This window comes from Aulonocara sp. 'chitande type north' Nkhata Bay, linkage group LG16, assembly GCF_057382095.1.
Source record: "Aulonocara sp. 'chitande type north' Nkhata Bay isolate Kocher_YH1m ecotype deep benthic linkage group LG16, A_spYH_male_GT1.1, whole genome shotgun sequence".
Lineage (NCBI taxonomy): Eukaryota > Metazoa > Chordata > Actinopteri > Cichliformes > Cichlidae > Aulonocara > Aulonocara sp. 'chitande type north' Nkhata Bay.
Window position 1 is genome coordinate 37814878 of NC_141359.1, and position 50991 is coordinate 37865868.

General features: G+C 41.3%; 5 protein-coding genes across 5 annotated transcripts; all 5 read right to left on the minus strand.

Annotated features, from left to right (window-relative positions):
- Window positions 1–5773: 5773 nt before the first annotated feature.
- Window positions 5774–6700, minus strand: LOC147312051 (olfactory receptor 2K2-like). Its single transcript, XM_086266393.1, has one exon. It carries the CDS (start codon window positions 6698–6700, stop codon window positions 5774–5776), a length of 927 nt encoding a protein of 308 aa, XP_086122519.1.
- A 14015-nt stretch (window positions 6701–20715) lies between these two features.
- Window positions 20716–21645, minus strand: LOC147312052 (olfactory receptor 5F1-like). The gene has a single exon (XM_086266340.1). The coding sequence runs from the start codon at window positions 21643–21645 to the stop codon at window positions 20716–20718; it is 930 nt and encodes a 309-aa protein (XP_086122466.1).
- An 8890-nt stretch (window positions 21646–30535) lies between these two features.
- On the minus strand, window positions 30536–31520 carry LOC147312053 (olfactory receptor 2K2-like). Its single transcript, XM_086266228.1, has one exon. It carries the CDS (start codon window positions 31505–31507, stop codon window positions 30536–30538), a length of 972 nt encoding a protein of 323 aa, XP_086122354.1. The 5' UTR covers window positions 31508–31520.
- A 5846-nt stretch (window positions 31521–37366) lies between these two features.
- Window positions 37367–38356, minus strand: LOC147312054 (olfactory receptor 52D1-like). The gene has a single exon (XM_086266008.1). The coding sequence runs from the start codon at window positions 38336–38338 to the stop codon at window positions 37367–37369; it is 972 nt and encodes a 323-aa protein (XP_086122134.1). The 5' UTR covers window positions 38339–38356.
- A 5930-nt stretch (window positions 38357–44286) lies between these two features.
- Window positions 44287–45271, minus strand: LOC147312055 (olfactory receptor 2K2-like). The gene has a single exon (XM_086266514.1). It carries the CDS (start codon window positions 45256–45258, stop codon window positions 44287–44289), a length of 972 nt encoding a protein of 323 aa, XP_086122640.1. The 5' UTR covers window positions 45259–45271.
- Window positions 45272–50991: the final 5720 nt, after the last annotated feature.

Here is a 50991-nt window from a genome sequence, read left to right on the forward strand (position 1 = left end):
CATTGCTGGCTAAATGATATTATGCGTGCTTTACGCTGTGTTTGTCGCCGTGATGAGAGAAGGTGGAAAAAAGATAAACTTCAGGTTTCTTATGATATGTTACGGACCAGCCGCTCAAGTTTTCAAACTGCTGCTAGAATGGCTAAGGCATCTTTTCTTTCCAAAGCCATTGTGGCTAATGGTCACAACCCCCGTGTGCTATTTAAAATTCTTAAATCTGTTGTTAATCCCTGTTCTGATATGTCCTTGCCATATTCACAAGCTCTTTGTGAGCGTTTTCAAATTCTTTTTTTAAACAATTTTCATGGTTTTATAATTGATACGTGCCAGGTCCTTTTCTCTTTTCCCTCCCATCTCATTTTTCCTATCTTATTTTGTCAAGCACCTTGGTATACCCTTGGTTTTTTAGTTTGCTTTATAAATAAAGTTTATTATTATTATTATTATTATTATTATTATATAAAAAAATGATGGGTGGCTCAAGACTTGTCCCTGTGCAAAAGTCAATAAGACTTTATGCATTATACCCACACTTCAGCAATTTGCAGATGATTTTTTTGCAATAATTTATCTACAAACGTCTTTATTTATACAGCACCAAATCACAACAACAGTCGCCTCATGGGGTTGAAAAAAAATCAGAAAGCTCACACTGAAGAAAATGAAGTATGGTGAATATGATTCACCTCAAAGAAATAAAGTATGGATTTCTAACCAGAAGCAATATAATCTTGCACTCTGAATTTAAAATGAAAGTAGCAAAAATTGCTTACAGAAGCTCATAAAAGTTAAGTCAAATTTAGTTAACAAACAAAACCTGATTTCTTGATAAACACAACTCGTTTGCTGTGGTAAATGTTATTTTAATGAATCAGAAACTTTATTGTCATTGTCATGAGAACAACGAAATTAAGAATGGTCCCCGATCATTGCATCATCCCTAGCAATATCAAAATATAAATAAAACAATAAAATTCAATAAATAAAATAGATAGAATACTTAAAATACTAATAAGATATAAAACATTCACATACATTCCCACACACATGCTTCAGACCGTGCATAGATTAACACAAGAGTGGCGTGATGGACATTTTTTTGTAGTATTCAGATGTGTTATTGCAGTTGGATAACAGCTGTGTTTGAGTCTATTAGTCCTTGCTCTGATTGCCCTGTACCGTCTGCCTGAGGGCAACAGTTCGAACAGGGAGTGGCCAGGATGTGAGGTGTCTTTTATGATGTTTTGGGCCTTTTTAAAACAGTGGGCGTTGTGTAGAACTTCCAGTGTGGGGAGAGGGCAGCCAGTGATCTTTTGGGCGGTGTTAATGATCCCTTGGAGTGCTTTCCTCTGAGCCCCTGTGCAGCTAGTGTACCAGATGCATATGCAGTAAGTTAGAACACTCTCAATGGTGGCTCTGTAGAAGGACACCAGCAGTCTCTGTGTGATGTTATTCCTCCTGAGAATTCTCAGGAAGTACAGTCTCTGTTGGGCCTTTTTCAGCAGCTCGGAGGTGTTCACACTCCAGGAAAGGTTCTCCTCTATATTGACTCCCAGGAAGCGGAAGCTTGCCACCCTTTCTACACAGTCCCCATTTATGAATAGTGGTTGGATCTCTGCCTTTTTCCTTCTGAAATCTATTATGAGTTCTTTGGTTTTTGAAGTGTTGAGGAGGAGGTTATTGGCCTTACACCATGACGTCAGCTGCTCCACCTCGTCTCTGTACGTAGACTCGTCTCCCTTGGAAATGAGCCCCACCACTGTGGTGTCATCTGCAAATTTCACAAAGATGTTGCTGTGGTGGCGAGGAGTGCAGTCGTGTGTGTAGAGAGAGTAGAGCAGTGGACTGAGCACACAGCCCTGGGGTGAGCCAGTGCTGAGACTCAGGGCTGAGGATGTGTGATGGCCAACTCTGACTCTCTGTCTACGGCCCGAGAGGAAGCTATTGATCCACATGCAGGTGCTGTATGGAAGCCCCAGGTCTTGTAGCTTGGCCACCAGTTTGTGTGGAAGGATGGTGTATTAATCTAACTCCTGGCCGAGTCTCGGGAGAGTAAAGAGTGTCTCTAACTTCCAGCAACTGCAAAAAAGTAGCTTACAGCACCTGAACCGCATGACAGCACTAATTTAACACAAAACAAACAAAACACCAAACTCCAAACAACCTGCACCGCAGAGTTACACAACGATGGCACGATGAGGTAAGATGCTCACATGAATGTATTGAAAGCAGATGCAGTGCTGCTTAACTGGAGCACAGAAAGTGTTGAACATGGAAATGAGTCTCTGTCTTCACTGTTCAGTTCTGCTGCCACTGCCGCCAAGTGCTTGCTCATACAGTACATCCATGTTACATAGTAGAGTCTTTACTTTACAATATAAAGTGAACCAAGTGCCGGCTGCAAACCTTATGAGGGGGCTGTACATGTTAATGGGCATATAAACACATTCTTAGTTAGCGTATTGTCTGTCTTGTCTTAATGTTGGTTTATGTTGGTTTATAATGGAGCACTGTAACAAAAAAAATAATTTCCCCCAGGGATCAATAAAGTATTCTGATTCTGATTCTGATTCTGAAAAGGAGGAAAAAACTCACAAAGGAGAGTGGAGTGTAATGACCAAGGGGCCAGTGAAAGAAAAGCAGTTTTCAGCCCCATGCGTGCAGTTGTTTTACATATTGCCCAAAGGGCATGTCCACACGTACTGCTGATGCTGCAGGAACCAGCCTGTTGATTCATTTTACTCACTCATCCTTCACATTTGCACTGGCTCTGTAATGTGCCCCTAATATTCTGATTTTAATCAGGTTAAAAGCTCAAATAGAATATAAATGTTCCATATAAACACCCAGCTCAAAATAAACAGACTAAGTACAATTTCATTCTGGGCTGGTTTAAACGTTTTTTTTTTTTTTTACTTTGAGTTGAAAAATGTGATGCCATCACAAAGTGACCGTGTTGGTGACCAGCATGAGCTGTGTATGCTGCTGAGGCCCATGTTTGTAAAATGAATAAAGTGTTGAATTCCCAGTGTCAATAATCCAGTCCATTAAACAACACCAAACAAGAGTCAATAGCAGAATAAGCTGTTTGGCATTGGCAGAGAAGATTTGTGATTTTTTTTTCTTCAACCTACATACGCAGCTCTGCCGCTCAACCACAAATACATTTTCCTTATAACTGTGGCACCATTTAAGGGAGACCAAACAGGCTTCTTGGCAATAAGATTTATTGTCAAGTAGCCTTGTTACAACAAAGAAATTATTAACCAAACACAAACTTCCTTTCTTTTTGTGCTAAGTTTAAACCTGATCGCTTTCAAGATAGATTCACCCAGTGAATGACCTCTGTCAGTGTAAATATGTGTAAATATATGCATATTCAGTGATCATTTGGAGTTATACATAATAATGACCTATAATTCTGCTCTGAATGGTTTAGGACCAAAATACATCAGTGACCTCCTGACCCAGTATGAACCATCCAGATCCCTCAGGTCATCTGGATCCGGTCTTTTATCAGTTCCCAGAGTCAGAACCAGACACGGAGAAGCTGCATTCAGCTTTTATGCTCCTTATATCTGGAACAAACTCCCAGAAAGCCTCAGATCAGCTGAAACACTCAGTTTATTTAAATCCAGGTTGAAGACTCACCTGTTCTCAGCTGCATTTGAATAAAGCACCAAATCCACACTTTTAAGCTTAAATTTCAAAACTTACACTAACTACTGATCTTATCTATTTCTGATTTTATCTGTTTTGATTTTATATACTGTTTTGTTTGTTTGTTTGTTTGTTAAGTGGGTTTAGAGCTCTGGGTAGCTCCCCAGCTGGGTCTAGACTGGGTCTAGAGAGTATTTTAAATTCAGGGAATTTAAAATAGAAAGTAGCTCGTCCACAGAAGGACTGGTAGCTCCCCTTACGATAAGGGTTCAGATCGCGCGAACAGGTGTGAAATGTGTGTGTTTAGTTAGTTAGTTTGTTTGCTTGTTTTAATCAATTTTAAATCATGCTTTTTATTTGTTTTTGTTTCTAATGTCTCTGTAAAGCACTTTGAATCACCTTGTTGTTGAATTGTGCTATACAAATAAACTTGCCTTGCCTTGCCTGAACAAAGAGGTGTGAAACACTAACATCAGCCAACGGATCCCGTCCACCATAATTTTCTTCCCACTGAAATAAACTTAAAGTGGGCTCTGTGACGTAACACTAAATCCTCAGACGTCAAAATATCTTAAAAGGCACAAAGGCAGAACTGTTTCCAGAAAAATGAGTTCCAGTCAAATACATCGGTGTGCACCAGACCGCATTAAATGATTTGCACGGCTGATTTCTATAACTGATTCCAATCAAAATTCAAATGAATGTTAATAACTGTGCACTAACATGTAACACCTTGGTTGAAATATCCTTCACTGCCTAAGTCAATGAATCCTTATGAAAGCATCATCAGATTAGGTGTAAAGAGTCTAAAAATCCCAAGCATTTCTCAGAAGACATCATGCTGACAAACTGGAACATGTCACATTCCCACTATCAGCCAGATTACTTACTTCCTGAAAAGCTTAAAATAAAAGCATATATTTACTGTTATAGTCCACTTTATCTTTCTAGCAGACATTTACTTCTAAGGGATAAACGGTGTCTTTAATTATCTCTATTATAGTCATTGACTCAGGAATATACTTTTATTTATCTGATAACTCACAAAAGTCTCGTTATAAAACCGATTTATTTGACAACTCTGAAACAAAGTCATTAAATATTGTAATTGTTTTATTCAGAGATAAGAGTGGACAACAGAGCAGTAACAAACCTAATATTGTGTCAGCAAATGGAGATAAAAGTGAAAAAGTTAAGGTGAACAATGATGAAGTGAAAAATATAAGAAACCAGACAGCAGTTTGCATCCCGACCCGTAGGAAACAACGCTGATGAATCGTGCTCCATCGTTCTGGTTCTGTAGAAAACATGTTTTGTGACAACTAAAAGAGTTTAAGCAGTCTGAGAGTGCTGAGAGAGAGCTGTAGTTTCACATTTATTTTAACCATCAAAAGTACATTTAGTGGAAAAATATTAAAACCTTCAAACTGTTTAAACTATTGTCAAAATTTTCAGACAACTTGCAATCCATCAAACAATTTTCAAGTTAGTTGTATCGTTTTTAGTGGTGATTTCAATATGAGAAAAAACAAAGTCTTCTAATGGTTCAATAAGTGTTAAATGTAAAAAAGATAAAAACTCAGAGAAGAAAGAAAACACTGAACTGAAATATGATCCTTCTCCTGTCGTACAGGAGTGTCCCTTCAAACCTGCAGGAACTCATTCAGAGCTGTGGATAAAACTGCTTCATTCTTCTGGCCGTGTATCACTTTTATAAGATGGTATAATATTAAAGTAGAATGACACTCTGATAGCTCTGCCACATTTAAAAATGTTTGTCTTTGTCATGTGCAGTCTCTACAGTAACTAGTCACTGAATATTTTAAACTGTAATGAGAAGAGAGGCTGTAAACTTTTATTTTGTGTGAATTTACAGCCCTTCTACACACAGATGCTATATAGTAATTAGGCAAGTGAACATCAAAAATACATGTGTTGAAATGGGAGCCACAAGAGATATGCAGATAAATATTAATTTATATCTGCTTAGACTATTACAAAAAAATTTCAGACAACACAAAATTGGAGTTTTCTTAGACCTTTTTCAAAGCACATGATCTTTAACTGTGCATGATTATAAGACTATGAGTTTCCTTACTAAATAACACAAAAATCACTTAGTTTTTAAAATAACAATAAAAACTTTTTTCTGAATTTTGGTCAGTTTGAAACCGTACATGAGAGGATTCATGACAGGAGGAATGACAAGAAACTCTATTGCTATAAAGTTTTGAAGGACTTGAGGTAAAAACTTTGAACCAAATCGCGCACTCGTGGAATCGAGAAGCATTATTAAAACAAAAGTGTGTAATGATACGAGATGTGGGACACATGTTTGCATGAACTTTGCTCTGTTTTCTATAGACTTTACACATGTTTGAATGATATAGATATAGGACCAAACTATAAAAACACCATGAAGTGCATAAATAATTATTGTAATATTTGCAAATATGCCATTAACTATAGTTTGTGCTGGAAAACAAGCGAGTTGAACAATACTCGAGTTCACACAGAAGAGTTTGGAAATATACGGGCTGCATAACTTCAATCTAAATGTTAGAAAGGTATTCACAGCCATAATGCAGAAAGTTGTTGACCACAAAAGACATGCAAACCTTATGACTCTTTGCTTTGACATGATAGAGTGGTACTTCAGTGGCTGACATATGGCCACATATCTGTCATATGCCATGAGTGCAAGAATCGACAGTTCACTACAGGCAGAAGAATAAATCACCTGAGTCTGAATAAGGCAACCGTAATATGAGATGAGATGAACATCAGAGAGGAGATCCCAGAGAAATTTGGGAAAGAAACCTGCTGTTCCATAAAGTGCATTGATGCAAAAGACACAGAGCAGAATATACATTGATTCATGGAGGTTGCTGTCCAAGATGATGATCACAATGAGAGAAACATTGACGAGGCAAATGATGCAGTAACACAACAAACTGAGGGAAAAGAGAACAAACCTGTGACTGACTGTTTCATTGAAACCTGAAAGAAAAAACATTGTTATTACAGAAACATTATTCATTGTAGGTCAGTCCCTCATTGTGTCTAATCTCTGTTCTCCTCACTTCTTTATCTAGTACAGATAACAGCAACATGTGAGCTGTTAACCAGCCAATCAATGATCTGGAATGAAAGCTCACAGCTTTGGAAGATCATAGGACATTTAATATGTTTCCTTTACCAACCATAACATAAAACAACACAAATGTGCAGGTTCTCAAGAAATTTGAATAAAACAACTTTAAAAATATTTAAATAAATGCTTTCATGATGAAATATGTTCATTACTTGCATTTTGTAGATTCAGAAAAATAATAATTCATGTTAGCAGTAATGACAGCCACTTGTGTCAATCAGAGATCATTTTTGTAATCTCAGTCTCTCATTGAGCGCCCTCCTGTCACTAGCCAGCACGTCATGGAGTGGGTGGGAGGTATTATACTGGACAGCATCCACCTCTCAGACACCACCTTAAGAGAGTCCAGCTCTGTCCCCATAACATTACTGGCCTTGCGGATTGGTTTATTGAGTCTGTTGTCATCTGTGACCCTCAACCTGCTGCAACAGCACAGAGGATGGGACTGGCCACAACAGATAGCATTGTCTGACAGATGTTGAAGGACCTCAGCTGCCTCAGAAAATAGTCAGAAAAATGACTCTGGCCCTTCCTGTACAGTGCAGTGGTGTTTTTAACTCAGTCCAGTTTATTATCTGTGTGTAATCCAGTGCTCCACAATATTCACATTGACCCCCTGGATTGAAACATGGGTCACAGGTTTCCTGGTCCTTCTAAAGTGCACAATCAATTCTTTGGTCTTTGCCACATTGAGCTGCAGATGATTCTGCTCACTCCACGTGACAAATGGAGTCAACCACAGCCTGGTACTCTGTCTCATCATCCTCACTGATGCATCCAACCACCGCAGAGTCATCAGAAAACTTCTGAAGATGGCAGGTATCTGTGCAGTGGCTGAAGTCTTTGGTTTAGAGGCTGAAGAGGAAAGAGGAGAGGACAGTTCCTCGTGGTCCCCCCTGTGCTAAACATGCTAATGACATAATTTCTTGAATATATTACATAGATGTTATAACAGTAGTTTTACCTATAATGTATAGATTGTATAATTTTAAAAGTGAATTCTTGTCTCACAGGTTAGCGTGTCCAGCAACTTCCAAATCCCGGCCCAAATATGCTCTCTAATCCTGTCGCTGTGATTTTAACACAACGAAACAGTATCCCAGGAATCACTGACAGAAAGTAATTACAGAACACAGCCATAAAAACAATTTTTCTTTGTATTTTCTTTAAGAACTATGCAGTTAAGAACTCCAGGTTCCCATCCAAAAATCCAATAAGTATTGGTATTCATTTAAAAGTAAGTCTTACTGTTGATGTTTTGAGGTCTAATAAGAGTGTGATACAGCAAGCAGCAAGGTATCCTGCTGATATCAAACCACATTCATTTCTGTAGTTTTTACTTGAAACTTCTAGTTATAGACAGTGGTGGAGATTTAAAAAAATAAAAGTTTTCATAATAAATAAATAATAAGAATAAAAACAGCTTTATTTCAAACCTTTGGTTAATGTTCATGTGAATTGTGGAGGGAACAATGAGTCATTTGAAAGAATGAAAAACACCTATGAAACAGAAATGTTTCATAGGTGTTTCATTATATGTATGAAACACCTAAGAAGACATTTTAATATTATGTCAAGTAAATGTTGATCCAGTTTTCCAGCAGGGAGTGCTATTTATCTGTTATTAACCACAAGGAGGGCTGTTATACCCCTCATGTCAAACCAGTGTTTTATGGCCTCTTTATCAAATAATTTATGACTTAGGAAGTAATACAGGAACTGATAAAAGTTCATGTCAGTCATAATTTTTCTGACTATTATAAAATTATGATATTTCATAACTTGTTAGTAATCAATAATCATATGCACAAAAAATATGATCATGAAAAATATGGATACTTGTGATAGTTTGAGGTTAAGACAAAAAGTTCACCTTATTTGACCAAAAATGACACTTTTTAAGACAACTGTTATGGGGGCCCTGTGTGTGTGCACGTGTGAAAATGTGTTAAATGAAAATAACAGTCTTATTTAAACAGGTGCTTTTGTAACAGTGAGGATGGGGAGAGTTGGAGGCTGCGTGCCCCGATGGAAAGGTTTATTACATTTTATTTGCGCCTTATCAACACCTTGGTTAAATTTCTGATGTAATCCAGAATTTAAAAACAAACAAACAAACAAACAAAAAACATTAAATAAAAATAAATAAATTTAAATAAAATTAAATAAAATTAAAAAATTTGGGATACTCCCCCGCAAGCTCCTCATGTGTCAGGGCTTGGCTCTGTTCCTGGACTCCTGTCCTCTGGTAATAATAATAATAATAATAATAATAATAATAATAATAATAATAATAATAATAATAATAATAATAATACATTTTATTTGAGGGCGCCTTTGTAAAACCCAAGGTCACCGTACAAAGAGAAAATGACATAAATAAAACAGTAGATTAAAATAGATCCTAATAAATTAAAATATAAAAAAAAAACAAACAGCAAAATACAACCACAAACAACAAATGGTAAAATGGTAAATGGCCTGTATTTATATAGCGCTTTACTAGTCCCTAAGGACCCCAAAGCGCTTTACATATCCAGTCATCCACCCATTCACACACACATTCACACACTGGTGATGGCAGCTACATTGCTACAACAACAAAAACAAACAAACCCCCCCCCCCCAAGATTTGACAGTAAGTAAAATCTGTATTAAAGCGAGTAAGCCAGTTTAAACAAGTAGGTTTTGCGTTGTGATTTAAATAAGGGAATCTATATTTCTTAAGCTGAAGGAAGTGAGTTCCAGAGCCGAGGAGCAGAGCGACTGAGAGCTCTGTGCCCCATAGCGGTAAGACGAGCAGAAGGAACAACAAGATGAAGATCTGAGAGAGCGGGAAACTGTGGTGATATGAGGCATATCACAGAGATAAGAAATGCAAGGTTATGAATGCACTTAAATGTGAGAACTATGATCTTTCCATGCAGTGAACAGCGGACATTAATGTTTTTGTCACTTTTTATGGAATCAAACTCAAAGTAAGGTCAGTACTTCCACGCTTTAAACGCTGCACGCTCATACTCTCTCCTGCACTCGATATATTATCAGTTGTTGATCTGCAGACAGCTGTTGTCACGAACGTCGCACTCGCTTACGTCACTGTCATGAGACACTCTTGCAAAACAATCTCGGTTTTTAGTAACGCAGTAACGCAGCGTTCCTACGGGAAAGTAACAGTAATCTAATTACCTTTTTTGCAATAGTAATCCCTTACTTTGCTCATTACTTGAAAAAAGTAATCGGATTACAGTAACGCATTACAAGTAATGCGTTACTGTAATCCGTAATACTGTAACCCATCTCTGCTAACTACACAAGACAACACATTAACTACACACTCCAAACACCTAAACGTCACAAATCTCTCACATCTCAAAACTCGCTCTCTCTCTTTCTCTGCTGTCTTTATCTCTCTCTCTCTCTCTCTCTCTCTCACCATCACTCCTAAGCATCTTGTATCTAGTATCTTGCCAAATATTTCCTTGGGCAAGCTACTAACCCCATGGTTGCCTACTGGTGGTGGTCAGAGGGCCCAGTGGCGCCAGTGTCCGGCAGCCTCGCCTCTGTCAGTGCACCCCAGGGCAGCTGTGGCTACAATGTAGCTGCCATCACCAGTGTGATGTGTGTGTGAATGACTGAATGTAGTGTAAAGTGCTTTGGGGTCCTTAGGGACTAAATAAAGCACTATACAAATGCAGACCATTTACCATTTTTTACCTTAGACAGTAAACGTGACGGAAGTATTCAGGAAAAACACTGCGTATATATTGTTTATCATGAGTCTGGTTTTACGTGGCCTATCAACACAATTTAAAAACTGGTATATATATCACCTTGTTGCTTTGTCTTTAAGTGGTCATGTGATTGGCTTACCACGACTACTTTATTCTTCCTCAGTCAAATAGCAGCACTCATGCGATTGTTTTGCCCCCCTAGCTCCAGGTGTTGTGCCAAAAAGTGATCGTCGGGCACAAAGTGATTGCCGTCCGAGGGAGCACGCGCAGCTGCTTAAAGCTGTAGCGCACAGATTACTTATATAGGCAGCTACTTCTGTGCAACTGATATAAGATGCGGTAAACTGAACACAGCTTCAAGCGTCTGTTTGTTGAAAAATAGTAACGCGACCGCTCCGCATTTTCTTGTTAGTAATGGTAACGGCATTGTAACGATAGAAATAGTAATTAGTTAGATTACTTGTTACTGAAAAAAGTAACGCCGCTACTTGTAACACAGTTATTCCCATAACTAGAAACAACATCAGAAAGAAGAGATATATGATAGTGTGTTATTGTAAAATAAAATGACTATGATTTATGTGCAATAAAATTATATAAAACATACACCAAAGTACACGCAGAACTTTTTATTAGTAAGTTACAATGCGATCACATGCACTGCGGAAGACGTTTCAAAAATAATGCAATGACATTTCATCATGTTTCAGTTAGGCGGGTTAAGAATCAAGCAGTGAAGTGAAAAAACATTTGTTCTGTTTATAACTATTAGAAAATGTCTGATTGAACACAGAAGAAAAATGCACTTTACTGCACATCTTCATTTTGTTTTTCTAATTCCATTCAGAGATGGACTTGCTGTTGTGTTTTGGATCATTGTCCTGCTGCAAAACCCAAGTGCACTTCAGCTTGAGGTACGAACAGATGGCCAGAAATTCTCCTTCAGGATGTTTTGGTAGACTGCAGAATTCATGGTTGAATTTACCATAGCAAGTCTTCCAGGTCTTGAGGCAGTAAAACGGCTCAAGAACATCACACTAACGCCACCACATTTTACTGTTTGTATGAAATTCATTTTCTAAAATGCACTTTAATTTTCACACCAGACATAACGGCACACAAACCTGCCAAAAAGTTCTACTTTTGTCTCATCAGTCCTCAGAGTATTTTCCCAGAAGTCTTGGGGAGCATAATCATGAGCCTTTATGTCTCTTTTAATAAACGTGGTTTTCGTCTTGGAACCATTTTTGCCAAGTCATGAACACTGACATTAGCTGAGGCAAGAGAGGCCTGTAGTTCTTTGGATGTTGTTCTGGGGTCTTTTGTGTCGTCTTGGATGAGTCGTGCCTGTGCTCTCACAGTAATGGGATGGTTCACCACTGTTTCATGTTTTCACCATTTGTAGATAATGGCTCTCACTGCGGTTCCATAATTTTAGAAATGGCTTTATAGCCTTTTCCAGACTCAGAGATCTCAAATACTTTGTTTCTGATTTGTTCATGCATTTCCCTGGATTGTGGCATGATGTCTGGCTTTTGACGATCTTTTCGTCTACTCCACTTTGTCAGGCAGCTCATATTTAAGGGATTTTTTTGATTGAGAAAATGTAGCACTTTTTCACACAGGACCATGTGTTTTTTTGTTGGTGGTGGTTTTTCACCTTGATTTAGAAACTGCATTTTGTGATTTCGTGTGTTATCGTCATCTTAAATTTGTTCGATGTTCTGAAACATTTAAGTTTGACGAACATAAAAATAAAACAGGAAATCAGGAAGGGGGCGAACACTTTTTCACACCACTGTAATGACAAATGTTGTTACTGGTGGTGGTTTTTCACCTTGATATAGAAACTGCATTTTGTGATTTCGTGTGTTATAGTCATCTTAAATTTGTTCGATGTTCTGAAACATTTAAGTTTGACGAACATAAAAATAAAACAGGAAATCAGGAAGGGGGCGAACACTTTTTCACACCACTGTAATGACAAATGTTGTTACTGACAAATCTGTTATTGTCGTAAACAGGAATGACGTTGTAAACTCATATTTACTTTAGAATTAGAATTACAGCCTCTCTATATGAATGCTATATGGTAATTACAATATTGTAATAATGTAGGATCTTTATCTTACAATATTAGGCACCTTGAGGTGACTGTTGTTATGATTTGGTGCTACATAAATAAAACTGAATTCAATTAAATTAGGCAGGTGGTCATCATAAATACATTCAGTGCAAAGATATGTAGTGTTAAGGTTCACAATTGAGGAGGGAGAGTACAAACCACTCTTGGTCCAGAAGGTCTTGGTCAAACAATGATTTTAATGAACACACGTGTGGGAAGATACTCTGTATGCAGACAGCAAGTAGTCTTCGACTTAATCAAAGCATGAACAGATATTTTATAGCATCAGGGTTTGATTTACTGACGCCCCTTCATGCGTCACAGATACATTTTATACATAGATTTATACAAGATGATCTTCTGGCTTTTACCCCAGAAGATCATCTTCTATTTTCATGGCTGGCCCTTCCTGTCTACCTTTCAGTTCTTGTCTTGTTCCTCTTTTACCGAGACACTTTTGCAGTTACAGCCAGACATGAGTAACCTCTCTCTCCTCTAAATAAATCTAACTCATGTGTGTGTGTCACGACCTCACATGCTCTTTCTCAATTCACCTGTTGCACTTCTGACCTTTCACCAGGACAGAGGCTCACTGAGACTATGTGTCTGTCTTCTACTAAATAAATGTTTTAACCAAGAACCTCTACTAAAACCTTAATATAAAATGATCTGATATATAAGTGTTTTGTAAGCATGTATTGCAATTCCTTCTATGGCTCCAAGTCACTTGCACAATAGATTGTCCGAACATCGCGCCGAACAAAGCTTCCGACCCCCAATTAATTGACCGAGCTCCAACTCTTTAATAAGCACAGATATGCATTGTGTATAAAATAGTCATAACTGCTTAAGGCCTTCTTAAAGCTATCTGTTACATTGTTAAAGCCTCGTCTTAGCCTGCGGCTCAAAATAACTTCCACTTCTGCATACAACTTCCTGTCAGCCTGCAACTCAGTCTTTCTGAAAGAGACACTGTTTAACCCCTGAATGCAATATAAACTCCAGATTATATTATTAATGCAATGGTAATGATGACAATTATTTAACAATAGCAGTAAAATAATTTCCCTGCTCCACACTCCCTCTCTCGACCTCTGGAACACCAGAGGTCGCAATACATTGTGTCCTCGCTCAGACCCTCTCTGGTGGTTTAGCAGGCCTCGAGATCTCCAGGATCCTCGCCCCTCCTGTGGTCGCTGAGATCTTCTGCAAAGGAAACAAAACACCTTTTCTTGCATCTCCCTAACTTATCCTTTTTGGGACTCTTTAATCAAAAGCATGATCCTAATTATGCTCTTAACTTATTGACTTGTATTTATGTATATTCTTCAACGTTCCTCATCACTTTAAAACTCTTTAAGCCCTGCTTTCACGTCCAGTTGCTCGCTCTATTTTCCCTTATCTGATCATCAACATCCTGTGCACAAATTGTCGCTGCTGCAAGTTCCTCTACTCTAAAAGATCCAAAAGAAAACAACCACTTTAATCAATTAAGTTTAAGCATATAAGCAATTACTCCTGCATAAATTTCATCATAGCTAAATGCTGCCTAAAAACAACTCCTATGTGTTAACTTCATTTTAACCTCACATTTCCTATGTTATAACCCATTTTGGTATAGCCTTTTTATTTCATTTTGCTCCTTTTAATGTAACAATACCTTCTAATTCTAGTTTATCAGATTTAACCAAAATATATGCTTTCCTTCCTCTTTGGTCCTTCTTTAAGTTCAGTTAAAAGCTAAATGAATTTAGGGCCTTTTGCCTGGAATCAATACTGTCATGTGTGTTTCTTAACTCTGTGTCTGTAAGCGTGTGCAATCCTTCAATAACTTCAATGACTCATCTCAAAAATGCAATATGTATAAAAATCATTTCTATTTATAAGCTCTCCCCTTTATCCTAAAAATACCTCCTATGTAATATCTGTATGTGTAAGCCTACATTATAACCACTACTTCTAGAAATCAAAAAGAAATCAAAGCTGTTCTACTCCTTCAATCCTCACTAATTTTCCCTCTAATATTTATTCACGGCTTTGAAAAACCGGCATTGTATCTTCTAAACAGGATTCAGTTCTGTCATGGTCCTGGGCCATGTTGGCCCAGTATTCTTGGTTCCTTGTATTTTCGCTCCTTATTTAGGCCAGGTTTTCTGAGGTGTCCTGTTGTGGTGTTCCCTAAGTGTTTTTTCCCTTTGTGACTCTTACCCCCTTGTGCCCCTCTGTGTATTTATGAGCTCTCGTCTCTCTTTGTGTTTATTCCATGTTTCCCCCAGCCTGTTATGTCTGTGTTCTCCCCGTGCTCTCTCTCCTCCTGTCTTTAACCTTAACTTAAAAATAACAGTTTCAGTTTTACCATATCCAAATGATCAAAAACCCAAAAGGTCCTGAAATGATCCTAAATTATTAAACAATTAAATTATTAAACCCTAAACCCCCCTTTATCTTGATACATTTCATGTGTCAAGATACTATACAAAACTTAAAAATGCTCAGTTTCCCCACTCATGATCCAATCTATGTCATAAAAATAAACTTAAAACAGAACAGTTATCAGTCATGTGTTTCTTCAAGTAATGATAACTGAGTTACATCAAAAAATATTTCCCCTTTAGCATTTGGCATTCTCCCAACAATATACTATAATCCCATAATCTAACCCCACTTAATAAAACAAAACAGAAATTTTCTCTAGTAAAAACAAATTGTTTGTCCACATTTATTCATCCTCACATTCACTCACACATTCACTCCATATTCTTGCTAATAGTGGAGCTTCCCGCGTCAGATTCTCCACCCTCAGCAAAATGAGCTCAGTCATTTTTTATTTTCCATAGGAAAATATTTCTTTATGCTTTTGGACTGGATTGACTCGCATAAAATCCTTTTTACAGGGACTTACGTCCTGAATAGTCCCCAGGTAGCTTTCTCCTCAGCCAATTATAATCTGGAAAGCCCACCTTATATTTGCTCCTCCCGAGAATTTTCAGCGCCGTTATTCACTGTTTCAGGCCTGCTTAGAACAGAAATGAAAAAATAGAGCTGATTGTTAGCTCATAAAAACAAAACAAAATCACCTGACAGGTTTTCTTTAAGTGCACTGTTACAAAATAATGGGCCCAATTTTTTAGACATGTCCATGTTTCCTAAAACTCCCTCTATTAAAACAAAAACAACAACCCAAACCTAACTGACAAAATCAACCCATCACCTCAACAACCTCAACAACCTTAAACACACAAAAGTTTTGCCACCACATAATTTCACCTCCTCAATACACCGAAAGTCTCATTAAAACCACACAATTTGCAAACAAAAATCACCCCCTTATGCTCTTAAATTCAGCATAAGAGCCCTTACGACATCATATAATCACTAAACTATAAATTCCCTACCCCAATCTGCACTTCTCTTGTCTGCCATGCTTCCTCTTCTGAAAGTCACTTCCTCAGTCACACACACACAGGAAGCTCCTACGTCACCACTCACTCCAACTAATTTGCATACTGAGTCATCTCTCAATGAGTTGCTGTAACAACAGAAACATATGTTTAAACATCACCAACTCATTAAATCATTTTATTTCTTTCAACAGTGATCACTAGTGTTGATCACTCAGTACGAGAGCACTCCTAAGTCACTCTTTTTTTTAAAAACTACTTTAATCACTTTTTTGTTTTCATAACTCACTCCCTTTGTCATATGGCTTCTTCTATTCCTCAATTACAAATTTAAATGCATTTTATTAAACATTCACACCATTGTATCATTCATACAAAATAGCAAGCTGTTCTTCATTGCATATGTTTGTGTTCTTAGCCAGGTTTAATCAGTGTCTATGCATTAAACTCCATGAGCTTGTCTTGTCTTTATAAGGTTAATGCATTTTCTGTTTGTGTGTGTGAATTTGCATATGTTGCTTTTGCAGTGTGTCAGACTCCTGCACAATTCTCCACTCAAGCCGTCAGTTGTCTTTCCCAAATCTGCTAACCCAAATTCTGATTTCCTACCTTAAATAGCAGCATTCCTTGTCCTCAGCCAGAAGGTAGGGCTCCACTTGCCACTTACCCCCTCTGCCTCAGCCCAGCGGCTTTACCCGTCAGGTCCCGTCTTCTTACTGAAGCCGAGTAATCGTGACTGTGCCTGCCTTAGGTTGTCCCAGGGTTTCGAGGTGGGATCTTACCCGTCATGGGCTATCCAGCCTTCCATACTCGCCTGATACGGGGCCCAAGTGGGCAGGGGAGGGAACACACTGGCTCTGGAAATTAGAGGAGTGTAAGCTGCTTCCTTCATTGCATCTTATATTAAACTATCTCACTTCTGACTCCTTCCTAGAATAATTTCACATATGGCACTTTGTGTATGTGTGTTTTCTATTCATTAATGTAATTGTCAGTTATTTTCTCTCTTCATTTTACTATTTATCTGTTTGTTTGTAACGTTCTACTTTAGTTCTACTAAATCTTGACGTAAAAACAATACACCCTTATTTCGCGCACACCCTCTGCATTTTGCCTACGCACACACTTCTCTCTCAGACTTCCTCTGTTCACACACCGCCTTGCACTCACTCTACTATCAACTTTCATAGTGTTATTATTATTTAGTATTTTGTACACCTCACACAGAATCATTCAAATCGAGTACTCACAGCATTCACATCACAACCTTCAACTTTCACTTTCAATCCTGCAAGACGCAGAGATGGACATCTCCTTCACCTAACATAAAACTAAATTACCATATCAACATACAATTACTGAAATTCAAACTCAAATACACCGTCTGTTTTAATAAAGTCAAAGAGTAAACAGGTGTACCAAGTGTATGTACTTATGTGTTTTAAACTGAAAGAAAAAGAAACTCAAACTCTTATAACATCACTCATGCCTCTCTCAAATTAAAAACACTTTCAAACTTTAAAACCTCCTACTTTACATCACCAAAGAAATACCTCTCACACCTTTATTCATCATGTCAAAGCTTTCGCCATTTTGCACAACCTGCCACATGTTTAACAAAAAATCGCTGCCCGAGAAGGCTCCCACATATCAAGGTGGTCGTTCTCACAAATTTCCAGCAGACCCTCAAATAAACAAAAACAACGACCCAGGCAGGCTTCCAGTTCAGCCTCCTCAATTTCTATGCACACCGAAAACTCATGGGGAGATTCTTCTGTCTCCCCGTGTCCTACACAATTCACCTCCAAATGATCCCCTACAATTGAAATTTCAGTGTGGAATGACGCAGAGATTAACATTCCCTTATTTATTTACTATATGTAACCTGAATTTTTCTCTCTCTTATCAAATAACAAAGGTTATCTTTAAAATTTGTTATTGAATTACTAATTAAGTTGCTTTTTATGGTATCAATGGTAAACTACCCCTAAAAAGTCCACTTTATTGCGTGTTCATTGAGTTACTTCTATTAAGGCTATTTAACAAGTTCAATTTACACATACTCATTAATCTGTCACGCTTATTAGTGGCTCATGGTTGCTTAAAACCTATGTCTGACTTGACCACAGAGTTAGAGCATCATTCAATCCTCTCAGGATGACCACTCCACTTACTCTGCATCCAGTCAGCTCATGAATTAACAACACTTGCCGACTGTAACCCTTTTATTTTTTGTTTATGCCTTCAAATCCACCTTAAATCTTCTTACCTAAACGTTGGTTTTAAACACAAACAATTCTTATATTCTATTTTGAAACGCTGTCACCATTCATATATTTACAATGTTATTATCTACTAAGCCAGCATTTTAATCGCAGACATTTATCCACATTTGCAAACAATAGTTATAGGGCTGAATAATCACACAAAACCGAAAGCATAGTCCTCTCATGCGCTCTGCATCAGCTGCCTCATTTGCATGCACACACACTCTCCATCTAAAAATGGCAGCAGGCAGTCAGTGCATTACTGACTCGACACACAGAGATCTCTCACACCAAATTTTCTTATTCTATATTACAACGACGTCTTATATTTACAACCACTGTCAGATCTGTCAGCTTTAGCGCCTACCCAATTTCGACAAATTTAAAATAACCGCCCAGCGGATAAACTCCCTGAGTTTTTTGCGACCAATTAACCAGTATCAAGACTTTAACTGTTTCTGGCCTCATCTCTAAAATCCCTAACACAATTTAAAAGCGTCAACCAACCCAAACTTTGCCTGAAGCTCTATTTTTGGCGTTTCACAGCCAAGGCTTACCCTGAAGTTTTAAGTTAAAGTTACATGCCCGAAGTCCAACTTCTTCTGACCAAAAAAGCGCAGACTACCGTTCCAAACGGTAAGGAGACTCTATCTCCTAGTTATTCTGGAGTGCCCCAAGCTCCACAGTGACCAACTGACTATCCCTCTTCGAGGACAATGCCTAAGCGTCCTTGGCATTGGCAAGCGTTACCTCTGAGCACTGCGCTTCCTAGAACCCCCACGGTTCCGTTCTAAGATAATTTATAATACTTTGGAACAACAGTAAAACACCCAACAAAGTGTAAGACTGAAGCAGGTCCAACCTTATAACCAAAAAATAACCAAATTCCCTAAGATACTAAAATCATTGAGCAGTCCAACTGCTTACCACGGTCCTAACCGTATTAAATCCTTTTAGCGGTCCAACCGCATTCAATCATTACCAGCAGTCCAACTGCTTTTAAATCCTCAGTACTGTCATGAGATTCTCATCAAAATCAAAGCAGACATTTACCGGCAACTTTTACTGAATAGACATTTAATTTTATCATCCAATTCAGCACACTTCGGATAAAATCAACAGGCCTGTGCCTACCTCTTTTTAAAGGCGCCTGTCCCCTCAGTTTGGTTGCCGGGTCACGCCTGCCTGTCTGACCACAACGGACCATACATCACCGTCTACACCTCCAATCCTCCCTCCTCAACCACCGGACGAAGCCCCCAAATGTTAAGGTTCACAATTGAGGAGGGAGAGTACAAACCACTCTTGGTCCAGAAGGTCTTGGTCAAACAATGATTTTAATGAACACACGTGTGGGAAGATACTCTGTATGCAGACAGCAAGTAGTCTTCGACTTAATCAAAGCATGAACAGATATTTTATAGCATCAGGGTTTGATTTACTGACGCCCCTTCATGCGTCACAGATACATTTTATACATAGATTTATACAAGATGATCTTCTGGCTTTTACCCCAGAAGATCATCTTCTATTTTCATGGCTGGCCCTTCCTGTCTACCTTTCAGTTCTTGTCTTGTTCCTCTTTTACCGAGACACTTTTGCAGTTACAGCCAGACATGAGTAACCTCTCTCTCCTCTAAATAAATCTAACTCATGTGTGTGTGTCACGACCTCACATGCTCTTTCTCAATTCACCTGTTGCACTTCTGACCTTTCACCAGGACAGAGGCTCACTGAGACTATGTGTCTGTCTTCTACTAAATAAATGTTTTAACCAAGAACCTCTACTAAAACCTTAATATAAAATGATCTGATATATAAGTGTTTTGTAAGCATGTATTGCAATTCCTTCTATGGCTCCAAGTCACTTGCACAATAGATTGTCCGAACATCGCGCCGAACAAAGCTTCCGACCCCCAATTAATTGACCGAGCTCCAACTCTTTAATAAGCACAGATATGCATTGTGTATAAAATAGTCATAACTGCTTAAGGCCTTCTTAAAGCTATCTGTTACATTGTTAAAGCCTCGTCTTAGCCTGCGGCTCAAAATAACTTCCACTTCTGCATACAACTTCCTGTCAGCCTGCAACTCAGTCTTTCTGAAAGAGACACTGTTTAACCCCTGAATGCAATATAAACTCCAGATTATATTATTAATGCAATGGTAATGATGACAATTATTTAACAATAGCAGTAAAATAATTTCCCTGCTCCACAGTAGGAAATGGAAATGACCTGAGATATGAAGATAGAGATTAAAGCTGCAGAACTGCTTACATTAATATCTTTTTTCAATGCACATAAGAAAAGGATCTGATCTGTAACTGTCCATGATTACAAAAAATTTGTTATCTTACTAAATAACACAGAAGTCACTTAGTTTTAAAAATAACAACACTACAAATTGTTTTCCGAATTTTGGTCAGTTTGAAACCATAAATCAGAGGATTCATAATTGGAGGAATGACAAGAAACTCTATTGCTGCAAAGTTTTGAAGGGTCTGAGGCAACTCTTTCGAACCCAGTCGCATATTTATAATGTCCAAAAGCTTTGTCACAGCAAAAGTAAATAATGAGACGAGATGTGGGACACATGTTTGCATGAACTTTGCCCTGTTTTCTATAGACCTGACACATGTTTGAATGATATACAGATAGGACCAAACTATAAAAACACCGTAAAGAAAATAAATACTTATTGTAATATTTGCAGATATAGCATTGATTGCAGTTTGTGCTGGAAAACAAGCGAGTTGAACAATACTCCAGTTCACACAGAAGAGTCTGGAAAGATACGGGCTGCATAACTTCAGTCTGGATGTTAGAAAGGTATTCACAGCCACAATGCAGAAATTTGTGAACCACAAAAACCATGCAAACCTAATGACTCTTTGCTTTGACATGATAGAGTGGTACTTCAGTGGCTGACATATGGCCACATATCTGTCATATGCCATGAGTGCAAGAATCGACAGTTCACCACAGATAAAAGAGTAAACTACCTGATTCTGAATAAGGCAACCGTAATATGAGATGAGATGAACATCAGAGAGGAGATCCCAGAGAAATTTAGGGTAGAAACCTGCTGTTCCATAAAGTGCATTGATGCAAATGACACAGAGCAGAATATACATTGGTTCATGGAGGTTGCTGTGCAAGATGATGATCACAATGAGAGAAACATTTAGCAGGCAAATGATGCAGTAACACAACAAACTGAGGAAAAAGAGAACAAACCTGTGACTGACTGTTTCATTGAAACCTGAAAGAAAAAACATTGTTATTACAGAAACATTATTCATTGTGATTGAGAGAAGTGAAGCCTAGTCTCTCACATCTGGTCTCCTTTCTTCACTCTTCTCTGTCTAGTTTTGTCTACAGCAACATGTGAGCTGGGATTTCAAACCAGTCAACCAATGATCTGGAAAAAATCACAGGGGATTTAATATGCTGCATATACTAAACATCTCCTTCTGAATTTATAAGTTCGCTCACAAAGAAATGGATAGTGTGTTCTTATGATACTTTTATTTTATGGAGAGAAACAGAATATGAACCAAACAAAAGAAAAACACATTACATAAAAGTTATAAACTAATTTGCATGTAACTGAGTGAAATAAGTATTTGATCCCCAACAACCCAGACAGAACTCCAGCTCTCACAGATTGGCTGTGTGTGGCATTGCAGATTACAATCAGTCAATCAATTACAGATACTCCTGGGCCCTGTTTCAGGAAGCCGGTTTGGAAAACTCAGAGTGAAAAACGACACTCACGGTTGAGTAACCCCGAACTGTCCAACTCGGAATATTCCGTTTCAGAAAGGCTGATAACAATTAGTTCAGTCAACGCGGAGTTGCTTTAACCCCAAGTGAAGCGCGCGGACGAGGATACATAAAGCCCTGATAAGCGGAGCACAGATTAAGCGAGTCACCATGGAGACGGAGGGAAAGAAGGCGCGGTCAATGTATATCACAGCGCTTGAGGCCGAAATTCTGATGGCAGCATATGCCGATAACATGCAAATTTTGCGGAAAAAAGTAACACAGCCACAGCTGCAAAAGACAGGGAGCATGCATGGCAAAACATAGCCGACAGAGTCAATGCGTGAGTGTTAATTTAAACATTGATCGAGGGATTTCCACCCATTTAACACGTTATTTTATCATATGTTATTTTATCATATGTTATTTATTTGTTATTTTATACATTTTATTTTGTGATGTGATGTGAGCGCAGGTGCAACCCAACAGGCCCCAAACGTGCCTGGCAGCAAGTAAAAATGAAATATAAAAATATAGTCCAAACAGGTAAGGTGTAATTGTATTATGAGCCATAGTGCTTGGTCTGTTTGTCCCATGTAAATCAATTGCAGTTAGAGGCTACATTAATTTTCTTTCTGTAAGCACTTATTGAAATTATCTGAGCACATTACAAGTACATATTTGCTTACTCTGTATGCTCAAATGTGGCCCGTTATAGCCAACAGAAAAAAAGCGGAGGCCCGAAAAACAGGTGGGGGTCCTCCACCACCACCACTCACAGAGGCTGAGCAGTTGGCCCTCAGCCAAAACAGTGGGCGCCCTGTGGCCGAAGGCATCTCTGCGGGGACATCCTCTGAGGCAATAACCCCGCAAGACACAAGTGCCTACATAGGGGGTAAATTCTAAATAATACATGATGTGCATACATCCTTTCTTCACAGTCACCTTTGCAGTGCGACACATTCATTTGATAAACTCTTTACCATAATGGATTATTTTGTAGTGAAGTTATTTTCCTACTGATTTTGCCTTCCCTCAGCCTTGGTTGTCTTTGAGAGCATAATGACAATGAAGTGTAAGGTGATTGGTATGTTTGTTAATTGCCATTTGGTCCCTTGTAAGTTATAAGTGACCTGTATAAACCTCATATTCTATCAGTTGATGGTGATGGTGTACTGCATCTGGTGCAGCCTCCTGTTGAGCCAGACCAACATGCAGTTGTGAGTAATACTCCACAGATTATATGAGTTTACAGTAGAACAGCAATGTTGTCTATTTCTTTACTACAGGAAAATAATGAAGAAACATTGACAGCTGTTACAGAGGAGGAAGCAACAGAGACACTTTATGAGGTTTACATCTTTTAATACTTTGTGTACAGGAAATACAGGTGACCAATAAAGCCAGTTGAACAAAAAATCTGTTTATTCTTCTTTCAACATGTTGAGGTGATGGGTCAAAAGAAATGATTGTGACATATGGTGTCTCTGACTGCGCTTCCATCTTGTATGTCCGTGGGAGGGTCAGGATGTTCATGGTTTGGATCACTGCTGATGTTTGGTTCAGAAGGACAGTGTTCTCCTCTAATTGTGGCAATGTTGTGAAGAATCACACATGCCACAATAATGTCACATGCCCTTTCTGGGGTGACCCTGAGTCTTTGCAGGCACTGGAACCGGGCCTTAAGCATTCCGATAGTCATTTCAATTCTGGCTCTTGTCCTGCAATTAGCCAGATTATATCGCTGCTGTGGGCCCGGTTCAGGGTCAGGGTAAGGGGTAAGCAAATAGGGTAAACATGGATACCCCCTATCACCAAGCAAGTAGCCAGTGAAGTCTCCTAAGACAGAAGGGTACACTTCAGTTCAAATGTCCCTGAAGCAATTGGTCTTTATATATTTTAAAGTATTCTCAACTCACCATGTCCAAATTTTGTGCTCAGTGTACATTCACGGAATATTTGTGAGTCATGGACAGAGCCTGGCCACTTGGCTTCCACATTTGTGATAATGTTGGCAGCATCACATATGATCTTCACAGTGCAGAGAACACAAATTAGCATCCATTACTATAATGAAATAATTTGTTAGTTTGAAATGCTACAGGGAACTATGTACCTGTACATTAATGCTGTGGAAAGACTTCCTGTTCACATAGTCTCCTTCATTTACTGAAGGAGCAATGATTGGAATGTGAGTGCCATCTATACAGCCAATCACGCCTGGGAACCCTGAAAATAAATGTGCAATTTAAGTAGTAGTCCAAGTATCACCACATCATAAATTAAGTTTCGTTCATCCTGATACCTGCAATTTTGTGGCATCCCTCTTTGATAAATCTTGTGGGTCTGTGACCGGGGAACACCACAGACGAGTACAGGAGACGTTTCAGTGCAACTGTAACATTCCTGACTGCCCGACAGACGGTAGCCTTGGAAACGTGCTCAGCGTCACCAATATTATACAGAAAGCTCCCGTTTGCAAGAAACCGAAGTGCAATACAAATAATATGCAATGAACTGAGAGCATGTCCGCGATGTGTCACATGCGTAATATATGGCCTGAGGATGTTATCCAAATAAATTATAGATTGTGCTGAGAAACGGTAACGTTCGCACAGAAAATCATCAGGAAATGATAAAATGTCCAAACGCGCTCTGATCACTCTCTCCCGGCGGAGAGCTCTGCGGAGAATTTGGGCTTCACGATCTACTGGCTCTTCAAGGAAGTGGCACGCCATGTCCGACACTTCCTACTGTCAGGTTTCCGACAAAGGGGCGGAGACAGTCAGGGTTAGTTGTAGTAAACCTGCTAGGGGGCAGGTTAGCTTCACGGAGTGTGTCGTCATAGTGACTCACTGAGGCTTCATCTGAACTCGCTTTGTGAAACCGAAAACCCAGAGTTTTCGTTAACTCAGGGTATACTTACTCAGTTTTTCCACTAAACCGGCTTCCTGAAACAGGGCCCTGATCTCAACTCATTATGTACATAAAGCATACCAGTCCACAGAATCAATTTCTCCTATTTGGATTTCTCACCCAGTAGCGGTTTTAGATACGGGCGACACGGGCGTTTGCCCGGGGCGGCATCGTGGTGGGGGGCGGCATCACGGGCATCGGCAAAAAAAAAAAAAAAATGCTCGTACTCATGCTGCCCCGACGTCATGCCAGCGCATATTGTGAATGGCATAGGCATCGATCGGTTTTCTATCGCCCATTTGCTGGGAGTAAGGGCGCCCTCCGTTTGCGAGGTGCGCCTGCTGCTTGCTGCACAGGGAGGAGAGGGCGGGGCGGCATCTAATAACCAACTCGCAAAATAAAACAAAATAAAAACAAACACAACAAACACAAAAACACCAGACATCATGATACAGACTTATAATTTGCACCGATGTTTTTTTGAAATTCTATACCCGAAAAGTGAGCGTGAGAGCCCTCGGTGCGCCTGCTCGCTGCTGAAGTCAAAGTAAACTTTATTGTCATCTCCGCTACATACAGTGCAGTATATATATAGAGAGACAAGACGACAAGGCTCCAGTTACAGCAGTGCAAGTAAACAAACAATAAATATAAGAAGAGTAAGAAAATAAATATACCAGTGTTCACCCAGGGCGCCAAACAGGCTAGGACCGCCACTGTTCTCACCACTATGTCAAAGACCAAAGAGCTGTGAAATTACATTAGAGACAAGACTGTAGACCTGCACATGGTTGGATTAGGCAACCACACCATCAAGAAGAAGCTTAATGTGAAGGTAACAACTGTTGGTGCTATTTTTCTTAAATGGAAGAAATATAAAATGACCATCAATTGCCCCATGCAAGATCTTACCTCATGGGGTGAGGATGATCATAACAAAGGTGGTGGATCAGCCTAAAACTCCACAGGAGGATGTTGATGACCCGAAATGAGTTGAAACCACAGCCACAACCACTGCCATAGCAGACTGAAATCTTGCATAAACCACATGTACAGGGCTGTTTTAAGTTTGCCAGTGAACACCTAAATGACTTTGAGAAGGCTTAGGAGAAAGTGCTGTGGACAGAGGAAACCAAAATGGAGCTCTTTGGAATCAACTTGTTTTTCCAGGAAGAGAAAGGTCTTCTTTTCCTTTTCCTTTTTGATAAGTTATAAAGTAAAACAGTAAATTCAATCATTTTATGCTCACTTTCTATTACATTTTTCTTAAGGCAAGTAAAGGTTTGATGGTAACTGTAATGAACAAGATTAATATGACTATCAAGTCTTTAGAAATTCATAAAAATGTCATTTGCTTCAAATGTAACACCACAACAAATATTATTTCAAATGTCAGTTTGAAGCTGTAAATGGGAGGTATGACAAACCAGCAAAGGTTAACGTTTAATTAGGTAGAAAAAAAGAAAAGCGACATTACTGTAAATAATCAGATGGACAAGGTTGTTCCAAGTCTTGATGACTGGCAATATTTCAAAAGAAAAACAGAAATCAGTGAAGTAATCACTGAAGAAAACAGTTCACGGTGCATACGGCTTACTTCAAGGTAATACAGAAAAAATATGGAGTTCTTTGTTTAGAATAAGAAAAAAATGACTTATGGAAACCCACAAAAACTACACTGTAAAAAAACAATCCTAAAAAAAACAGTAATATTCCAGCAGCTGGGGCACCAAATTAATCCCATAAAATAACAGAAAATAACTTTCTCATAAAAATACGTTTATTTTCAGTAATGACACTACAGTTTGTTGCCCTAATTTTACATGTGATTTTGCCTTTTTCAAGTGCTTTTAAACATTAAATTAGGAACATTTTAATGTGAGTAAACAATGAAATTACCTATAAACAACGTCAATGAATGCGGCAATATGAATAATAATACTTAAATGTACAGAAATATACAGTTAACAGTTGGTTTAAATAATAATAATAATGATGGATTGCATTTATATAGTGCTTTTCGAGACCCTCAAAGCGCTTTACAATTCCACTATTCATTCACTCTCACATTCACACACTGGTGGAGGCAGCTACAGTTGTAGCCACAGCTGCCCTGGGGCAGACTGACAGAAGCGAGGCTGCCATATCGCGCCATCGGCCCCTCTGGCCAACACCAGTAGGTGGTAGGTGAAGTCAGTAGCGGTTTTTGATACGGGCGACGTGGTGGGGGGCGGCATCACGGGCATCGGCAAAAAAAAAATAAATAAAAAATTGCTCGTACTCATGCTGCCCCGACATCAGCCAGCGCATATTGGGAATGGCATAGGCACTGATCGCTTTTCTGTCGCCTATTTGCTGGGAGTAAATATCAATAACAATTGAAAATTTATAATTTACAGTTTGATGATTTAAAGTCTCACACACAGCCCGTCAAAAGGGGAGAGGACCAGCTGCTTCCAAATAGAGCACATTTCATTCATAATGATGTAAATCCAAGCCCATTATGTATTCATGATTTGAATCCTGGGTTGTGTGAAATCCCAGAAATAAACTGTGGACAAAGTGAATCTGTGAACTAAGGTGTAGGTCTATTAGGTTATGTTGTGGTGATCCTCGGGTTGAGGGGTTTGTGTTCATACTGGAGTGCAAAATGAAAACCAGTGGAAGATGGACAAGAAAAGTTCAAAGCCATCAGGTGCTCAGTTTAGAAAAAAGAGAAAAGAAGAGGAGGAGAAACGAGCAAAAGATGCAGGTAAGCAGATGTGTCGTTGGATAATGGCAGCTCATCCTGAAACAATCAGAGTCAGAATCAGAATAGTTTATTAATCCCTAAGGAAATAATGTGGATTACAGTTGCTCCAAAAAGAAATGGTAAAAATAGTAACAGTAACAGACTAAACTCCAAACAGTACATTATGTTACAGATTTTAATGTTAATTAGTCATTTTCAATTTGTCCTGTTCTCATTGTATGACAAATTATGATGGCTGTTTGGTAGCTGTTTGCATTCAATGCATACTCTCTCTCTTTATATGTGTGTGTGTTTCTCTGGCGAAATTCAGTATGGTTCCGACAACAGTTTTATGTTAATGTATAATCCTTAATATGTTTTATGTGTGTGGGGCGCCAGAGGGAGTGTTCACCCGGGGCGCCAAACAGGCTAGGACCGCCACTGGGTGAAGTGTCTTGTCCAAGGACACAAAGACCGAGAGTGTCCGAGCCAGGGCTCGAACCGGCAACCTTCTGAGTACAAGGCGAATTGCCAACTCTTGAGCCACGATCGCCCTAAACAACAATAATAATAATTGTCATTTGATGTAAAAAAAAGTTTATAAGAATCATTTTATATATTTTCCATAGCATTACATTTGAATTTAACAGTTCAATCTTTCAAATAATGGACAGATATTTATGAAATTATGATACATTTGTGAATGTATTTTAACAATCTAAATATGCTCATGTAAGAAAATTATGTTTTATTACATTTACAGTGATTTTACGTTAATTTACATTTGAAATGTAAAATCACAGTCTATTTATGTGAATTTAATGATATTCTGGAAAAACAGTACAAAACTGTAAAATACACAGTAAAATATTTTATATTACAATTTTTTTTACAGTGTAACAAAGGCACAGCACAGAAAAGAGGTTGGAACTAATAAAGCAGAAATACTTTGCTACTCTAGAATTTACAGGTATCTACATCTTTTTACTTTTCTTCCCTACATTTTAACGCAAATATCTGTCTTTTTCACTCCTTACATTTTAAAACAGACTCATTGCTTTTGGTTTAACACATTTAATTAATGTTTTTTTCTTTTTTTGCACACTGGACACTGCAAATGAACCCGAACAGGTAAAATATAAAAAAAAAACCCTTTCAACTAACCAGACTTGCCAAGTGTAATGAGAAGACAGGACAGTTGTGGGTTTACATTTATTTTGACCTTCAAAAATACATTTAGTGCAAAAATCTTGGAAATGGAAGTAATCTTAGATATACACGAAATATTCCAACTTTCTAACTAATTACACTAGAGGTGTCAACAAGGCCCAGGAGCCGAATTTGGCCCAGCAAAGTAAGAAAAAACAAGTTACAGAAAGCCTTAGAAAACTATACTAACTATAAGTGCGAAACTGAGCTGTGCAATGTGCATATGGCCTGAGGGATGTAACAGTGGGTTATATCACAGTGTTCAGAGTAACAGCCTGCTTGAAGAAACTGTCTTTGCGTGGCTTGTTTTACTAAACAGCGGCAGAGCCTCCTGAATGCAGCAGTTTGAACAGTTCGTGTCCGGGACGTGAGCGGTCTGCAGAGATTTCCTAACACTGGACCTCTACAGGTCCTGGATGGAGGCAAGATCAGCACTGATGATCAGCTCTGCAGATCTGATTGCCTGTTGCAGTCTGGCCCAGTGACTGATGTCCACAGAACAGACTACATGATAGCAATATGGAAGATGACCAGCAGCTCCTGTGGCAGGTTGTAGTTCCTGAGGCAACTTAGGGCCTTCTTCTGGAAAGAGTTTATATGCAAGGATCACTTCAGATCGTGTGGAAAGGTGGATCCTAGGAATCTGAAGGGAACCACAGTAGCTACTGTATTGTTAAGCATCAGAAAAATCTGACTTAAGGATCAGACCAATGATGGTGGTGTCATCAGCGAACTTAAGGAGTTTCACATATGGGACAAGAACAGCAGGGAGAGAACACACCTGTGGGGGAGGCTGGTGAGGGTAGTTTGTGTGTGGGATGTGGAGCTTCTTGGACTCACCTACTGCTGGGAAATGAGCTACCAGAAATTTTTTTTTTTGCAAATTTTACACATTTATTTCTTACTATTTAACAGATTTCTAAATTTTGTCATGTAGAAAAACTGATTTGCACTGTACATCTTTAGCTTCAACTTTCAATCCTTCAAACAATGGAAAAGCCATTTAATTGTACAAGTGTTAAGTAAAAACAGACTTTCATGTTTGATTAAGCAGAAATTCTAAAACTGGTCCAGTTGCTAAAACCTCTGACTGTTTCAATAAGTGTTAAAGAAAAAGAGGATAAAACTGAGAAAACTACTAAAACTGCTTCACATCCATGTGGTTGTGGATCAGATTTATAAGACAGCATAATATCAAAATAGATTGACACTCTGATAGTGCTGCCACATCTAAAACAGTTTGTCTTTTAATCCTTTTCACATGTGCAGTCTCCACGGTGCCTGTTATTTCCTTGAACGGTAATGAGAAGAAAGAGAGTGAAATTTACAGCCTTTCTACATATCAGTGTTTTTTTGGTAATTAGGCAGGTGACCATCAAAAATACATTTAGTGCAAAGACATATACAAAATGTAAATCATCTGGGAAATGCAGATAAATAATAAAACGTCATATCCGCTCACATCAATAGACATGTTTTCAGACAACTCCAAATAAAACACAAATTTCAGTAAAAATTAAACATTTTTTTGGACTTATTTTAAAATGGATGTCAAACAATGGGTGTGACACTTAGCTGTGTGTGAAACTATTTTCTGATCGAATAAAACAAAAATTAGTTCTTTTTAAAATAACAACACTATACAATTTTTTTCGAATTTTGGTCAGTTTGAAACCGTAAATCAGAGGATTCATAATAGGAGGAATGACAAGAAACTCTAATGCTACAAAGTTTTGAAGGGTCTGAGGCAACTCTTTCGAACCCAGTCGCAGACTTATAATATCAGTAAGTACTGCCACAACAAAAGTAAATAATGAGACGAGATGTGGGACACATGTTTGCATGAACTTTGCTCTGTTTTCTATAGACTTTACACATGTTTGAATGATATACATATAGGACCAAACTATAAAAACACCATGAAGCAAATAAATAATTATTATAATATTTGCAAATATTCCATTAACTATAGTTTGTGCTGGAAAACAAGCGAGTTGGACAATACTCCAGTTCATACAGAAGAGTCTGGAAAGATACGGGCTGCATAACTTCAGTCTGGATGTTAGAAAAGCATGCACAGCCATAATGCAGAAAGTTGTGAACCACAAAAACCATGCAAACCTTATGACTCTTTGCTTTGTCATGATAGAGTGGTACTTCAGTGGCTGACATATGGCCACATATCTGTCATATGCCATGAGTGCAAGAATCGACAGTTCACCACAGACAAAAGAATAAATCACCTGAGTCTGAATAAGGCAACCGTAATATGAGATGAGATGAACATCAGAGAGGAGATCCCAGAGAAATCTGGGAAAGAAACCTGCTGTTCCATAAAGTGCATTGATGCAAAAGACACAGAGCAGAATATACATTGATTCATGGAGGTTGCTGTCCAAGATGATGATCACAATGAGAGAAACATTGACGAGGCAAATGATGCAGTAACACAACAAACTGAGGAAAAAGAGAACAAACCTGTGACTGACTGTTTCATTGAAACCTGAAAGAAAAAACATTGTTATTACAGAAACATTATTCATTGTGATTGAGAGATCTAAGTGAAGCCTAGTCGCTCACTGTATCTGTTCTCCTCTCTCCTCTATCAGGTACAGATAACAGCAACACGTGAGCTGGGATTTCAAACCAGCCAATCATTGATCTGGAATGAAAGCTCACAGCTTTGGAAAATCACAGGGGATTTAATATGTATCATGTACTTAACACATAATAAAACAAACCTGCAGGTTCTTGAAAAAGAAATATTAAAACGTTTTACAACTTTATTAAAAAAAATGCTTTCTTCATAATACTGTTAGGAATTTTTTACATTTATGCCAATTAAACATAATTGTCCAGGGCTTGTTGTGGTTTTCTTCTGTTTTTCGTTTGTAGTCTTTCGTAGTCCAGTCAGATCATTGTTGCTTCAGTGATAATGATCAGGCTCTCTGACGTTTGCTGAAGTCACTAGTAAGACAGTAAGAAGTTCTTGTGAATGTTGCTTTGTCTTTGCCTCTTAGTAACTCTGTGGAAAAAAGAATTGTTTGCACCTGTTACCTGCTACTTACCTGTTACTCTGCCGCCTGCTCACTCTCTACCTTTCCTATTCCACAATGGAAAGAATCCATCCCAGGTACCTCTCCAATTTTCTGCAGAGTGATGTAACCTTATCGTTGCACCACGATCACCCCCTTTTCCTCCAGCCCAGAAAAGAGTAAATCAAAGTTTTTTTTGTGTAAAACCATGGTCTCAGAGATCAGGTTGTAAATTCTGAGTTGCTGCAGGAACCACAACCTCTGCTGGGCCTTCTTCTGGATAGAGTCTATATGTGGGGACCACTTCAGATCGTGTGGAAAGGTGGATCCTAGGAATCTGAAGTGATCCACGGTAAGTACTCTATTTTTAAGGATAGTTAGGGTGAGTCTGAAGGTTCACTGTCACCTCCACAGTCGGGTCCAGATGGTTCTGACTGCAACAGTGGAACAGCTGGTCCACCTCCTGTCTGTACGTGGACTCGTCTTCATTGTGGATCAGACCAGTGATTACCAGTTTGCAAATCATGCGAACAGATCCACAGAAGATGCCATCAATGTAGCTCTCCACTCTGTGCTGAGCCACCAGGAGCAGCGGCAAAGCTACGTCAGAAAGCTCTTTGTGGGTGTTCTCAGAATCTCATCTCCACTTTGTGGTTCTGTTGGCTTCATCAGGTGATGGCCTTCTGCTCGCTTTGGAATGGTTCACAGCTGAGTGTGAAGCAGTGGCAATGAGAATCAGCACCTCCAAATCTGAGGCCATGGTCCTCAGCCGGAAAAGGGTGGAGGGCCAACTTCAGGTCAGGGACGAGTTCCTGCCCCAAGTTTAAGTATCTCGGGGTCTTGTTCATGAGTGACGAGAGACGGGAGATCGACAGACGGATTGGTGCTGCGGCTGCAGTGATATGGATGCAATACCAGTGTGTTGTGGTGAAGAGAGAGCTGAGTGTAAAAGCGAAACTCTTAATTTACTGGTCGATCTACGTCCTTCCCCTCCCCTATGGTCATGAGCTGTGGGTAGTGACCGAGATTGCGGATACAAGCGGCAGAAATGGGCTTCCTCTGAAGGGTGGCTGGCCTCTCCCTTAGAGATAGGGTGAGAAGTTCAGTCTTCCGGGAGGGGCTCAGAGTAGAGCAGCTGCTCCTCCACATTGAATAGAGCCAGTTGAGGTTGTTCAGGCATCCTGAGCACCTCCTGAATGAGGTGTTTCGGGCATGTCCCACCAGGAGGAGGCCCCGAGGCAGACCTGGGACATGCTAGAGAGATTTTATCTCTCAGCTGGCTTGGGAATGCCTTGGTGTTCCCCCAGACAAGTTGGAGGAGTTGGCTGAGTAGAGGGTGGTCTGAGCTTCTCTGCTAGGGCTGCGGCCCCTGTGACCCAGCCCCGGATAAGCAGATGGATGGATGGATGTTCTTTGTGGATTACAGCTCAGCTTTCTATACAATCATCCTGGATATCCTCTTCACCAAACTGGTCACTCTTGGCCTTTGACTTTCTCACCAACCGGCCCCAGACTGTAAGACTTGACCCCTATCTCTCCTCCACTCGCATGCTGAGCACTGGCTCCCCACAAGGCTGTGTGCTGAGCCCCCTCCTGTATTGTCTCTAGACCTAAGACTGCAGTTCGACCCACAACAACAACATCATCATCAAGTTTGCTGAAGACACCACATTAGTCAGACTTATCTCAAAGGGAGACGAGGCAGACTACAGAGAGGAAGTCCTGAAGTTGACATCATGGTGTTCAGAGAAAAAACTAGCACTGACCACTATGGAAACCAAAGAGATCATTGTCGACTTCAGGTGGCACAGCACTGACTTAGGCCCCCGATACATCAACAGTGATGGTTGGAGAGGGTCCACACCTTCCGGTTTTCCAAGAAGCACAAACTGGACTCCAACCTGCTGCTGATCTTCTACTGCTCGTCCATTGACAGCCTGCTGACATACTGCCTCAAAGTAAGGTACGGCAGCTGACCAGATGGGAACAGAGTGAAGCTTCACAGTGTAATCAAGGCAGCACAGAAGATGAGGGAAGCGCTACAGGTGCATCAGCACAAACACTGACAGACTTAGGAACAGTTCCTTTGCAAAAACCATGAGCACCCTGAACTCACAGATGAACCGACGACACAGTTTCACCCCCCAATTCAAGCCTCTCCTCTATACACAGAATATACAAACACTACCACCACTGTGCAATATTTAATTTATGTCAAAATACCTCACTGTAAATATAGACTATTTATTTTTTCCAATATTTGTATATTTGATATTGACCTGCCCATATGTATACAGTGCCACAGAACTGTGCACCTCACCCCCCTTTCTTCTTTCCCCACATGTCTGCACTGGGTAGGAGATGCTCTGAATCTCTTTGTACATGTGTATAGTGACAATAAAAGGCATTCTAGTCAATCTGTCAGGAACCTGGGTCCTTTTGACCCAGCGTTTTGTGTTTTCTATTTTTGTCATTTTGGTTCTGTTCTTCCTCGGTTAGTGTTCTTTTCTTTCTGCCCGTGTATCCCTGTGTCCAGTCTGCGTTTCTGAGTCTGTGTCATTACCTGTATGTGTTTCCTGTTTTACTTGGAAGGTCTCTTTCTTATGTCTGTGTTCTGTTTACGTTTCCCTTATGTAGCACTCATGTGCGTGTTTCGAATACTCCCAGATCAAAACAAGAGTATGTCACCCAAATTTGACATCAAAGAGCTCAAAGATTTGGACCAGTAGGTTCGGCTACGTACAGGAGAGGCGAACTGAATGAGACTCAGACAACCGCGAGTTTTGAAAAATAACCGGAATTGTATTTTTCTTTTCAATTAGAAATAACAGGACATTATGACAAACATACAAAACACTTACAAATGAAATTATTCCCTTTCGGTACCAGTACTCTCTTAATAATACCTTTTGGCAAAATCACAGTGATCACTTGATGGAAAAAAAGAAATCTTACCTGGGTGCACCCTTTCTAGAGGTACAGTTCACATCCAACAATGAACCACAATTTCAATCATCAGCATATAAATGTTAACACTTATTTGCATTTTCACAGACTTCGTTAACAAATAGCAACAGTTAATCAGCTGGAGGGTTATTTCCAACCGCTCACACTCACTTTTGTTCACATTCATGGAATGTACAGAGTCCGTAAAACGAGTCCTTAAAACCACCCGCCCGTGAGTCCAGGGGGATGTGTGTGAAGAAGGGGGACTACGAGTACAAAATGGCGTGGTGTGTTTCTGTTTTGTTGCATCTGGCCTACCACACTCTGATGTGCAGGACAGAACAAAGTCATTTGGTCCTTCAACGGGGTTGGCTCGCCATCAATTTCAGGATCCGTTGGAATGCACCAGGAAGATACAAACCAAAGAAGCAAAAAAAAAAAAACCCCAAAACCAAACAAAAGAAAAAAAACCTGACCTGTCAACGACAGTGTCATGGGACATATTAAGTTCCTCATAAAATCACAATTCACACATTCACTTCAACTGCTGGGTTTCAGTAAATTGAACAAAGTTTCCTACAGAACATTCCTAAACAATTATCATTAAACACTGGAACATTTTACTTGCAAGGCATTCATGAAACACAGATAAATAATGAACAAGTAAAACACTTTGCTCACCGATCTCAGAATTAGAAAGACGGAGCAGCGCGAGATGGCGCACGACCGATGAAATGGCGTCGTCTCTAACTCCCGACCTTTCTCGACTAAGCAATGTAAAAAGAACCAGCTAATTACTCGTCTTAGCAATATACATACAGTAAAACAATCTTTCGTAAACAGTGAGTGCTAGCTCTCCGTCTATATTACTCTTTTTCATACCTCGTCTCAGTAAATCGCCGTGTCTCGTTTCCTCACTAGCTTGCTCATGGAAGGTTCGCGAGCGGAAGAGAGAAAAGAAAAATCTGTGTCCTCCTAGGCAGGGGCGGCAGGCGGAGCCTGTATCACGTTTCAGCAGCTCATTGGCCTAGAGTAGCACGTGTCTAAACCAGAACAGTTAACTCCTTAACGGCTGCACCTATGGTTTATTCATTACAAATGAAGTGTGCTGTTTAGATTAATGATTCTTTTATTCTGGTGTATTCTAGTTAAGCCATACTCAAATATGGGTTACACTTACCTCGTCAGCTGTTATGTCCCCCAGATATGTTTCCCTCCTGTTTCCCATCCCCTGATTACTGGTATGTGTATTTATAGTGTGTGTTCACCCGTCCTCATTGCTGGTTCGTCTGTGTTGTTTCCCACGGTCTCTCTGTGTCTCTCTGTGTCTCTCTGTGTTTCTCTGTGTCTCTCCCCGTGTATTTCCCCGTGTATTTCCCCTGACCTCCCTGCATCGTCATTTCTGGTTTGTTTTGTTAGTTTTGCCCAGTTTAGGTTTTCCAGTTTCATGTCCACCCGCACCGTTTGCTGTTTGTATTTTCTCTTGTCATTAAACTCAGGTGCACCCGAGCTGCCGCTTCCTGGTCCTAAATAATTCCCACACGGCTTGCCCCGGCAGACCGTGACAGTGTCAGTTTAGAAGGTCAAGAACAGCAGGGAGAGAACACGCCTATTGGGGAGGCCTTTGCTGGTAGTTTGTGTGTGGGATGTGGTGCTTGTTGGCCTCACCTGCTGCTGGGAAATGAGCTACCAGATCTTTTCTTTTTGCAATTGTACACATTTATTTCTTACTGTTTAACAGATTTCTCATCTCTTTTTACTTAATACAGTAAAAAGAAACATTTTGTCATGTAGAAAAACTGATTTGCACTGTACATCTTTAGCTTCAACTTTCAATCCTTCAAATAATGGAAAAGCCATTTAATTGTACAAGTGTTAAGTAAAAACAGACTTTCATGTTTGATTAAGCAGAAATTCTAAAACTGGTCCAGTTGCTAAAACCTCTGACTGTTTCAATAAGTGTTAAAGAAAAAGAGGATAAAACTGAGAAAACTACTAAAACTGCTTCACATCCATGTGGTTGTGGATCAGATTTATAAGACAGCATAATATCAAAATAGATTGACACTCTGATAGTGCTGCCACATCTAAAACAGTTTGTCTTTTAATCCTTTTCACATGTGCAGTCTCCATGGTGCCTGTTATTTCCTTGAACAGTAATGAGAAGAAAGATAGTGAAATTTACAGCCTTTCTACATATCAGTGTTTTTTTGTTAATTAGGCAGGTGACCATCAAAAATACATTTAGTGCAAAGACATCTACAAAATGTAAATCATCTGCAGATAAATAATAAAACATCATATCCGCTCACATCAATAGACATGTTTTCAGACAACTCCAAATAAAACACAAATTTCAGTAAAAATTAAACATTTTTTTGGACTTATTTTAAAATGGATGTCAAACAATGGGTGTGACACTTAGCTGTGTGTGAAACTATTTTCTGATCGAATAAAACAAAATTTAGTTACTTTTAAAATAACAACACTATAAAATCGTTTTCGAATTTTGGTCAGTTTGAAACCGTAAATTAGAGGATTCATAATAGGAGGAATGACAAGAAACTCTAATGCTACAAAGTTTTGAAGGGACTGAGGCAACTCTTTCGAACCCAGTCGCATACTTATAATATCAGTAAGTATTGCCACAACAAAAGTAAATAATGAGACGAGATGTGGGACACATGTTTGCATGAACTTTGCCCTGTTTTCTATAGACTTTACACATGTTTGAATGATATACATATAGGACCAAACTATAAAAACACCATGAAGCAAATAAATAATTATTGTAATATTTGCAGATATAGCATTGATTGCAGTTTGTGCTGGAAAACAAGCGAGTTGAACAATAATCCAGTTCACACAGAAGAGTGTGGAAATATACGGGCTGCATAACTTCAGTCTGGATGTTAGAAAGGCATTCACAGCCACAATGCAGAAAGTTGTGAACCACAAAAAACAAGCAAACCTAATGACTCTTTGCTTTGTCATGATAGAGTGGTACTTCAGTGGCTGACATATGGCCACATATCTGTCATATGCCATGAGTGCAAGAATCGACAATTCGCCACAGACAAAAGAATAAATCACCTTAGTCTGAATAAGGCAACCGTAATATGAGATGAGATGAACATCAGAGAGGAGATCCCAGAGAAATCTGGGGTAGAAACCTGCTGTTCCATAAAGTGCATTGATGCAAAAGACACAGAGCAGAATATACATTGATTCATGGAGGTTGCTGTCCAAGATGATGATCACAATGAGAGAAACATTGACGAGGCAAATGATGCAGTAACACAACAAACTGAGGAAAAAGAGAACAAACCTGTGACTGACTGTTTCATTGAAACCTGAAAGAAAAAACGTTGTTATTACAGAAACATTATTCATTGTGATTGAGAGATCTAAGTGAAGCCTAGTCGCTCACTGTATCTGGTCTCTGTTCTCCTCTCTCCTCTATCAGGTACAGATAACAGCAACACGTGAGCTGGGATTTCAAACCAGCCAATCATTGATCTGGAATGAAAGCTCACAGCTTTGGAAGATCACAGGGGATTTAATATGTATCATGTACTAAACACATAATAAAACAAACCCGCAGGTTCTTGAAAAAGAAATATTAAAACGTTTTACAACTTTATTTAAAAAATGCTTTCTTCATAATACTGTTAGGATTTTTTTTTACATTTATGCCAATTAAACATATTTGTCCAGGGCTTGTTGTGGTTTTCTTCTGTTTTTCGTTTGTAGTCTTTCGTAGTCCAGTCAGATCATTGTTGCTTCAGTGATAATGATCAGGCTCTCTGACGTTTGCTGAAGTCACTAGAAAGACAGTAAGAAGTTCTTGTGAATGTTGCTTTGTCTTTGCCTCTTAGTAACTTTGTGGAAAAAAAGACTTGTTTGCACCTGTTACCTTCTACTTACCTGTTACTCTGCCGCCTGCTCACTCTCAACTTTTCCTATTCCACAATGGAAAGAATCCATCCCAGGTACCTCTCCAATTTTCTGCAGAGTGGTGTAACCTTATCGTTGCACCACGATCACCCCCTTTTCCTCCAGCACAGAAAAGAGTAAATCAAAGGTTTTTTTGTGTAAAACCATGGTCTCAGAGATCAGGTTGTAAATTCTGAGTTGCTGCAGGAACCACAACCTCTGCTGGGCCTTCTTCTGGATAGAGTCTATATGTGGGGACCACTTCAGATCGTGTGGAAAGGTGGATCCTAGGAATCTGAAGTCATCCATGGTAAGTACTCTATTTTAAAGGATAGTTAGGGTGAGTCTGAAGGTTCACTGTCACCTCCACAGTTTGGTCCGGATGGTTCTGACTGCAACAGTGGAACAGCTGGTCCACCTCCTGTCTGTATGTGGACTTGTCTTCATTGTGGATCAGACCAAGTATTACCAGTTTGCAAATCATGCGAACAGATCCATAGAAGATGCCATCAACATAGCTCTCCACTCTGTGCTGAGCCACCTGGAGCAGCGGCAAAGCTACGTCAGAAAGCTCTTTGTGGGGTTTGTCAGAATCTCTTCTCTAGTTTGTGGTTCTGTTGGCTTCATCAGGTAATGGCCTTCTGCTCGCTTTGGAATGGTTCACAGCTGAGTGTGAAGCAGTGGCAATGAGAATCAGCACCTCCAAATCTGAGGCCATGATCCTCAGCCGGAAAAGGGTGGAGGGCCCACTTCAGGTCAGGGACGAGTTCCTGCCCCAAGTTTAAGTATCTCGGGGTCTTGTTCATGAGTGACAAGAGACGGGAGATCGACAGACGGATTGGTGCTGTGGCTGCAGTAATATGGACGATATACCATTGTGTTGTGGTGAAGAGAGAGCTGAGTGTAAAAGCGAAGCTCTCAAGTTACTGGTCGATCTACGTCCCTCCCCTCCACTATAGTCATGAGCTGTGGGTAGTGACCGAAAGAACGAGATTGCGGATACAAGCGGCAGAAATGGGCTTCCTCTGAAGGGTGGCTGGCCTCTCCCTTAGAGATAGGGTGAGAAGTTCAGTCTTCCGGGAGGGGCTCAGAGTAGAGCAGCTGCTCCTCCATATTAAATAGAGCCAGTTGAGGTTGTTCGGGCATCCTGGGCGTCTCCTGAATGAGGTGTTTCGGGCATGTCCCACCAGGAGGAGGCCCCGGGGCAGACCTGGGACACACTAGAGAGATTTTATCTCTCAGCTGGCTTGGGAATGCCTTGGTGTTCCCCCAGACAAGTTTGAGGAGGTGGCTGAGGAGAGGGTGGTCTGGGCTTCTCTGCTAGGGCTGCGGCCCCTGTGACCCGGCCCCGGATAAGCAGATGGATGGATGGATGCTCTTTGTGGATTACAGCTCAGCTTTCTATACAATCATCCTGGATATCCTCTTCACCAAACTGGTCACTCTTGGCTTTTGACTTTCTCACCAACCGGCCCCAGACTGTAAGACTTGGCCCCCATCTCTCCTCCACTCGCATGCTGAGCACTGGCTCCCCACAAGGCTGTGTGCTGAGCCCCCTCCTGTATTGTCTCTAGACCTAAGACTGCAGTTCGACCCACAACAACAACATCATCATCAAGTTTGCTGAAGACACCACATTAGTCAGATTTATCTCAAAGGGAGAAGAGGCAGACTACAGAGAGGAAGTCCTGAAGTTGACATCATAGTGTTCAGAGAAAAAAAAAACTAGCACTGACCACTATGGAAACCAAAGAGATCATTGTCGACTTCAGGTGGCACAGCACTGACTTAGGCCCCCGATACATCAACAGTGATGGTTGGAGAGGGTCCAACTGTTCGTCCATTGACAGCCTGCTGACATACTGCCTCAAAGTAAGGTACGGCAGCTGACCAGATGGGAACAGAGTGAAGCTTCACAGTGTAATCACGGCAGCACAGAAGATTATTGGCTGCCCTCTCCCCTCCTTGTCAGACATTTATTTCACCCGCTGCCTCAACAGAGCAACAAACATCATCAAGGGCAGCTCCCACCCAGGTTTTGACCTGTTCGACCTGCTTCCCTCAGGGAAGCGCTACAGGTGCATCAGCACAAACACTGACAGACTTAGAAACAGTTCCTGGGCCCCGGTCTGGATGGGCCTGGGCCCCCTTTCCCTGGCGGGTCGTGGAGTATGGGAGTGCCTACTGGGGTCAGCGGGGGAGCTGGCCCCAGGGAGGGGTCATCTGCCCCTTACTTCCTTCCCTCCCCATCTCCAGTTGCCTCCCTCTTTCCGCTCCACCACAACCACCCACACATGCAGGGCCTTGGAGTAGGGGTATGTCACCAGGGTGCAGAGGAGGCTACCCCCCCCCCCCCCTCTGTCCCCTTCTGGCTGCCTCTGCCTCAATTTTATCCCACAACTTAGACATTCACATTACTCACACTCTCATTACACATACATATAGGATCTTGGGGGTGGGCACGATACACGGAGTCCAAATTACCATCAGGGTGTATACCTCACCCCTGGCGTCGTTGCCCACCTCTCAATTTTGAATACACGTAGACATTGAGGGCTAGCAGGAGGGACTATGCGCTTACCTGCTGCTCTCTGGCAGGTAGCTCCATGCCCTCCTGGGTTTTAATTGCACCTTAGAACACACATGCATCAACACTACAATGAGCGGGTGGAGGGAGGTTTGGAGTCTTCTCTCACCCAGTTCTCTGCGGCCTGCTGGAGCGGGGGGGCTAGGAGGAGTTGGCCGTCCAACTGCGGTCTGGAGTGTGGGGCCTCCCTGCTGCTGCGGAGTCGGGGCGGTCTGCCTCTCCCCACCGCAGGGAAAAGGGTAACACCACCTGGGTCTGGGTGCAGTTCCCCCCTCCAGGGGCAAGGGTACCTAGACCCGGTTCGTAGAGTACACTTGGGGAGTGTGATCGTGTGTACAGCGTCTCTTTATGTCTGTCTCCACGTTGGTTGAGTGTGGAGTAAGTGCATATGAGAGCATGAGGGTGGGAATGGATGTTTGTGTCTGTGTGTGCCTGTATGTCTGTGTCTATATGTCAGGTTGGGTATCAGACGCCACCTCTCTGGGGACATCTCAGGCCCTCCAAGGTTTGGAGGCCTATCTCCACCCACCACCACTTCCCCTGCCGGTGGCGGACTCCCTCAGGTGTCGGTGCGTTGGTGGTTCTTTGTGTCTGGGGGTGGGCGTCCGGGTACACACCGGCTCACTCCTTGGCGGCCGCTTATCGGGGCCTGGAGCCTGGGGCTCGCTCGGGCCACTTCGGAGGTGGGGTACCCCCGGCCTCTCGGCCTGGGGCTCGGTCACTCAGGCACAGCTGGCTGCCGGCGGAGCTCACGGGCGCGTCACTGCAACTCCCCCTGGCTTCTGCTCCGCGGCTGCTGAGTGAACCCTCATCTGGGACTCTCCTCAGCTCTTACTGGGACAGTGGCGCGGCTGCCCCTCTGTTGGTCTTCCTTGGTCTCTTGTGTTCTGGGGGCCTCTGGATGTCTGGAGTTTTGATCTCCTCCATACCTGCCTCATACCCTGGAGGACGGGGCTGTGGCTCCCCACACTCCCTAGCAGATCGTTACATGGAGAAACCTTTGGAATGCAAGCATGCTGATCCACACAGGTATGCACACAGGTGTACACACGGGTATTCACAGACGCGGACTACAGCTTTCTTGGCTGCTGCCTCAAAGCACACTGTGCGCTGTCTATCTTGCGTGCTGCACAATATCGTTTATTATTTAGAATCTACTGATATCTACTGCTAGCTAGTTTATTGTGATGGTGCCGTTTTTTTTTATTATGTTGCTCTTTGTTGTTTGCTTTCTCTTCTGTTTTTTTTCTCCATACAGGTGACCCAGGTGTTTTGTTTTTTTGTTTTTTTTTGTTTTTTCTTTCTTCCCCCCCTTCTCACCGTCTCTTCTCCCCTTTGGTTTTCTTTCTCTCCCTCTCTTTCTTTCATTCTCTCTCCCTGTCCTATCCCACAATCATGTCTGTCCCGTTTGTAGCAACTGAAAATAAAATAAATTCATAATTATAATAAAGGTCAATCAAATGGACCAATATGGCAAGGCCATGATGATCCACTTGGTAAAATAAATCCGCTTGGCATCTTTCTTGGCCTTAAGAGAACAATTCTGATGGCTAAAGATCCAAACGGGACACAAAAAAAAAAAGAAAAAAAAAGAAAGAAACAGTTCCTTTGCAAAAGCCATGAGTACCCTGAACTCACACACGAACCGACGACACAGTTTCACCCCCCAATTCAAGCCTCTCCTCTATACACAGAATATACAAAAACTACCACTACTGTGCAATATTTAATTTATGTCAAATACCCCACTGTAAAAATAGACTTATTTATTTTTTTTCAGTATTTGTATATTTGACATTTTTTGATATTGACCTGCTCATATGTATACAGTGCCACGGAACTGTGCACCTCACCCCCCTTTCTTCTTTTCCCACATGTCTGCACTGGGTATGAGATGCTCTGAATCTCTTTGTACATGTGTATAGTGACAATAAAAGGCATTCTAGTCAATCAGTTTAGAGGGTCAAGAACAGCAGGGAGAGAACACGCCTATTGGGGAGGCCTTTGCTGGTAGTTTGTGTGTGGTATGTGGTGCTTCTTGGCCTCACCTGCTGCTGGGAAATGAGCTACCAGAATTTTTTTTTTTTTTTTTTTTTTTTACAATTGTACACATTTATTTCTTACTGTTTAACAGATTTCTCATTTCTTTTACTTAATACAGTAAAAACAAACACATTGTAATGTAGAAAAACTGATTTGCACTGTAAATATTCAGCTTTAACTTTCAATCCTTCAAACAATGGAAAAGCCATTTAATTGTACAAGTGTTAAGTAAGAACAGACTTTCATGTTTGATTAAGCAGAAATTCTAAAACTGGTCCAGTTGCTAAAACCTCTGACTGTTTCAATAAGTGTTAAGGATAAAGAGGATAAAACTGAGAAAACTACTAAAACTGCTTCACATCCATGTGGTTGTGGATCAGATTTATAAGACAGCATAATATCAAAATAGATTGACACTCTGATAGTGCTGCCACATCTAAAACAGTTTGTCTTTTAATCCTTTTCACATGTGCAGTCTCCACGGTGCCTGTTATTTCCTTGAACAGTAATGAGAAGGAAGACTGAAATTTACAGCCTTTCTACATATCAGTGTTTTTTTGTTAATTAGGCAGGTGACCATCAAAAATACATTTAGTGCAAAGACATCTACAAAATGTAAATCATCTGGGAAATGCAGATAAATAATAAAACATCATATCCGCTCACATCAATAGACATGTTTTCAGACAACTCCAAATAAAACACAAATTTCAGTAAAAATTAAACATTTTTTTGGACTTATTTTAAAATGGATGTCAAACAATGGGTGTGACACTTAGCTGTGTGTGAAACTATTTTCTGATCGAATAAAACAAAAAATAGTTCCTTTTAAAATAACAACACTATAAATTTTTTTTCGGATTTTGGTCAGTTTGAAACCGTACATCAGAGGATTCATAATAGGAGGAATGACAAGAAATTCTATTACTACAAAGTTTTGAAGGGTCCGATGCAACTCTTTCGAACCCAGTCGCATACTTATAACATCAGTAAGTACTGCCACAACAAAAGTAAATAATGAGATGAGATGTGGGACACATGTTTGCATGAACTTTGCCCTGTTTTCTATAGACTTTACACATGTTTGAATGATATACATATAGGACCAAACTATAAAAACACCATGAAGCAAATAAATAATTATTGTAATATTTGCAAATATGCCATTAACTATAGTTTGTGCTGGAAAACAAGCGAGTTGAACAATAATCCAGTTCACACAGAAGAGTGTGGAAAGATACGGGCTGCATAACTTCAGTCTGGATGTTAGAAAGGCATTCACAGCCATAATGCAGAAATTTGTGAACCACAAAAAGCATGCAAACCTTATGACTCTTTGCTTTGACATGATAGAGTGGTACTTCAGTGGCTGACATATGGCCACATATCTGTCATATGCCATGAGTGCAAGAATTGAGAGTTCGCCGCAGAGAAAAGAATAAATCACCTTAGTCTGAATAAGGCAACCATAATATGAAATGAGATGAACATCAGAGAGGAGATCCCAGAGAAATTTGGGAAAGAAACCTGCTGTTCCATAAAGTGCATTGATGCAAAAGACACAGAGCAGAATATACATTGATTCATGGAGGTTGCTGTCCAAGATGATGATCACAATGAGAGAAACATTTAGCAGGCAAATGATGCAGTAGCAAAACAAACTGAGGAAAAAGAGAACAAACCTGTGACTGACTGTTTCATTGAAACCTGAAAGAAAAAACATTGTTATTACAGAAACATTATTCATTGTGATTGAGAGACCTAAGTGAAGCCTAGTCGCTCACTGTATCTGGTCTCTGTTCTCCTCTCTCCTCTATCAGGTACAGATAACAGCAACACGTGAGCTGGGATTTCAAACCAGCCAATCATTGATCTGGAATGAAAGCTCACAGCTTTGGAAAATCACAGGGGATTTAATATGTATCATGTACTAAACACATAATAAAACAAACCTGCAGGTTCTTGAAAAAGAAATTTTAAAACGTTTTACAACTTTATTTAAAAGATGCTTTCTTCATAATACTGTTAGGAATTTCTTACATTTATGCCAATTAAACATATTTGTCCAGGACTTGTTGTGGTTCTCTTCTGTTTTTCGTTTGTAGTCTTTCGTAGTCCAGTCAGATCATTGTTGCTTCAGTGATAATGATCAGGCTCTCTGACGTTTGCTGAAGTCACTAGAAAGACAGTAAGAAGTTCTTGTGAATGTTGCTTTGTCTTTGCCTCTTAGTAACTCTGTGGAAAAAAGACTTGTTTGCAGCTGTTACCTGTTACTCTGCCGCCTGCTCACTCTCTACCTTTCCTATTCCACAATGGAAAGATTCTATCCCAGGTACCTCTCCAATTTTCTGCAGAGTGATGTAACCTTATCGTTGCACCACGATCACCCCCTGTTCCTCCAGCCCAGAAAAGAGTAAATCAAAAGTTTTTTTGCATAAAACCATGGTCTCAGAGATCAGGTTGTAAATTCTGAGTTGCTGCAGGAACCATAACCTCTGCTGGGCCTTCTTCTGGATAGAGTCTATATGTGGGGACCACTTCAGATCGCGTGGAAAGGTGGGTCCTAGGAATCTGACGTGCTCCATGGTAAGTATTCTATTTTTAAGTATAGTTAGGGCGAGTCTGAAGGTTCACTGTCACGTCCACAGTCGGGTCCTGGTGGTTCTGACTGCAACAGTGGAACAGCTGGTCCACATCCTGTCTGTACGTGGACTCGTCTTCATTGTGGATCAGACCAGTGATTACCAGTTTGAAAATCATGCGAACAGATCCATAGAAGATGCCATCAATGTAGCTCTCCACTCTGTGCTGAGCCACCTGGAGCAGTGGCAAAGCTACGTCCGAAAGCTCTTTGTGGGTGTTCTCAGAATCTCATCTCTAGTTTGTGGTTCTGTTGGCTTCATTGGGTGATGGCCTTCTGCTTGCTTTGGAACGGTTCACAGCTGAGTTTGAAGCAGTGGGAATGAGAATCAGCACCTCCAAATCTGAGGCCATGGTCCTCAGCCGGAAAAGGGTGGAGGGCCCACTTCAGGTCAGGGACGAGTTCCTGCCCCAAGTGTCATGGCCTGGGGGATCGGCGAGATGCTGATCGGCCTTTTCTGTCTTTTTCTCTCTCTCGTGCTCTCTCTCTCTCCTCCTCTCCATCACCGGGCAAGAACTCATTGTGGGTTCACGCCCTCGGCCCACGCCCACACCCACAGAAAAGAACACATCTGATGCCCATCAAGGTGAACGGCATTTAAGCCAGGAGGTGACTGCTGGACTTCGCTGGATCTTTGTCTGCCACGCGTCAGTGAAAGTCAAGCTACAGCTCAAGATAAGTCATGTGTCTTTTGTGAATATCGTTCTCATTCCTGTCTCCTTATCTACAGTGCCCCTGGATTACCTTTCCCGTGTGAATCTGTGTGTCAAGTGTGAAAAGAAGGACTGCTGTCGTGTATGTGGAGAGTTGGAGAGCGAGTGATTTCCCCCTTGGATTTCCCTTGTGTTCAGCTGATTCAGGAGTCCCGCGTTTGAGTCCCCTGCATTGAACCTTAACATAACGATCCAGCCAGAATATGGACTCAGCGGACTCTGCTGCCCAGCAGCACGTCCTCACGGCCAAGGAGGTTTTGGAACGCCACGAACAAATGCTGCAGCTCATCAATCAGCAGTTGGCCGCTCTAACGCAGGCCCTTGCTCAGCGCGTACCCCTGGTAAGCCCAGCAGCCTCTCCTCCCTCTGTCTCCTCACAGTTACCGGCTTCTGAGCCTCCAGCACCCGGGCCTTTGGCTTCGCCTCATCCCACTCGCTTGGAGCCCCTGGCGCGAGCTTTGCCAACACCAGAAACCTTTGCGGGTGAGTTTCACCAGTGTGCCAGTTTTCTGACCCAAATAACAATGCAGTTTAGACAGTTGTGGAGGACATATGAAACTGACGAGGCTAAGATTGCCTTTTTTGTCTCTTACGCTCTTACGCAGACCGGCTTTAAACTGGGCTCAAGCTGTTTTGAAAACTGACGTCAGCATCTCGTACAAGGATTTTCTTGCTAAATTTAAATGTGTGATTGAGAGAGGTACTGGCGCTGATGCAGCATCTCACCATTTACTAAATCTTAAGCAGGGAAGACGAAGTATGGCGGAATACTCCATTTTGTTCTGGACGTTGGCCGAAGAGACCGGGTGGGGGCAGCCAGCATTGATAAGTACTTTGTTGAACAACGTGTGTGATGAGTTAAAGGGCAAACTAGTGATAAGAGAGTTATCTAAAACTTTGTCTGATGTGATAACGTTGTGTGTAAAGGTGGATGGGCATTTACGTGCGCGCCGCAGAACTGAGGACTACGTTTCCCAGATATCTCTGGGACGCGGCGAAGCAGCATCGGGCGGAAGCGCCACGAGTGGCGGAAGAGATTCAGAGTCGCAGGACATGGAGGAGGGTGAGCAACCTATGCAGCTGGGTCGCTCTCGCCTTTCCCCTGAGGAAAGGCACCATCGGTGGAGGGCCGGTGAGTGTTTCTATTGCGGCCGTAAGGGTCATGTTGCCAATGTTTGCCCGTCTCTGCCAAAAGGCCGCAGTAGAGAGGAGAATTCAAGTGGACGAGGTCTCTAGTTCACAGTCTCCTCCACGGCTCATGCTAGCAGCTAAATTAACGGTGCAGCTTCAGGTCCACCCTCTTAAGGCTCTAATCGATTCAGGAGCGGAACAGAACTTTATTGACGCTTCGCTGGCCCGACGATTAAATCTGAATTCTGAGCCTCTGCCACAGTCACTCCAAGTCACCGCCCTCAGTGGCCAGCGGCTTCCTAACATCACTCATATCACTGAGCCCGTTTTACTGACTCTCTCTGGCAATCGTTCCCAGACAATACAGCTGTATGTGTTTCAAGCTCCACTCACGCCACTAGTTCTGGGTTACCCGTGGTTGCATCAAGATAACCCTGTCTTCGATTGGAAAAAGGAGAGCATTGTGGGGTGGGGAGGAGGATTGTCACATGTCCTGTCTTAAAGCTGCCACCCCCTCTTCCGAACCGCTAACCAATTCTTCTCTCTCCAAGCTGCCGGACCTCTCCTCCGTGCCACCCGTCTACCATGATCTCAAACAAGTGTTTTGCAAGGATAGAGCACGCTCGCTTCCTCCGCATCGGCCGTATGACTGCGGCATTGATCTTCTTCCAGGCGCACCTCTCCCTACCAGCCGCCTATACAGTCTGTCTCAGCCCGAACGTGAAAGTATAGAAAAATACATCAACGAATCACTCACCGCAGGTCTCATTCGCCCCTCGTCATCTCCTGTGGCCGCCGGATTCTTCTTTGTTGCCAAGAAAGACAAGAGCTTACGACCTTGTATTGATTATCGGGGCCTTAACAACATCTCAGTGATGAATAAATATCCGCTCACTCTTTTAAATTCTGCCTTCGAGCTCCTTCAGGGGGCCACCATCTTCACTAAGCTGGACCTGTGCAACGCGTACCATTTGGTAAGAATAAGGGAGGGGGATGAATGGAAAGCAGCCTTCAACAATCACCTTGGTCATTTTGAATATCTTGTCATGCCGTTTGGTCTCACCAATGCCCCAGCTGTTTTTCAGGCCCTGGTAAACGACGTACTGCGGGACTTCATTAACCACTTCGTCTTCGTTTATCTGGATGACATCCTCATTTTCTCCCATTCTGTCTCTGAACACGAATGCCATGTCAGGCAGGTCCTCCAACACCTCCTGGAAAACCGTCTCTTCGTGAAGTGGGAAAAATGTGAGTTTTATGCTTCCACAGTCTCTTTCCTGGGCTATGTCATTGAACAAGGTAACCTGAGAGCGGACCCCGCCAAAGTTCAAGCTGTGTTAAACTGGCCCACTCCATCCCATCGCAAGCAGCTTCAGAGTTTCTTGGGTTTCGCTAACTTTTATCGCGGTTTCATCCGCAACTATAGCCAGCTCGCTCTACCCCTGATTCGTCTCACCTCACCCAAGGTCCCCTTCTGCTGCGATGAACCGGCTCGCCAGGCTTTCTCTTGCCTGAAGGAGCGCTTTGCCTCTGCACCCATCCTCATCCAACCCGATCTCAGTCAACCCTTCGTCGTGGAGGTGGATGCCTCGGACGCAGGAGTGGGGGCAGTGCTCTCCCAGCAACAAGGTGGTAAGCTTCATCCTTGTGCTTACTTCTGATACTTATGATGTGGGGAACTGAGAGCTATTGGCCATCAAGCTGGCCCTAGAAGAGTGGCGTCACTGGTTAGAGGGAGCTGCCCAACCGTTCGTGGTTTGGACGGACCACAAAAACTTGGAATACATCCGGTCCGCGAAACGACTCAACACCAGGCAAGCTAGGTGGGCTCTGTTTCTCACCAGATTCCAATTCACAATCACCTACAGACCCGGCTCTCGTAATGTCAAACCCGATTCCCTCTCATGCCAATTTGCCACCTCCGAAGACGCTGCCCAGGATCCCCATTCTTCCTTCCACGTGTGTTGTCGGGGCAAAAACCTGGGAGATTGAGTCAGCTATTCGAGAGGCCCAACGAACAGAACCGGACCCTGTACGGGTATGGGTCCCCCGGGCCTACTCTTTGTTCTATCTACTGTCAGATCATGAGTTTTGCATTGGGCTCACACGGCCAAGTGCACCTGCCACCCTGGGGTCCACCGCACCATTACCTTCCTCCAACGCTTCGCCTGGTGGCCGTCTTTAGCTAAGGACGTCTGCGAATACATTGCTGCCCCTCCTACATGCGCTCAAAACAAGAGCGTCAATCAGCCATCTTCCGGCCTTCTCCAACCCCTACCGACCCCTGGCCGCCCGTGGTCACACATTGCAATGGACTTCATCACGGGCCTCCCTTCCTCATCAGGTAACTCAGTCATCCTTACTATCATTGATCGTTTTTCGAAAGCTGCTCACTTTGTCCCCCTCCCCAAGCTCCCCAGTGCTTTAGAAATAGCTCGACTCCTGACTAACCATGTCTTTCGCCTTCACGGAATCCCCACGGACATCGTCTCTGATAGGGGGCTGCAGTTCACATCACAGGTCTGGAAAGAATTCTGCAACGCCCTCGGAGCGCAGGTCAGTCTCTCCTCTGGTTTCCACCCTCAGACTAATGGCCAGAAAGAACGGGCCAATCAGGAACTCGAGGCGGCCCTCCGGTGCTTGGCATCCACCAATCAGACAACTTGGAGTGAGCAACTCCCATGGGTTGAGTATGCCCACAATAGTGTAACAAGTATTACAATTAAATAATATGAGATACGCATTAAAATATTGTCTCGACAACTTTGGACTAGTATCAGAAAGTTCTAGGTAAGACTATGGAGCCTTGAAAGGATCAGCAGAGAAGGAACCACACAATGATAGATAAGATGTGATTTGAATAGAAACTGTATTGAAAGTTGTAAAGTTTACAAATCCTGCCTGTCTAAAGCTGGCTTCCTACAGTGCACAAACGCACATTAAAGGGCTCAAAAATAAAATCAAAACCAAACATCCTCTTTAAGGAAATTCTCCA

What these genes read in the sequence shown, in the direction of transcription:
- LOC147312051 (XM_086266393.1), bottom strand. Translation starts at nt 6,700, where the DNA reads ATGAATAATGTTTCTGTAATAACAATGTTTTTTCTTTCAGGTTTCAAT.
- LOC147312052 (XM_086266340.1), bottom strand. Translation starts at nt 21,645, where the DNA reads ATGAATAATGTTTCTGTAATAACAATGTTTTTTCTTTCAGGTTTCAAT.
- LOC147312053 (XM_086266228.1), bottom strand. Translation starts at nt 31,507, where the DNA reads ATGAATAATGTTTCTGTAATAACAATGTTTTTTCTTTCAGGTTTCAAT.
- LOC147312054 (XM_086266008.1), bottom strand. Translation starts at nt 38,338, where the DNA reads ATGAATAATGTTTCTGTAATAACAACGTTTTTTCTTTCAGGTTTCAAT.
- LOC147312055 (XM_086266514.1), bottom strand. Translation starts at nt 45,258, where the DNA reads ATGAATAATGTTTCTGTAATAACAATGTTTTTTCTTTCAGGTTTCAAT.